The 72,089-nt window shown below is 36.5% G+C and overlaps 1 protein-coding gene across 1 annotated transcript; it reads left to right on the forward strand.

Annotated features, from left to right (window-relative positions):
* The first annotated feature begins 33,543 nt into the window (after window positions 1–33,543).
* Window positions 33,544–44,252, forward strand: LOC149248047 (linoleate 9S-lipoxygenase-like). The gene is made up of 12 exons (XM_089447202.1): window positions 33,544–33,586; window positions 33,686–33,772; window positions 34,858–35,135; window positions 35,223–35,460; window positions 35,565–35,900; window positions 35,996–36,081; window positions 36,196–36,303; window positions 36,461–36,586; window positions 36,725–36,833; window positions 42,752–42,935; window positions 43,125–43,303; window positions 43,492–44,252. Exons 1-12 carry the CDS (start codon window positions 33,544–33,546, stop codon window positions 44,250–44,252), a joined length of 2,535 nt encoding a protein of 844 aa, XP_089303328.1.
* Window positions 44,253–72,089: the final 27,837 nt, after the last annotated feature.

Raw genomic sequence — 72,089 nt, forward strand, 5'->3', positions numbered from 1 at the left:
AATGAAAACTCATCTCTAGAGCAAGCCTTCAAGACCCAGATGTCCTTTGGAAGAGGAAGAGGTCAAGGCAGAGGAAACAAAAGAGGAAGAGGCAGAAGCCAGAACAGAGGTGGAAGGAACAGCCCAGCAAATGCACAAGGAAGAGGCAGCAATCCAAATCAGAACCAAGGCCAAGGCAGCAGCCAACAAGGAGGACAACATCATGCTCAAGGACAAAGGTATGAAAAATCCAATGTCCAATGCTATTATTGTAAAAAATATGGGCATTATGCCAGTGAATGTAGGAAGAAGCAGCATGATATGAGTAATAGACAAAATGCAAATGTTACTAGAGAAAACAGCAGTCAAAATAATGTGTTGTTAGCCTGTAACATGGCTGAAACAAATAGTGAGGACATTTGGTTTTTAGACTCAGGTTGCAGCAACCATATGACGGGAAACATAGCCTTCTTTTCTGCCCTAGATAAAAATGTGAAATCAGAAGTCACACTAGGAACTGATAGTAAAATCTCTGTTATGGGAAAAGGAGAGATAAAAATATTTACAAAGCAAGGAGAAAAGAAAACCATAGCAGATGTATACTATGTCCCTGGAATGAGATGTAACCTCTTGAGTATTGGACAGCTTGTCCATAAGGGGTACAATGTTTTCTTTAAAAATGATGTATGCACCATCATGGATATAGCACCCAGCAAAAGATGCATTGCTGAAGTGAAGATGACAAGGAACAGGATGTTCCCTCTCAGGATCAGGGCAGATTTGAAAAACAAAAATGTAATTGCAGCAGTTACCCAAGAGGCCTTCCAAAGCATGCCAAAGGATGAAAATTGGTTGTGGCACTTGAGATTTGGACATCTCAATTTTGGAGGTCTAAATTTGTTGAGTAGGAAAGGAATGGTAAGAGGACTACCATTAATAGAGAAACTGGACATCCTTTGTGAAGGTTGCATTTTGGGCAAACAACATAGAGAAAGTTTTCCATCAGGGAAAAGCATAAGGGCAAAGGCACCCTTAGAGATCATCCACTCAGATTTATGTGGACCGATGCAAGCTCCATCATTAGCAGGCAGCCTATATTTCTTAACATTCATTGATGACTTTACAAGAAAGACTTGGGTATATTTTCTTAAAAACAAAAGTGAAGTGTTTTAGAAATTCCAAAACTTCAAGGCATTTGTGGAAAACCAAAGCGGGTTGCATATAAAAGTTTTGAGAACTGATAGAGGAGGTGAGTATATCTCCAAGGAATTCCTAAGATTTTGTAGAGAAAATGGAATTCACAAACAATTTACAGCTAGGTACACCCCACAACAAAATGGAGTTGTTGAAAGGAAGAATAGGACCATCATGGATATGGCGAGGAGCATGCTAAAGGCAAAGAATTTGCCAAATGATTATTGGGCTGAAGCTGTAAATTGTGTAGTGTATATTTTGAACAGGTGTCCTACAAAAGCAGTGTTGAACAAAGTGCCGGAAGAAGCATGGAGTGGGAGAAAGCAAGGAGTCACCCACATGAGAGTTTTTGGATGTGTGGCCTATGCACACATACCAGATCAGCTAAGGAGGAAGTTGGACAGCAAAGGGGAGAAATGTATCTTCATTGGATACAGTGAGGAATCCAAAGCCTACAGGTTGTATATCCCATCTACCAAGAAGTTTTTTGTCAGCAGAGATGTTCAATTCATTGAAGAGGAAGCTTGGGATGGAAGCATAGAGAAAACAGTGAATGTCAAGAACTGTTTGTCTCATGATGAAGATGATGAGGAGGTGGCTGAAATGCATCCCCAAACAACAGCGCCAACACAAGGACAACAAGGGACACCATTGAGGATAAATGAAAGTGCTTCTCCAAGCACACCACAAGGAGGAAATTCAAGTGCATCTTCAAGCACTTGCACACCAAGTGAAAGAGGTAAGAAGTTTAGAAATCTAAGTGACATTTATGATGAAGGAATGAATTCCTTATTTGCCTTGTATTGTCATGTTGATGATCCTATTCATTTCGAAGATGCAATTAAAGATAGGAAATGGATAGAAGCTATGGATGAGGAGTTGAATGCCATAGAGAGAAACAAAACATGGGATTTGGTTGAGCTACCAAAAGGCAAAGAAGTCATTGGAGTGAAATGGGTCTACAAGACCAAGAGCAATGTTGAAGGCAAGATAGAAAGACACAAGGCAAGGCTGGTTGTCAAAGGGTACAAGCAGCAATATGGGAGAGTTTATGAGGAGACTTTCGCACTGGTTGCAAGAATGGAAACCGTGAGAGCAGTGCTGTCCATAGCAGCTCAAAACAAATGGAAAGTCTACCAAATGGACGTGAAGTCAGCATTCCTAAATGGATTGTTAATGGAAGAGGTTTATGTTGAACAACCTCTAGGCTATGAGAAGAAAGGTGAAGAGCACAAAGTGTGCAAATTGAAGAAAGCTCTTTATGGGCTGAAGCAAGCGCCAAGAGCATGGTACAGCAGGATAGATTCATATCTATTGGATAATGAATTTGACAAGTATGAGGGAGAACCCACCGTCTACATCAAAGAAAAGGATGGTAAAATTTTAATTGTTGTCTTATATGTTGATGATGTTATTTTCACAGGCAATGATGTTTATCTTATTGAGAATTTTAAATCAGTCATGAAGGAAGAATTTGAAATGACTGACATGGGTTTGTTGAGATACTTCTAGGCATAGAAGTAGATCAAAATGAAAAAGGAATTTTTATCTCACAAGCAAGATATGTAAATCAAGTATTGGGCAGATTTAAAATGCAAGAATGTAAGGCAGCGATCACTCCCACAGTAATGGGATTAAAACTCAGCAGAGAGGACACCAACAAGGATGTGAGTAGTTATTATCTTTTCTCAAATAGAATCATTCAAAGGTTATTTATGTGTTTTATTTCCTATGTTCCCTTCTAAGGTTATTTATGTGTTTGATTTCCTATGTTCCAATTATCTAGGGATCTAGACCTATTTGATTTTCTTTCAATTCACAATTATTCATCTTACAATACCATAAACCTAAGGGTAGAAAGCATTCTTAACTTTCTAAAATATTGATCAGCTAATGTATTGTTCGTTCTTTTAAAGATATATCAGTTATTCATATTTCTTCTATGACTTTTCTCTAATAATCATCATCAGTTATTGGCCTCCATAGACTCTTGGTTGTAAGATATTTTCCAAATAAGAAAGATTTCTTGAACCGTGAAGCTCTACTAAACCACCAATGTCACCCATTTCCCAATATTTTTTCTTTAAAAAAGCTAAAACAAAAAAAAAAAACCTCATTGTATTACTTATTGACTTTGGAACAAATGCATATAAACAAGCATACAAGAATGCACCCAATAACAACTTTGAATTATCTTTTCTTTCATAAAAAAAACTAAAAAAACTTCCTTATTGTATTAATTATTGCCTTTGAAACAAATGTTACAAAAATATAGTATATGAGAATGTAGTTAATGTGAAACAACCATGCATAACACCCACCTACTGATTCTCAACACACTTAAAAGACTTCGCAGAATATATATGCTTTTTTGAACAGACTGAAAAGACTTCGCAAAATATATATACGTTTTTTTGAACACACTGAAAAGACTTCGAAGAATATATACGCTTTTCTGAACACACTGAAAAGACTTCGTAGAATATATATGATTTTCTGAACACACTGAAAAGACTTCGCAGAATATATATACGCTTTTCTAAGCACACTGAAAAGACTTCGTAGAATATATACGCTTTTCAGTGTGTTCAGAATTTGTACATGGGTGTTATGCATGGTTGTTGCATACATACATTGATATGTTTTATGGAAGTCACGTATGTATTTTAGGGTTTTGCAGTATGGCTTGTTGATGAACTTTGATTTATTCTGTTATGTTTGTTGTTACCTTTCAATGATCTCTCTATCATGATAATCTGTGTTTGACAGTACTAGTTGAGTTGAGTTGGTTATGGAATGAAATTTTTATTAGTAAAGATGCTGCTATGTTGTGATATGTAATTAGCTCAATGATATGTGATTGATTTAGTAATTAGTTTAGTGGTTATTTTAGTATTACAATGATTCATATTCAACTTTCAACATATTGATATTTGTACGCAGGTCATCTTTAGAGGAATCGTGTACATACACATGTGTACTTCATAGAAGTAGCATATACATTTTGACATGTGTTTGATGAGGATTTACAGTGACAACGTTTTGTTTATGTGATGAATAGTATATGGTCTAGTATACTTATGAGTGGTTATGCATTGATATGATCTAATATGAATTTCTTTGATCTAGTTGCATTGGTTGACAAAGATTCAGTGATTGATTCGATGATTCAGTTGGTTCAATGATTGGGTGATTTGATTCAGTGATTGATTTGATGATTCAGTTGGTTCAATGATTGGGTGATTTGATTCAGTGATTGGTTTTACAATTGTTACTTGGTTTGAGGTTAATGATGGAAGTGGGTCCAATCTAAAAATATGATGAAAGGTGGCCTACATTTTTGATGTGTTGAGTCAGGTGGATCTAGTATGAAACATTATGAAATGTGGTCCACAAGAGGTGTTGAGGGTTGGAGCCTTCAGTGAGGGAGTCAAAGCTTCCTTCGAGTAGTAGCTGGAGAATTTGTGTAGGGGGTAGGAGCTCCCTTCTGGTAGGAGCCGATAAATGAGATCAAGGGGTTGGAGCTCCCTTCCAATGGGTGTTGAAGAATGAGAGAAGGTTGTAGGCTTCTACAGGTGGGTCCCTGCATACTCGTATGAGTCTGTGCCAATACAAGATTGTAATATGTTTTCCTTTGTAATAAAAGAAGAAGACAAAGACGACGACAACGATGGTTTTGTCCCACATTGGGTTTCCATATAAAATCTCGGTGTTTTATGTGTTTTTCTTATGTTTTGGGTTATCTTCTCTTTACTACTCATGGTTTCTTCTTAATAAATGAATAATTACATAACTATGCACTAGTTAAAGATGAATATTTGATGGAACATATGAAAAGTTATTTAATTGAATATATGCAGCTTTACTTCACAAAAGTCGCGTATATACGTGGTTTGCATAAATGAAAGCAGCATACAAAATGAAGAATATTAAATGAAAAGTTTAAAGTGAGCTTAAAATACTAGTTCACCCCACACAACGCCCCCCCCCCCCCCCTCTTAGTATTTTAACCAACACCAAGAGGCCCGAGGGAGGTCAAATTTCTTGGGAAAGAGGTGCCTTGCTTGTCCAAGGAAGGAAAATCAGAATTTGTATGACAACCATTAAATTGTGTTCGGTGTGCCTTTAATAGGCAGGTTTGCTGAAGAGTCATTGGGCTGAAGGGTCTGGTGAATGTGATTGTTATGCATGCATGTTAGTTTTCAATGTGTTGGTTTTGCATGCATTGTGATTATTATGTTTATCATGCATAGTAGGTTAGACATGCATTGTGGTGGTCATTATTGCAATTGTGTCATAATGATGGTGTTGGTGTCATTATGTATATTATGCTAATATCAATTGATTGTGCATATAGGATAGCCTCCCATGAAAGACACTAAGGTATGATTTGATTATGTCTATATTTGGTTTATCTAACATGGCATATTTGTAGGCAATAAAAGATCAGAGATGACAAGCATAATGGTGGATTACAAATCACGTGACTCTCTTTACAGATCATCAAAGTAGAAAGGCAATTAGTATTCTTCTGATTTAGCAGACACACTGAAAAGTTTGAAGGCAAAGATCAGAAGTTGCAAAGAAAACAATAACAGGTTGATTGAGTCACAAGAGAGACTTGTCAAAGCTCAGGAAAATCAAGTAGAAGGTAATGCAGTAATCCTTCATATCCTATCAAATTTGCAGAGAAGAACAATTGAGGATCAACCATGGGCAAGAGGAAAGGACTAATGAGTAATATGATATCAGTTCTCAATCATGATACATGTTGGACATGGATGATACGTTGAGGTGGCAGATGGTTAGATACACTTGACAGGATGGATTAGAGGCCCTCCATCAACCCAATACGGTGATACCAACACTCGTTGTACTCCAATAATGGATGAGATGCTTCAAATCATTTACTATGTCTTTGAGTAAGAAGCCTCATGAGAAGTTCACTCATGTGATTTTTGTCACCATACCTCTCACTGTATGCCAGTCTCTAGCAAGAAAGAGAAGCAGATGAAAACAGCTACCCCAAACTCAACCCCATTCAACGTTAGAAGCCATCTATATATGCAAGCACTTTTGTATATGCATATAGATATGTAAGTAGATATAGAGAAATCCACTTTCATAAATGCTCTTTCATTCCTGCATATGAAATTGCCAATATATTTAATATCTTTTCGATATTTAAGCATAGTTTCATTTCTAAGTTAAGATCCCACCTAGAATGATCATGTTGGCTCCCAATTTTTATACACACACATATATTAAAGTGCACGTATATGAAAGAAAATTTTTGTATATGTGTGAACTTTGTAATTGCACACAAATATAACAACATGCATATCTAGAATCCACACATGTATATGCGGAAGCGCATATACAAAAATATTTATAAAATATTATTATCTTATTTTTTGTTCTCCTAATACTTCAAATTTTTATAGGTACTCTATAAATGGGATCTCATGCAAAATGAGTCCATGCATGTCTGCCACTTGCCATTGGTGAATGAGTTAGTTAAATGACGTGTCAAAAACATTAACATCTTTTCATAAAATAAAAGAACAAATTCTTTTTCAAAAATTTGAATTTCCTATATGCACTTTCATATAACACTTCAGTTCTAAGGGAATTTAATGGAATCCATATGACCAAGTGCGGGGACAAGAACTTTAATAGGTATTTCACCTATTCATTTATATTCATATCCATGCTTAAAATTTTATACACTATATTTCTTTATACCCGAAGGCCCAAATAACCTCTTACGAGTGAAATCAAGACCTTTTTTGGAACCTCAACCAAATTCTTTTGCTTTTGATGAATTTATATCATGACTTCAATCTCATGTGCATGCTACCTACATCCCTAGACAATAGGATTCTTGCATGGCATGGTATGGTCCTACTTGAGAAATTTAAAATAAAAAGAAAAATTCTACGAAACCAATCCCAAAGCGAGTCCTGAGACTTCGAGAGTCCTGAAAAAATGAGTGTCACGTCTCATCACCTTTGGCTACCACATTGATGTCCTCTGCCACCTAGACCCACCTGTCATGCCATCTATATCACCATTATGTTGAGGTCCACATGTTGGCTAAGGCAAGGAAATATAGATCTGATTGTTTTATTAAGCGTTTCTCGGTTACACTTGTGGAGGTCAAGATGCCTAGATATAAACAAATTATCCAAATGTATCTTATATCCATTTATTAAGCCAATGTGATGTGCAACAAAGGGTTTAATTACTAGATGCCTCAGTGCAACCCGAGATGGTTTGAATTCAATTATAAGACCGAACTTTAAGCCATCTTTCATGTATGCACGTTTCCATATATATGCATCTATATACAAAATCTACACATATACAAAATTAATTTTCTATATATGCAGTATATACATAAATCAAATATATATAGAAGATGAATTATATATATGCGAAACTTTTGTATATCTAAATATATATATGAAATCATGCATTTATGGAATATGGCCTCCATATACGCACAACTTCTATATATACACATAGATATGTAAGTCGTCTTTTGTATATGCCCACTTCAAAATCTATGCTATAGAAGATTGACTTATACATAAGCCATATACTAAAGCTATCTTCCGTACATTAATGCTTCCATATATATGTGGATATGAAAAATATGAACATATACAAAAGATGGCTTCTTTATATGCATGGCTTATGTATATGCACATCTGTATGGAAGTGTGCATATATGGAAGATGGCATCCATATACGCACAACCTCTATATATGCACATAGAAAAGGAAGCATGCATATACAAGACATGGCTTCCATATATGTGCATATTATGCACACACACACACACACACACACACATTTAAACATTTGTAATTAAATACATCTCCCTGTCTCCCGCAGGCTGAATAACCACTGATAAATAATTCCTAGAAGCCTCAACATCTATTATGCCAATCTTTTGGGGGTTCCAAAGAGTAAGGATACCTCCTGCAGTTTTATCTGCTTTGACTTCTAGAAACTCATAATTATTGAGCCATTTACTGTGTATTTCCTTTATTTTTTGAATGGAACATTTAGTTTCCTGGATAAAGATCATGTCCGGAGCTTCTTGTTTCATTCTATTGTTGAGTATCCTTTGTTTCCTTTTACTTCCTAGACCTCTGATATTCCAAGATGTTAACTTCATTATGAAAGATTTGTAAAGGAGTAGCTGGATAGATCTTTCATCTTACCTGAATCTATCATTAGTTTTCCACATTCCATCAATAACTCATTTTGTTTTTTTCTGCCCCTTTTCCTTCCTGGATTCCTGGGAGCTAGTCCTGGTGTGGTTTTCATAATTTTCACCCCTTCATTGCCCTACCTTTCGGTGCGTCTTTGTCCTTCCAACTCTGTAGTCTGAGTTCTCCATAGGAACAACTGCTGCACTCTGTTAAACTCTTCTTGAGGTAATGATTCGATCCCTCCCATGGTCCCCTGTTTCAGGAATCCTTCCAGATCTAGGTGTTCTCTGTCAAGAATGTCCTGCAGTTCATGATCCTCCATATCCATCTCACTCGGGGTCATTTCTTGGTCCATTTCCAGTTCCCCATTGTTCAGCGTGGTTCCTTTCTGTTTATAAATATCCTGTATTTTCACACTATTTTCTTTCTTATCTTTTTCCCCTGGGCTTCCCTCCATTTCCTGATCTACCTTTGTTGTCTCTTCCTCTTCTTCTAATACTTGGAACCTGTTCGGATTGGCCTGTTGCCCCTCTGTTTGATTTTTCTTTGGCCCCCTTTTACCCCCCTTTCCTCTATATCCCACTTTGTGAAAGCTTTTAGTGTCTTTCACTGTGGTAGCTTTACTTTTGGTCTCTATTTTACCAAGAGGGAAACCTCTAAATAGGTGCCCATGTTCATGGCACCTTCGACATCTGAAAGGAATATGTTCATAATCCACTATTTGCACCCATTCTTCATCAAAAATTTCCAGCATGACCTCATCCGGTAGAGCTCTAGAGAGATCCATCTCCACACATATTCGAGCGAATGAAGTGTATTTTCCCCTTCTGGTTGCCTCAGATCCTTTTACAAAACGCCCTAATTTATTTCCCATTGCAGATAAAGATTTAGTTTGCAGTAATATAGAGGTAGAGAATAGAGTCTTACCCAGATCGGGGCTGAAGTGAAAGTCTCGCGTTCCGGTACAAAATTCATCATCCAAGGCCGCATATAAAGGCCTGCAGCTGCATAGAAATAGAGCCCTCCTTCAAACACCCTGTCTTTGTCCTCTATATTTGTGAAGACTACCGTGAAGAAACCTTTTGATCCAAGATGTAGGTCTATGCCTCCTTTAGGTTTCTAGTGGTATTTAATCCACGCCTGCAACGCCTTCTCTGTGGGCCATAATCCCATGAATTTGCAAATGATAGCATATGTCTGCATGTGATCCTTGTGCGCCTGCAGTGCAGGATCTTTTAAAACTACTCTGGGTGTGACCTCAGCCTTAGGCTTACATGGACCCTTTTGTGTTTTGTTTTCTACTTCCTGTTTCTTGTCCTCTTCATCATTTTCTTTTGATCTGTTGTCCTCCCTTAAATCCTGTGCCTCATCAGTATTCCTTTTCCCTTCTCTTGAAAGACCTGTAGCAGTCTCCAATGGTTTCTTACCCCGACTGGCTACTGCTTGGCAGTAGGAGGGAGTGGAGCTCCCCCCTTTACGCCCCTCCATGGCGTTCAACTCCTGAATAATTTTGAAACCCTAGCGCTTACCAGTCCTGCCGCAAGCACCTTTTTTCGAATTATAAAATGGTAGTTGACGTCTATAGTACCACCGTATAAGTCCTGGGCATGTGTTTCAGTGCATAGTCAGGAAAATTGTGGTTGTTATTACAATCATCAACATTATTTATTGCTAGGTTGTAGTCAGTCTCTACATTTTGGGCATGTACTTTGTATTTTATTGATGGATAAAGAGATAGGCTCTAACACTGCTTAGTAATGTGTCTAGTTAGAACTTGAATATATTATGTGTTGTTGTTGTTGAGTTGTTTGTTGAGTCTTGGGTTTGACATGGAGTATTCAGCTAGGGTTTTTGGAAAATTTATTTTGAGAGGTTGAGTCCTTAGAAGTCAACACCTATTATGTGAGTCTTGTGATATTGGTCTTGTTGAAGAGTCAGTCTACCATCATTATATGGCCTTGTTGCCAAAAGTTGTGTTCGGGGAATTTGGTCAGTCAAATCATGTATAAAACAGTTGGAGGTACTTGACATTCTTCAGCTAAAACATGGACCAAACTTTCATAAATTCTCTTTATAAAATAGCAGCATCGATTGATAGAACCCTTTCCAAGGGGATACTTACTTTGCTACAACACAAGCAGTTACAAAAAAACATGAGTTGGGACACAAAATTTATGCACTTGGAACATATTTGAGATGCATGGGGGTTACAACAAAATCAATTCTCAAACTAGAAGAACTTGCTTCACTTCTCTCCATGGTGCATCAGTTAGATGGGAAGAGATTGGTATGGGCTCTAAAACCAACCATGTTTTCTCTCTTACAACACAAATTTTTGGAGCATCCTTGTGTGGGGGTCAAACTTCCAGTGGCTTCTTGTCTTAGTAGTATCATGATGTTGACTTCACCGATGGCCTTATGAGGAGAGTTAGTGGAGACCTTTCATGATTTGGATAAGAGTGAGGGTCCTACTTTTGGGAAGAGGCTAGAGATTCTCGAAATCATGGGATTAGGATAGAATTAGCCAGATTAATAATAATAAAGTGGTTAGTTACCAAGTATGAATTTAAGCAGATTAATAATAATAAGGTGGTTAGTTACAAAATAAATTATTAAGTTATAGTATTGTATGATTTATTTTTTAAATATTTTTTACATAAAAATTTAACCACTGAAATTTATAAAAATATACCTATTCAATCTCTCGATTTTAAATCTATAAAAGCATATATTATATATACTCTACTTCTGGATTGATTTTGAATTTGTAGCCTTTCGAAACAAACACTCACCCTCTAACATGAAGCCCACCCACTTAAACTATATACGTACTGGATGGTAAATACATTACGGTAAATAAACATGATTTTTTGTAAACCCTCTTAAACGATATACATACTCGATGCTAAATACATTATTGTAAATAAACCAGATAAATAGATCAGCGTTTGTACATTATTGTAAATAAATAGCTCAGTGTTTGTACATTATTGTAAATAGCTCAGTCCGTAGGTTATGCTTTTCAGGAATCTGCCACCCACTTAAACTATATACGTACTGGATGCTAAATACATTACGGGAAATAAACATGAATTTTTGTAAACCCACTTATAAACGATATACATACTCGATGCTAAATACATTATTGTAAATAAACCAGATAAATAGCTCAGCGTTTGTACATTATTGTAAATAAATAGCTCAGTGTTTGTCCCTTCCGTGCATCTTTTATTAGGTAAAATTACAACTATCAATATGTGTTATTCATCCATTAATGCGTGTACATTAACGTGTGGTACCCTATATATATTAGTAGTTGAATTTGGAGTTGTTTATAGTGCGATTTTTTGGAGATTTCGGTGATGGAATCCGGTGGAAGAAATTGAGATTAAATCATGATTTGTTGCAGTTAAAATGGTTTTTTAACTGCATATTCGGATTCAGCACCCTGAAAAACCCCTGGGACGCTTTAATTGTGCAGAAACTAGCTATCAAACTTGCGATTCCAATAAATTGCTGCCGGATTTTCACGCTGGAAATGCTTTCAAAAAGTGACGTTATAGACAACTGCGTTGAATTTAAGTAAGTACGACATTTAATGAATGGCCCAAAAATTAATGACCGAATAACTCGTCACTACAGCATTCATCTTCCATGGTCATTCTCGGCCATTTTGATTGCTGCGCCCACTGCAGTTGTGCTTTCATCCTCCTCCGTCATTCTCGGTAATGTCGATTAATCATCTGAGACTTTAGACATATATGCCATGTGAATTATGCCCGTGATAATAACGGAGTAGTCTTTAACGCGACTTTTTGAAAGTCTTTCCGGCGATTTTTTCCGGTGAAAATTCGGCAGTAATTTATTGGAATCCAAGTTTGATAGCTAATTTCTGCACAATGAAAGCGTCCCAGGGGTTTTTCAGGGTGCTGAATCCGAATATGCAGTTAAAAAACCATTTTAACTGCAACAAATCATGATTTCATCTCAATTTCTTCCGCCGGATTCCGTCACCGGAATCTCAAAAAATCGCATTATAGACAACTCCGACAATAACACACCGTGATTTTTTATTTATTTATCTGGTCAGAGCGCACGTCATTTGAATCCTGCAGGCGGCGCCTATTCAACAACATCGACTTACTCTTCCAACATCGCCGTTACTTTTATGATATATAAAAATATCATTTGTGTTTTTTTAGTTTGAACTTGTTAAAAATATTATACTATATAACAAATCAATTATTTTGTTTATGTTAAAGATATTATAACATATAACCATTAAACCAGATAAATAGAAATCATGGGATTAGGATAGAATTAACCAGATTAATAATAATAAAGTGGTTAGTTACCAAGTATGGATTTAAGCAGATTAATAATGATAAGGTGGTTAGTTACAAAATAAATTATTAATTTATAATGTTGTATGATTTTTACTTTAAATATTTTTTACATAAAAATTTAATTACTAAAAATTATAAAAATATACCTATTCAATCGCTTGATTTTAAATCTATAATTGATCGATTTTGAATTTGTAACCTTTCAAAACAGACACTCACCCTCAGACATGAAGCCCACCCACTTAAACTATATACGTACTCGATGCTAAATACATTATTGTAAATAAACCAGATAAATAGCTCAGTGTTCGTACATTATTGTAAATAGCTCAGTGTTTGTCATAAAATTCAATATATATACAATAAATATTGAAATAAACATAAAAATATGCATCCAATTATAATTTTTTTAATAAACAAATTTACAAACCAGTAAAATATTAAGAATATAACAATAAAGAGATTCAATTTATTGTTTTTATTAAAGGATTATTTACTTGATGCGTATAAAAATAAAACAATGTTTAATTTTTAATATTTAAACAAAAATATAATAAATATAATTATCTTTAATATTTAATATGAAACGAAAAAAACAAAAATATAATAAATATAACTATCTTAAATATAATTATCTTTAAAACTGAAGCCAAAAAAATCAATTAATGAGAATTGCATTTGAATATATTTTAAATTTCATTAATATTTAATATAAAATTGTTACAATATATTTTAAATATAATATTGTTTATTTGATATTGAATTAAAAAAATAAAAACTGCTTAATTATGCACCATTTAACATAAAAATTTGCATATAATTATCCAGATATATATGGCAACAGTAAAGAGTTAGAAAAAGTAAAAACGAAAAAGTTAAATAAAAACCAAAAAAAATATACATGTAAAAACTCTTACTAATTACACTATAAAAAAAAATATAAATTTTATATCCATGAACTCATTCACATAATCAAATTTTCTTTAAGACATGAAATTAGAGAAGTCAAGAATTTTACGACACAAGTGGACCCTAGTCACGTTTTTGGATACCGAAACCAATTTATTTATCTTACTGAGTTTTGTAATTTGTAAGGTCGACCCATAGTGTTTGGAATTAGTTTAAAGCAGGGTATGTTATTTTGGTATTGTTATTATTTAATTTACCCATCCTCCCGGTGCCTTAACCTCCCATTGACGATAACCCTGCACCCAGCTTACACACACAACCTTCTCGAATCAGGTCCTCAATCGCCAGGTGTCATTTGCATGGTCAAGGGTTCACTATAACCGTCGGATCACCGAGCTGAACATGATACGGTCATGGGCTGCCGAGACTTTGTTAGGGTAACGAAACCCTACCTCTTCGCTTCACTAGCAGTTCATTTGTGTCTAGACTCCGCGGTGCCGAGCTCTGCAAATTCGACAACCCAGCTCTCGCCTGCTGGCGCCTTCAAACACAGGTAAATTTTTGCTAAAGGCATTCTGATTACTAGAAACAGTATTTCTCTCATGCTGCAGGGTACTATTCATTACTTATTTTATGTACAGAGTTTCAATGTCTCCTTACACAAGGTATAACGGATAATGCAAACCTCCCTGTTTATCTTATGCTGTGGGTATTACCTTCTCGACACCCTTCGCAGACAGTAGTGATGGCTTCCCTCATTCACACAGTTGCCCAACTAGCCTTTATCATGCCCTGAGATGAATAATTTAGATTTTAGCTCGATTTGTTCTCCGATTAGGGTTTTACAATAGATTCCTTATTTCTTCTCTTGGTTGATCTGCAGGGTGTCAGGCCGTCTGCTGTGAAGGCTAATTTTAGCCACAAGAACAGGGTTCCCTGAGGAATAACTTGGGAATCTGGTCTTCGTCTTTCACCATCGCAGGTGCTTGCTCACATTCTGCCCTTTCAGGCTGTAGAGCGAGGTTTTTTTGAGGGTTTGGCATAATTTTTTTTGTCTGATTTTGAACTAAGATCATACTGATTGTGTAAATAATTTGGACTGTCTTCCTTTGGTTGTTCCTCCACTAGATTATGGTGTATGACAGAGGAAACCATGAATTTCTATGCTTTCTGGTTAGATTGGTTTATACATATATGCATATTGCCTTTGTTGATATTATATGCATTGCAACTTTCATATTACAGGAACATCACTGCTTTTTCTGATACTAATGATAAAATTTAACTATTATGATTCATTGTAATGTACGATTCAAAACGCTGGTATGAAAACTACATGACAAAACACTTAGAAATTGATTCATTGTAATGTACGGTTCAAAATCTTGGTATGAAAACTACATACAAATACACTTAGAAATTAATTGACTGTAATGTACGGTTCAATATCCTGGTCTGAAAACTACATGACAAAATACACTTGAAAATTAAAATTGTTAGAGATGTATGGTAAAGGACTGGAATGTCCCTTTCCCATCCCTTTCCCATATGTGGAAAGTGCAAATCTGTAGAGAAAACTGTCAAGAACCAGCTCTTTGCAAACATAGATGGCATGATCATTTGCTCCTCAAAACATTTCCCTAACTCTGATAGTTGCTCCTTCACAACTGTATCAAAGTCAAATAGGCATTTGTTAAGTAGAGGTAGATCGTCCAGGTATAGCCCTCTCAATGGAGTATTCGCTCCGCCTTTGAGCCGCACAACCATTACCGAAAACGCATTCTCCTCAGACATGTACAGCGGAGGCACGCCTTCTTATACCCCAACCTCACTGTCGTACACTGCATATGCCTTCAACACATTGTGGAGAGACATCTGCGCGAACTGAAAAATTAATAAGCCAGTCAGTTTTAATCGTCTAACACTAAATCTAATGGTACGTAACCAAGACAGCGGGAAGAACGTAACCAAGACAGCGACAGCGGGGATCACAGGAGAGTTCATTGCACAAATGGAAACGCATTACGGCGTAATTACAACTATCAATATGTGTTATCCGTCCATTAATGCGTGGGAGGGGAATAATTTAAGTCAGTACGAAATTTAATAAATGGCCCCACATTATTGGATGGATAGAATAATATGTATTGGTTGCCCAAAATTACTGAGCGAATAACTCGTCACTACAGCTGTGCTTTCATCCTCCACGGTCATTCTCGGGCATTTTGATTGTGGGGCCACTACAGTTCCGTCATTCGCGGGCCTGGAATTTGTCGGTTAGAGATCCCTTTTTGCAATCACCCTCAAAATTTTCAAATTGAAATGTCAAAATTGATTGGTAAAAAATTTAAAACCTGAAGTATTTACGTTGGCTCCATAAATTGTCCTAAAATCTCTTTCTAACGAGTAATTTAGAAAAAAAAAAAAAAAAAAAATTAATAAGTGATTTAAATTTTAATAAATGATTTAGATAAAATTGTTTTAAAACTTTTAATGAAGGATTTAAACAAAGCGAAAAAGAAGGAGGTTAGGCAGTTTTTTAGTTTTTTAGTGAGCTATTTAAACTTTAAACCAAGTTGGATAGCATGTTTAGTTATAATTGTAGTATTTGTGTTTTTGTTATCTAATTTGTTTAAGTGTAATATCTATTTTCTTGTCAGCAAATTTATTAGGAAATTTTATAGTTTTGTAATGATAAAAAATTTAAAAGATAATTTAGGGATTTTTAAAAGATATATCCAAGAAACAGTGGAACGATATAAATATATCCGTACATGCTATAATATAATATGGGCATTGGGTATAACTTTTGAAATAGAATCATTTACTACTGACCACTGTCTTGGTGGGCAGGAAATCTTTTTGTTTGCTCAGCGCAGCAGTCTATAAATACCAATGACTCTATGTTATGTAACCAGGCAAGGGCAAGGGCAAGCCGCTCAAGGGTTCTGAGTGCAAGTAAACAGTTGGACCCAGAAATGAAAAATTTAAAAAATTTTGGGAAGTGCAATAAGGGAGTTAGCAAGATCAAAGGGAGGGTTCTCCTTCGGAAACCGTCTGTTAACGATGTCAAGGCTATATCTGCCAGCATTGGAGATGATGTACGCTACGTGCTGGGAAAGAATGTGATGTTTCAGCTCGTGAGTAGCGACCACATAGATCAAGGTGAAATAATGAATTTGCAAGATTATAGATTAATGCCGTCATGAATTCCTTGGCTTTGTTCTACAATCCATGTCATGCCATGTCAGTTATTATGCAAGTAGTTATAGTAGCCGTGAATTGATCTGTTATTGCAGAAACGGGACAGGGTTTACGTAGTTGTCCTGCTCATTTAAAATGGAATTTGCTCGCCTCGCTGGAATACGTGACTAAGGATTCAGAACACCAAATCAGCGTCGAGTGGGCTCCTGAGATGGGGATCCCCGACGCTGTACCGGTGACAAACAATCACTAAAAAGAGGAGGAGGAGGCCATTATAGGACATCTTGGATTTGTGATTTCTTCTTATGGAGAGGTTTGAGAACTCGGTTATCTACTTCAACAGTAGCCGCAGGACAGAAACCCTCGGGTGATCTTGGTGAGAGTGGACGAAAATCCACCTCATCTCCTTGGTGGATTGAACCAGAATTCACAGGTGTTTTGATTGATTTCAGTTCAGTTTTGGGATGACAGTTTCAGCATCAGAGCATATCAATTTTGCAGACCAGATTGTCTATCTCAGCGATTTTAGCTATATCATTATGTACACTCTTTTAGTTATCTAATATAATGAAAGCTGAGATTATTTCTTCTCATTGTAAGATTGAATTGCATGCATTCCCTTGTTTTATTTTACATGGAAATCTTCTCTTAATTGAATAGTAATTTTATGGCAAAATTTTGGATGAGTTAGAATTTTGCAAAATCAGTTTAATATCTAGTTTGGGACATCATAGAGGTATTTGAGCTCGTTTTCCTGCCAGCCTGAGGGTTAATCAAAGATTGTTCAAGGAGTTTGAAGTCACTAGTTTCAGTAATTTCTTCAAGATGCTGGAAAGGACACCATTTGACGGAACCAAGTTTACATAACCCTGACAAATTACCAAAGGTGACAGAGATATATCTTGATGTCGATTTTGGGTTTTTCATGAAATCGAGTCCGTTAGTGCTAAATCAGATGGAACTTCTATATCCTGAGCCACTCTATTATACATAGGACGAACCAAACTAGAGTCAAAATGATCGATCTGTTGAATGTCGGGCGAATAGATTCGATTAACATTAAAGCCGATCTAGTCCGACAGCTCGAGATGGACGAGGTTACTTGCTAGAGACTTGAAGTATGCACATTTTCTTGAAGCAGGGTGCAATTGGATGAATGTGTGCATTTTCAAAACGTGCGGCTATTTTCATAATCTGCAAATTGAAGATTAGAATAAATTTGTGAATCAGTGTTAGGCTCTGAATGCTAAAGTAATCGCTCTCTGTGTAAGTGAGCACATGTTCTCATTTATAAACCCAGAAAATATGTGAATGATGCCATTGTCGACAGGGCATGTTTGCGTTGACTGGACCGGTGACCAAATCGCTGACAAATCTAAGTTACGTAAAGAGATAGTGCAGATTTGGTCATGGTTGTGCATATAACAAAAATTAGAGATAGAAGAACCAACGAGTAGTTGGGGATATCATGGAGAAATTGGGTGGGCCGCAATAGTGTCACAGGGAAATCGTGTTGATCGTTTCCATTCATGCAACAAGGGTGACCGATTTGGTTATGCAAGCGCAAGTTTAAATCATTGTGTCCACCTACAGTCAATGGAACGTGGGGAAGAGCGTAACGGTTTTGTGTCTGTGTGATGCCTTCGACAGCAAGCAAAAACATATTGCGGTGTCTGAAGGTGCCAAGTTGACTACAGGGGGGTTGCACATCTCTCCAAATTCTAAATCCGTAGGAATTTCTCACGACAGTCATGTAGTAGCGAGCCAAAGGAGCCATATGTAGCTGGTTTTGCTGGACGTTTAAGGAGCAATACGTATTTGTCAGTGTTTCCGGGCAGATGTCGACGTTCGTAGTCGGGTTTGGGGGTCAAAGACGCAACAATCATACGAGAATTGTGTGGCTCAGGCATATCTTAATAAATCATCAGTCGTAAATCCTTGGGGATGAATCAAACCATTCACCTTAACAGTGGAAAGCCAAATCTTATTGTTGAGGGCCGAATTGTGAGTCGTGGACGAGTTCTGAAATTGATTTGAGAAAAAGTTTGTCGTTCTTATGCAGATTCTATGTTGTTGAGGTGTGTTCGAGAAGCTGGGCCTGCACTTATGATCTGGTTGAACTCAAGCTGCCAAATTTACTTGTTCGTTGTGGCATTGGGATGTGAACCAATGAATTTGTAAAGTTGATCGTGGCCAAGTAAAGCTAATTTGAGTTGCATCTACGTTGGTCAGCAAGCTTGAGAAAAGATTATTTCTTCAGTCTGAAGGAATCAATTAAATCATGGAAATCAGATAGAGCTCATATCGATCTCTTTGACTAATAGAATGTGGCAGGTGCGATTGTAAATTGGTTGAAAGAGTCGAGTCATAGGTGTTGATTCGTACTGAAGGACAAGCCAAAAATATACTTGTAGCTTTCCAAACCTCGTATATCCATGGTTGTAGTGAACTGTGAGTTTAATTCATTGTAGACAATGCTTATTTATAACATATTATGCTTATGTATTTTCTTATTACGCTGCCTACCAGAATTATAAAATGATAGTTATTTTTTTTGCTAATGCAAGAGTCGTGCCTCCTATTCCAAATAACCAAAAAAGAGAAATTTACATATAATACAAATAACCAAAGGCTAAACCATTTAGCCTAAGGTTAAACTTACAACAAAGCAAAAGTAACCCTGATCTGCAAAAGATATACCCCCCAGTTAAACAAAAATTTAGTTCTGCACAGAGAGGAAAAAAAAAGAAACAAGACCCGGACCCACCAACATGCCCGCCGTATCATGGCCGTTGATTATCCTGGCCAGATCCAATGGTGGAGGATCATAACGCATGCATATAAAGCTCAGAGAATTATATTCCCTCTCCAACCTTGGCCACGTGTAGAGTGGTGAGTGGAATCACGCTCAATTCAGAGAAACCACTCTCGGCTTTTAAGGCGCGCGATAAACCATAACCTTCCACGGCCGGCATAGACACTGGACCCACCAACTTGCACGCTGTATCATGACCGTTGATTATCCTCGCCAGATCCAACGGTGGAGGATCAAATCGCATGCATAAAAAGCTCCGAGAATTACCGCCTGATGAGGGCGGTATTCTCTCTCCACCCTTGGCCACGTGTAGAGTGGTGAGTGGCATCGCGCTCAACTTTGAGAAACCGCTCCCGGCTTTAAAGGCGCGCGATTAACCGTAAACCACCCCCCGGCCGGTATTGGCACCACGGGTAGTAATGCGGCAGGTTTCATGTCGGCTGAGAAAGCCGAGACTCTAGTCTTTCGCATCACCCCTACACCTCATTCGCTTGATCCCAGGAAGAAGGAAATATCCCTACCACCCTTGATATACGCCGTCATAGCATCCGAGAATCGCTGGCTGCCCTGCAACTTCCACCTAAGACCCCTGTGTTCGCGCTTTCCTGGGCTGAGAAAGCTGGCAGAGACCTGCATCTTCCTTGCAAAATCACCTCTGCGGCTAATGACCAACTCTGTTTCGATATAGCATTCGGTCCTCATTCGCCTGATTGAGACAATTCTCCCTCAAACTACCTTGTGGCACCTCTTGCCATCTGTACTTGACACTGCTTTTGGTGCAGAGAGCCCCTTTATTAGCTAGAATGTCTGCCAATTTATTGGCAGTCCTTCGCACATGAGTGAAACGTACAGTTCTCAGGTGCAGAAGGTGGACCTGTATCCTTTGGAAGACCTGAAGCAACCTCCATTGTCTTGAGACCTTTTTCGGCGCCGAGCCACAACAGATTCTCTTAACCGAATTGATGATTAGCTAAGAGTCAGCTTCAATTATGATGTTCTGAAGATTGTCCTGCTTTAGGATTTCTAAACATTGTTCTAGTGCTATTAGCTCTGCCATATTGTTTGTGGCTCTTCCGAGATGACAATGATAAATAAAATGGATGCCGCCGTTTTCATCCCTTAACACCCCACCATAACCAGCAATACCCGGATTACCTTTTGAGGCTCTATCTATGTTGAATTTCAAAAAACCCTGAGGAGGAGGGTGCCAGAAGTCTTTCTCAGTGATCAGTTTCTTTACCTTTGTGTCCTTGCCCTGAGGAATAAGCCCTTGCATTCCCAACTGAAGAAGTATCTGCATATCAGCTTCTGAAGGGGGATTTTTTGGGTAAGTTTGCATTAACGTTCCCACCGTCTCCTTAATCTGACTTAAGATCTGAGCCATAATGCTTTGATAGGAGCTTTTTTTATTTTTGAAGATTCTGTTGTTCCTTTCTTTCCAGACATTCCATATTATGAAGCTTGGAGTTAAAGCCCAAGCTTTGCTGATTATTTCATAATCAAATAAGTCTCCTCTCCAGTTATTAAGGGTGTTGATGATGCTCCCTCTGTCCCTGTCTGTCTTTCTGAAAATGAAGGCAAAAGCATCCCAAAAGTTGGAGGTGAAAACGCAGGAATTGAGTAGGTGCTCCATCGTTTCCTCTTGAGCCTCACAGAGCTGGCATCTGGATGGTCCCAGAACACCCGTCTTCTGAATCTTCTCCCAAGTAATAATTTTCTTATGATGTACCAGCCACATGAAAAGTTTGGTTTTCATCCATCCTTGGTGCCTCCAGAGGATCTGCCAAACCCTATTCGGTTCATTAGAATCAAGCTCCAGGATTAAGCACTTTGCCTCCTTAAGATTGAAGGTGCCTTTATTATTATTTCCCCATCTGAGTTGGTCATGATCCTCTGATACCAATATTTTCCTTTGGTCCAACATTGTTAGAAGCGCTTCCTCTTTTGCTTTCAAGGGGCTATCATCCCTGTATTCCATATTCTTCCAAGTACACCATTTTCCTTCACTACTGGTCTGATCCCAAAAATATTTTACCTTAAGTAGACCTTTGGTGTCAGTGTCATACTTGAGATCCACAAAGTCCTCTCTTAGCAGTTTAGGTTCGTGTTGCCATTTGTCCTCCCAAAACAATGCTAGATCTCCTGCTCTGATTTCCCAGAAACTATTTTTTTGAACTATGTTTCTATTCTCCCACACTTTATTCCAGATGTGGGAGCCTTTTATGATGCCAGACATCCTTATGAGGTCACTAGTTTGCCAATTGCTAGCGTATTTTTCTTTTCAAAGACGAGCCCACTGAGCCTCTGGATCTTTTACCCATCTCCACCATAATTTTGCCCCTAAAAATTTGTTAAGCACTTCCGGATCATCCAGACCAAGACCTCCACCCCCTTACCCCAAAGAAAGTCTCTTTGAATGATCCTAAATTGATGCAAGACTCCTTTTGGAGCTAGAAGGGCTGAGAGCATGAAGATGGGGATTTATTGAAGGACAACTTCTGTAAGCACCAGTCGGCCTGCCAAGTTCAAAGATCTAATTGTCCATTTCTGGGTCTTGTCTTGCATCTTGTTAATCACTGGCTCCCAAATACTCTTGTGCAGAGGTTTGTTAGTTAGTGGAACTCCCAGGTATTTGGAAGGTAGCACATCTCTTTGAAAGACCAGAATTCTGGAGATATTCCGCTGAATAGCAATATCAGTATTAAAGAAGAAAATCTTAGATTTAGAGAGGCTTACCTTTGTACTCGCTGCCAAGGCAAAGTCACTCAGGATTTGTTTAAAAGCTAGCGCCTCTTTGACCGTGGGGATGCTCTGAAGCATGGTGTCATCCACAAATTGTTGATGGGTCAAAGCCTGTCCAGTCTAGGAGAGTCTGAGACTCTGGATGGTGCCCACTTCTTTAGCATGCTTGATAGATCGACCCAGTCCTTCCATCATGAGGATAAAGAGAAAAGGGGAGAGAGGATCTCCCTGCCTGAGGCCTCTTGAAGGCTTAAAAGTCTTAGATGGAGAACCATTAACCAAAATTGAAAAACTAGATGAAGTAATCAGGGCCATAACCCACCTTACCCAGTTGTGATCAAAACCAAAGGCTATAAGGACCTTGCTGATGTAGGTCTAATTCAACTTCTCATAAGCTTTGGCAAGGTCCAATTGCATAATCATTCCCGCCTTCCCGTTACTTGACAATGAATGACCCACTTCATGTGCTTGGATGATGTTATTGAGAATTTGTCTGCCCTCCACAGAACCTATTTGCTCCACAGAAACCAGAGTGGGAAGAAGGGGTTTGAGTCTGTTGGCAATTATTTTGGATACTATCTTGTACACCACGTTGAACAAAGCAATGGGTCTGAGTCTATTTGGAGTCAAAGCATTATCCTGTTTGGGGATCAGAGGGATGAATGATGCATTGAGCACCTTCAAAATGGTTCTACTCATCTTGGAGTCCTCCACGACATTCATGATATCTTGCTTGACAATGTTCCAGCAAGCTTTAAAGAAATCGACATTGAAATCATCAAGGCCAGGCGCTTTTCCATTCTGCATTTCTTTGAGAACATCACTAACCTCCTCTTCATTCACTGGCCTATTGAGATTATAATTATCTTCTCTTGTTACTAGCTTAGGAATGTGCTTAGTGAAGTCCCTGATAAAATGAGCTCTATCTAAGATGGTCTCCTCTACTATACTTCGGAAGTGTTGAACCAACTTAGCTTCTATGTCTTCATGGGTATTGAGTAAATGACCTTCAGAGTTCTTGATCGTGGAGATCCTATTATGCGACCTGTTCTCCATTATGGATCTGTGGAAAAACCTTGTGTTTCTCTCCCCTTCTTTTAGCCATTGAACTCTTGATTTTTGTCTCCAAAATATCTCCTTTTGCTTACATAAGTTCTCCCAGTGCTGATGAAGCTTGGTGGCTTGATCGTTCCTTGCCTTATCAAAGCCCTCCGTGATAAGGGCTTGATTGAGTTCCTGCATTTTACCTTCGACAGTTTTTTTCACTTCAATAATATTGCCAAACTCATTCTTGTTCCAATCTTTGAGTCTGAGCTTGATATGTTTCAGTCGCTTGTGTAGTAGAAACATTCTCGTACCCTGAATCTGCAGATCCTCTGTCCACCATTTTCCAATTTTGTTGATAAAATCTAGGTGGGTGAGCCAGATATTCTCAAATCTAAAAGGTTTGTTCTTGGGGGTGCCAATGCCTTGAACCTCCAGTTGGACAGGCCAATGGTCCGATCCACCGAAGGGGAGAATTCTCACAGTCATATCCATGCCTGCGAGCATGAGGTCCTCTGATATAAGGAATCTGTCTAACTTTGAGGCTACTTGAGACTCTCCTCCTCTCTTATTGTTCCAAGTAAAGAGGCCATTGCTAGTTTCTGTGTCAACTAGCTTCATGTTGTCTAGAAAATTTTGAAATTCTATAGTCTTTGCTTAAAGTTCTGGTCCCACCTTTTTTCTCCGTAAGGGATTTGATCATGTTAAAGTCCCCGCCCATTATCCATGGTATTCCTACATGTCTATCTCTTAGTTCCACAAGAGAATCTAGAAGCCTGAGTTTATCATTAGGTCTTTGAGGGCCATAAACATTTGTAATTAAATACATCTCCCTGTCTCCCACAGGTTGAATAACCATTGATAAATAATTCCTAGAAGCCTCAGCATCTATTATGCCAATCTTTTGGGGGTTCCAAAGAGTAAGGATACCTCCTGCAGTTTTATCTGCTTTGACTTCTAGAAACTCATAATTATTGAGCCATTTACTGTGTATTTCCTTTATTTTTTGAATGGAACATTTAGTTTCCTGGATAAAGATCATCTCCAGAGCTTCTTGTTTCATTCTATTGTTGAGTATCTTTTGTTTCCTTTTACTTCCTAGACCTCTGATATTCCAAGATGTTAACTTCATTATGAAAGATTTGTAAAAGAGTAGTTGGATAGATCTTTCATCTTACCTGAATCTATCATTAGTTTTCCACATTCCATCAATAACTCATTTTGTTTTGTCTGCCCTTTTTCCTTCCTGGATTCTTGGGAGCTAGTCCTAGTGTGGTTTTCATAATTTTCACCCCTTCATTGCCCTGCCTTTCGGTGCGTCTTTGTCCTTCCAGCTCTGTAGTTTGAGTTCTCCATTGGAACAACTGCTGCACTCTGTTAAACTCTTCTTGAGGTAATGATTCGATCCCTCCCATGGTCCCTTGTTTCAGGGATCCTTCTAGATCTAGGTGTTCTCTGTCAAGAATGTCTTGCAGTTCATGATCCTCCATATCCATCTCACTCGGGGTCAATTCTTGGTCCATTTCCAGTTCCCCATTGTTTAGCGTGGTTCCTTTCTATTTATAAATATCCTGTATTTTTACACTATTTTCTTTCTTATCTTTTTCCCCTGGGCTTCCCTCCATTTCTTGATCTACCTTTGTTATCTCTTCCTCTTCTTCTAAAACTTGGAACCTGTTCGGATAGGCCTGTTGCCCCTCTGTTTGATTTTTCTTTGGCCCCCTTTTACCCCTCTTTCCTCTATATCCCACTTTGTCAAAGCTTTTAGTGTCTTTCACTGTGGTAGCTTTACTTTTGGTCTCTATTTTAGCAAGAGGGAAACCTCTAAATAGGTGCCCATGTTCATTGCACCTTCGACATCTGAAAGGAATATGTTCATAATCCATTGTTTGCACCCATTCTTCATCGAAAATTTCCAGCATGAGCTCATCCGGTAGAGCTCTAGAGAGATCCATCTCCACACATATTCGAGCGAATGAAGTGTATTTTCCCCTTCTGGTTGCCTCAGATACTTTTACAAAACGCCCTAATTTATTTCCCATTGCAGATAAAGATTCAGTTTGCAGTAACCTAGAGGTAGAGAATAGAGTCTTACCTAGATCGGGATTGAAGTGAAAGTCTCGCGTTCCGGTACAAAATTCATCATCTAAGGCCGCATATAAAGGCTTGCAGCTGCATAGAAATATGGCCCTCCTTCAAACACCCTGTCTTTGTCCTCTATATTTGTGAAGACTACCATGAAGAAACCTTTTGATCCAAGGTGTAGGTCTATGCCTCCTTTAGGTTTCCAGTGGTATTTATTCCACTCCTGCAGTGCGTTTTCCGTGGGCCATAATCCCATGAATTTGCAAATGATAGCATATGTCTGCATGTGATCCCTATGCGCCTGCGGTGCAGGATCTTTTAAAACTACTCTGGGTGTGACCTCCTCTTCCTCATTTTCTTTTGATCTGTTGTCCTCCCTTAAATCATGTGCCTCGTCAGTATTCCTTTTCCCTTCTCCTGAAAGACTTGTAGCAGTCTCCAATGGTTTCTTACCCCGACTGGCTACTGCTTGGCTGTAGGAGGGAGTGGAGCTCCCCCCTTTACGCCCCTCCATGATGTTCAACTCCTGAATAATTTTGAAACCCTAGCTCTTACCGGTCCCGCCGCAAGCACCTTTTTCTGAATTATAAAATGATAGTTGACATCTATGGTACCACCGTATAAGTCCTGGGCATGTGTTTCAGTGCATAGTCACAAAAATTGTGGTTGTTATTACAATCATCAACATTATTTATTGCTAGGTTGTAGTCAGTCTCTACATTTTGGGCATGTACTTTGTATTTTATTGATGGATAAAGAGATAGGCTCTAATACTGCTTAGTAATGTGTCTAGTTAGAACTTGAATATATTATGTGCCGTTGTTGTTAAGTTGTTTGTTGAGTATTGGGTTTGACATGGAGTATTCAGCTAGGGTTTTTGGAAAATTTATTTTGAAAGGTTGAGTCCTTAGAAGTCAACACCTATTATGTGAGTCCTATGATATTGGTCTTGTTGAAGAGTCAGTCTACCATCATTATATGGCCTTGTTGCCAAAAGTTGTGTTCGGGGAATTTGGTCAGTCAAATCATGTATAAAACAGTTGGAGGTACTTGACATTCTTTAGCTAAAACATGGACCAAACTTTCATAAATTCTCTTTATAAAATAGCAGTATCGATTGGTAGAACCCTTTCCAAGGGGATACTTACTTTGCTACAACACAAGCAGCGACAAGAAAAAACATGAGTTGGGACACAAAATTTATGCACTTGGAACATATTTGAGATGCATGGGGGTTACAACAAAATCAATTCTCAAACTAGTAGAACTTGCTTCACTTCTCTCCATGGTGCATCAGTTAGATGGGAAGAGATTGGTTTGGGCTCTAAAACCAACCATATTTTCTCTCTTACAACACAAATTTTTGGAGCATCCTTGTGTGGGGGTCAAACTTCCAGTGGCTTCTGGTCTTAGTAGTATCATGATGTTGACTGCACCGATACCTCCTTACACTGATGGCCTTATGAGGAGAGTCTTCAGACTGATAGTGGAGACCTTTCATGATTTGGATAACAGTGAGGGTCCTACTTTTGGGAAGAGGCTAGAGATTCTCGAAATCATGGGATTATGATAGAATTAACTAGATTAATAATAATAAAGTGGTTAGTTACCAAGTATGAATTTAAGTAGATTAATAATAATAAGGTGGTTAGTTACAAAATAAATTATTAATTTATAGTATTGTATGATATTTTTTTAAATATTTTTTACATAAAAATTTAACCAATATTTTCCTTTGGTCCAACATTGTTAGAAGCGCTTCCTCTTTTGCTTTCAAGGGGCTATCATCCCCGTATTCCATATTCTTCCAAGTATGCCATTTTCCTTCACTACTGGTCTGATCCCAAAAATCTTTTACCTTAAGTAGACCTTTGGTGTCAGTGTCATATTTGAGATCCACAAAGTCCTCTCTTAGCAGTTTAGGTTCTTGTTGCCATTTGTCCTCCCAAAACAATGCTAGATCTCCCGCTCTCATTTCCCAAAAACTATTTTTTTGAACTATGTTTCTATTCTCCCACACTTTATTCCAGATGTGGGAGCCTTTTATGATGCCAGACATCCTTATGAGGTCACTAGTTTTCCAATTGCTAGCGTATTTTTCTTTCCAAAGACGAGCCCACTGAGCCTTTGGATCTTTTACCCATCTCCACCATAATTTTGCCCCTAAAACTTTGTTAAGCACTTCCGGATCATCCAGACCAAGACCTCCGTGGTTTTTAGGTCTGCAAATAGTTTCCCAGGCTACCAAGGCCCATTTCTTTTTCTCCACCCCCTTATCCCAAAGAAAGTCTCTTTGAATGATCCTAAATTGATGCAAGACTCCTTTTGGAGCTAGAAGGGCTGAGAGCATGAAGATGGGGATTGATTGAAGGACAGCTTTTGTAAGCACCAGTTGGCCTGCCAAGTTCAAAGATCTAATTGTCCATTTCCGGGTCTTGTCCTGCATCTTGTTAATCACTGGCTCCCAAATACTCTTGTGCAGAGGTTTGTTAGTTAGTGGAACTCCCAGGTATTTGGAAGGTAGCACATCTCTGTGAAAGACTAGAATTCTGGAGATATTCCGCTGAATAGCAATATCAGTATTAAAGAAGAAAATTTTAGATTTAGAGAGGCTTACCTTTGTACCTGCTGCTAAGGCAAAGTCACTCAAGATTTGTTTAAAAGCTGGCGCCTCTTTGACCGTGGGGATGCCCTGAAGCATGGTGTCATCCACAAATTGCTGATGGGTCAAAGCCTGTCCAGTGTCGGAGAGTCTGAGACCTTGGATGGTGCCCACTTCTTTAGCATGCTTGATAGATCGACCCAGTCCTTCCATCATGAGGATAAAGAGAAAAGGGGAGAGAGGATCTCCTTGCCTGAGGCCTCTTGAAGGTTTAAAAGTCTTAGATGGAGAACCATTAACCAGAATTGAAAAACTAGATGAAGTAATCAGGGCCATAACCCACCTTACCCAGTTGTGATCAAAACCAAAGGCTATAAGGACCTTCCTGATGCCTCTTGAAGGTTTAAAAGTCTTAGATGGAGAACCATTAACCAGAATTGAAAAACTAGATGAAGTAATCAGGGCCATAACCCACCTTACCCAGTTGTGATCAAAACCAAAGGCTATAAGGACCTTCCTGATGTAGGTCCAATTCAACTTGTCATAAGCTTTGGCAAGGTCCAATTGCATAATCATTCGCGCCTTCCTGTTACTTGACAATGAATGACCCACCTCATGTGCTTGGATGATGTTATTGAGAATTTGTCTGCCCTCCACAGAACCTGTTTGCTCTACAGAAACCAAAGTGGGAAGAAGGGGTTTGAGTCTGTTGGAAATTACTTTGGATACTATCTTGTACACCACGTTGAACAAAGCAATGGGTCTGAGTCTGTTTGGAGTCAGAGCATTGTCCTGTTTGGGGATCAGAGGGATGAAGGATGCATTGAGCACCTTCAGAATGGTTCTACTCATCCTGGAGTCCTCCACAACATTCATAATATCTTGCTTGACAATGTTCCAGCAAGCTTTAAAGAAATCGACATTGAAACCATCAGGGCTAGACGCTTTTCCATTCTGCATTTCTTTGAGAACATCACTAACCTCCTCTTCATTCACCTACCTATTGAGATTATAATTATCTTCTCTTGTTACTAGCTTAGGAATGTGCTTAGTGAAGTCCCTGATAAAATGAGCTCTATCTAAGATGGTCTCCTCTGCTATACTTCGGAAGTGCTGAACCAACTTAGCTTTTATGTCTTCATGGGTATTGAGTAAATGACCTTCAGAGTTCTTGATCGTGGAGATCCTATTATGCGACCTGTTCTCCATTGTGGATCTATGGAAAAGCCTTGTGTTTCTCTCCCCTTCTTTTAGCCATTGAACTCTTGATTTTTGATTTCAAAATATCTCCTCTTGCTTACATAAGTTCTCCCAGTCTTGATGAAGCTTGGTGGCTTGATCGTTCCTTGTCTTGTCAAAGCCCTCCGTGATAAGGGCTTGATTGAGTTCCTGCATTTTACCTTCGACAATTTTTTTCACTTCAAAAATATTGCCAAACTCATTCTTGTTTCAATCTTTGAGTCTGAGATTGATATGTTTCAATCACCTGTGTACTATAAACATTCTCATACCCTGAATCTGCAGATCGTTTGTCCACCATTTTGAAATTTCGTTGATAAAATCTAGGTGGGTGAGCCAGATATTCTCAAATCTAAAAGGTCTATTCTTGGGGGTGCCAATGCCCTGAACCTCCAATTGGACAGGCCAATGGTCCGATCCACCAAAGGGGAGAATTCTCACAGTCATATCCATGCATGCGAGCATGAGGTCCTCTGAGATAAGGAATCTGTCTAACTTTGAGGCTACTTGAGACTCTCCTCCTCTCTTATTGTTCCAAGTAAAGAGGCCATTGCTATTTTCTGTGTCAACTAGCTTCACGTTGTCTAGAAAATTCTGAAATTCTATGGATTCTTTGCTTAAAGTTCTCCGTAAGGGATTTGATCATGTTAAAGTCCCCGCCCATCATCCATGGTATTCCTACATGTCTATCTCTTAGTTCCCCAAGAGAATCTAGAAGCCTGAGTTTATCATCAGGTCTTTGAGGGCCATAAACATTTGTAATTAAATACATCTCTCTGTCTCCCACGGGCTGAATAACCACTGATAAATAATTCCTAGAAGCCTCAGCATCTATTATGCCAATCTTTTGGGGGTTCCAAGGAGTAAGGATACCTCCTGCAGTTTTATCTACTTTGACTTCTAGAAACTCATAATTATTAAGCCATTTGCTGTGTATTTCCTTTATTTTTTGAATGGAACATTTAGTTTCCTGGATAAAGATCATGTCCGGAGTTTCTTGTTTCATTCTATTGTTGAGTATCCTTTGTTTCCTTTTACTTCCTAGACCTCTGATATTACAAGATGTTAACTTCATTATGAAAGATTTGTAAAGGAGTAGCTGGATAGATCTTTCATCTTACCTAAATCTATCATTAGTTTTCCACATTCCATCAATAACTCATTTTGTTTTTTTTTCCCTTTTTCCTTCCTAGATTCCTGGGAGCTAGTCTTGGTGTGGTTTTCATAATTTTCACCCCTTCATTGCCCTGCCTTTCGGTGTGTCTTTGTCCTTCCAGCTCTGTAGTCTGAGTTCTCCATAGGAACAACTGCTGCACTCTATTAAACTCTTCTTGAGGTAATGATTCGATCCCTCCCATGGTCCCTTGTTTCAGTAATCCTTCCAGATCTAGGTGTTCTCTGTCAAGAATGTCCTGCAGTTCATGATCTTCCATATCCATCTCACTCGGGGTCAATTCTTTGTCCATTTCCAGTTCCCCATTGTTCAACGTGGTTCCTTTCTATTTATAAATATCCTGTATTTTCACACTATTTTCTTTCTTATCTTTTTCCCCTGGGTTCCCTCCATTTCCTGATCTACCTTTGTTGTCTCTTCCTCTTCTTCTAAAACTTGGAACCTGTTCGGATTAGCCTGTTGCCCCTCTGTTTGATTTTTCTTTGGCCCCCTTTTACCCCCCTTTCCTTTATATCCCACTTTGTGAAAGCTTTTAGTGTCTTTCACTGTGGTAGCTTTACTTTTGGTCTCTATTTTACCAAGAGGGAAACCTCTAAATAGGTGCCCATGTTCATGGCACCTTCGACATTTGAAAGGAATATGTTCATAATCCACTGTTTGCACCCATTCTTCATCGAAAATTACTAGCATGACCTCATCTAGTAGAGCTCCAGAGAGATCCATCTCCACACATATTCGAGCGAATGAAGTGTATTTTCCCCTTCTGGTTGCCTCAGATACTTTTACAAAATGGCCTAATTTATTTCCCATTGCAGATAAAGATTTAGTTTGCAGTAATCTAGAGGTAGAGAATAGAGTCTTACCCAGACCGGCACTGAAGTGAAAGTCTTGCGTTCCTGTACAAAATTCATCATCCAAGGCCGCATATAAAGGCTTGCAGTGGCATAGAAATAGGGCCCTCCTTCAAACACCCTGTCTTTGTCCTCTATATTTGTGAAGACTACTGTGAAGAAACCTTTTGATCTAAGGTGTAGGTCTATGCCTCCTTTAGGTTTCCAGTGGTATTTAATCCACGCTTGCAGCGCTTTCTCCGTGGGCCATAATCCCATGAATTTGCAAATGATAGCATATGTCTGCATGTGATTCCTGTGCGCCTGCAGTGCAGGATTTTTTAAAACTACTCTGGGTGTGAACTCAGCTTTAGGCTTACATTGACCCTTTTGAGTTTTGTTTTCTACTTCCTGTTTCTTGTCCTCTTCCTCATTTTCTTTTGATCTGTTGTCCTCCCATAAATCTTGTGCCTCGTCAATATTCCTTTTCCCTTCTCCTGAAAGACATGTAGCAGTCTCTAGTGGTTTCTTACCCCGACTGGCTACTGCTTGGCTATAGGAGGGAGTGGAGCTCCCCCCTTTACGCCCCTCCATGGCGTTCAACTCCTGAATAATTTTTAAACCTTAGCTCTTACCAGTCCCGCCGCAAGCACCTTTTTCCGAATTATAAAATGATAGTTGACATCTATAGTACCACCGTATAAGTCCTGGGCATGTGTTTCAGTGCATAGTCACGAAAATTGTGGTTGTTATTACAATCATCAACATTATTTATTGCTGGGTTGTAGTCCATCTCTACATTTTGGGCATGTATTTTGTATTTTATTGATGGATAAAGAGATGGGCTCTAATACTGCTTAGTAATGTGTCTAGTTAGAACTTGAATATATTATGTGCTGCTATTGTTAAGTTGTTTGTTGAGTCTTGGGTTTGACACGGAGTATTTAGCTAGGGTTTTTGGAAAATTTATTTTGAGAGGTTGAGTCCTTAGAAGTCAACACCTATTATGTGACTCCTGTGATATGGGTCTTGTTGAAGAGTCAGTCTACCATCATTATATGGCCTTGTTGCCAAAAGTTGTGTTCGGGAATTTGGTCAATCAAATCATGTATAAAACAGTGGGAGGTACTTGACATTCTTAAGCTAAAACATGGACCAAACTTTCATAAATTCTCTTTATAAAATAGCAGCATCGATTGATAGAACCCTTTCCAAGGGGATACTTACTTTGCTACAACACAAGTAGCTACAAAAAAAACATGAGTTGGGACACAAAATTTATGCACTTAGAACATATTTGAGATGCATGGGGGTTGCAACAAAATCAATTTTCAAACTAGAAAAACTTGCTTCACTTCTCTCCATGGTGCATCAGTTAGATGGGAAGAGATTGGGTTGGGCTCTAAAACCAACCATGTTTTCTCTCTTACAACACAAATTTTTGGAGCATCTTTGTGTGGGGGTCAAACTTCCAGTGGCTTCTTGTCTTAGTAGTATCATGATGTTGACTGCACCGATACCTCCTCACAGTGATGGCCTTATGAGGAGAGTCTTTAGACTGATAGTGGAGACCTTTCATGATTTGGATAACAGTGAGGGTCTTACTTTTGGGAAGGGGCTAGAGATTCTAGAAATCATGGGATTAGGATAGAATTAACCAGATTAATAATAATAAAGTGGTTAGTTACCAAGTATGGATTTAAGCAGATTAATAATAATAAAATGGTTAATTACAAAATAAATTATTAATTTATAGTATTGTATGATTTTTTTTTAAATATTTTTTAAATAAAAATTTAACCACTAAAATTTATAAAAATATACATATTCAATCTCTCGATTTTAAATCTATAAAAACATATATTATATATACTCTACTTCTGGATTGATTTTGAATTTGTAGCCTTTGGAAACAAACACTCACCCTCTAACATGAAGCCCACCCACTTAAACTATATACGTACTGGATGCTAAATACATTACGGGAAATAAACATGATTTTTTTGTAAACCCACTTAAACGATGTACATACTCGATGCTAAATACATTATTGTAAATAAACCAGATAAATAGCTCAGTGTTCTTTACATTATTGTAAAGAGCTCAGTGTTTGTCCCTTCAGTGCATCTTTTATTAGGTAAAATTACAACTATCAATATGTGTTATCCGTCCATTAATGCGTGGAAGGGGAATAATTTAAGTCAGTACGAAACTTAATAAATGGCCCCACATTATTGGATGGATGGAATAATATGTATTTGTTGCCGATAATTACTGAGCGAATAACTCGTCACTACAGCTGTGCTTTCATGCTCCACGGTCATTCTCGGGCATTTTGATTGTGGGGCCACTACAGTTCCGTCATTCGCGGGCCTGGAATTTGTCGGTTAGAGATCCTTTTTTGCAATCACCCTCAAAATTTTCAAATTGAAATGTCAAAATTGATTGGTAAAAAATTTAAAACCTGAAGTATCTACGTTCGCTTCATAAATTGTCCTAAATTCTCTTTCTAACGAGTAATTTAGAAAAAAAAAAAAATCTAATTAGTGATTTAAATTTTAATAAATGATTTAGATAAAATTGTTTTAAAACTTTGAAGGAAGGATTTAAACAAAGCGAAAAAGGAGGAGGTTAGGCAGTTTTACAGTTTTTTAGTGAGCTATTTAAACTTTAAACGAAGTTGGACAGCATGTTTAGTTATAATTGTAGTATTTGTTTTTTTGTTATCTAATTTGTTGAAGTGTAACATCTATTTTCTTGTCAGCAAATTTGTTAGGAAATTTTATAGTTTTGTAATGATAAAAATTTTAAAAGATAATTTAGGGATTTGTAACATCTATTTTCTTGTCAGCAAATTTGTTTGGAAATTTTATAGTTTTGTAATGATAAAAATTTTAAAAGATAATTTATGGATTTTTAAAAGATATATCCAAGAAACAGTGGAACGATATAAATTGATTCGTACATGCTATCATATAATATGGGCATTGGGTATAACTTTTGAAGTAGAATCATTTACTACTGACCACTGTCTTGGTGGGCAGGAAATCTTTTTGTTTGCTAAGCTCAGCAGTCTATAAATACCAATGACTCTATGTTATGTAACGAGGCAAGGGCAAGGGCAAGCCGCTCAAGGGTTCCGAGTGCAAGTAAACAGTTGGACCCAGAAATGAAAAATTTCGGGAAGTGCAATAAGGGAGTTACCAAGATCAAAGGGAAGGTTCTCCTTCGGAAAGTGCCTGTTGAAAATTTAAAGGCTATCTCTGGCAGGGCCGGAGATCATTTACGCGACATGGTGGGACAGAAAGTGATGTTTTAGCTCGTGAGTAAGGACCACATAGATCAAGGTGAAATAATGAATTTGCAAGATTATAGATTAATGCCGTCATGAATTCCTTGGCTTTGTTCTACAATCCATGTCAGTTATTATGCAAGTAGTTATAGTAGCCGTGAATTGATCTGTTATTGCAGAAACGCGCCAGGGTTTACGTAGCAGTTCTGCTCCTTTAGAATGGGGTTTACCCTCGCTGGAATTGGAGCCTAAGGATTCAGAACACCGAATCAGCTTCGAGTGGGCTCCTGAGATGGGGATCCCCGGCGCTGTACTGGTGACAAGAGAGCACCACAGTGAATTCTTTCTGAAAGAGCTTTCAGTTCAAATTTCAGGAAAAGTCTATATTCGTTTCCTGTGCAACTCCTGGATCTACCACTCCGATCGAATCCCTGAACGAGTCTTCTTTGCAAATAATGTACATAACGTCTCATTTCATTAACTTACGTACGCTTCCCATCAGTCTGAAATGAAAATATTAATATTTATGTATCCATGTGTGCAGAGCTATCTTCCGGATAAAACTCCGCCAGGTCTGATGGATTTGAGGAAGGTAGAGCTGGAGACATTGAGAGGAAATGGAAATGGCGAAAGGAATACATGGGATCGCATTTATGACTACGATGATTACAATGATCTGGGCGATCCTGACACGAAAGGGTTAGAAAGGAAAGTGTTGGGTGGATCCGAGGAATTGCCATATCCCGGCAGGTGTAGAACTGGTCGTCCGCATTCTAATACCAGTAACTACCTGCTGCCCATATTGCGTTAGACGATCAAATTAAAGTGTAGTTACTTTATATAATTTCAATGGCACTTACACTCTACATGTTACAAGCGTTTGCAGGTCAGGCATTCAAGAGCAAGAACCGGGTATGCGGGTCTAAACAGAGCAACTATATTCCCCCAGATGAAAAATTTGAGCAGGAGTACCTTTCAGACTTCAGAGTTCATTTCGTCAAAGCTTTCTCTAAAGTAGTTATATCCGGCATAACGTCAGCTGTTGAGCCTGAGTTTGGCAGTTTGGAGGATGTTCGGCGTCTCTACAGTAAAAGAAGTTCACGTTTGACTAAACTTATAGCCAATTTATTCAAAGAAGTCCTTCCTGGTAACACAATAAAAGGAATTCTGAATACAGATGATCTTCCTACCTTCAAGTTTCCGCTTCCCACTATTATTAGCAGTGAGTGTTTTAATCCAAAATTTGAATTTAATGCATTTTGGGCGCTATTAGTTATGTTTGATAATTACTGAATGAAATCAGTGCCTGTGCAATAGAGGATAACAATGCATGGAGAACAGACGCGGAGTTTGCCCGCCAGACGCTTTCTGGAGTGAATCCGATGGCCATTCAATGTTTACAAGTATGAAGCAACCGAGATTGGTTTATAGTTTTCTTCTTCTTCTTATTATTATAACCAGCATTAATCCTCTGTTGTTTATTAATAATGACAATACGGGTTTTATGCCTATCACAGATCTTTCCACCGTCCAGCTATCTGAACGCACAAAGCTCTCGTTTCCAAAAGAGTGCAATCACCGCTCAACATATACTGAAAAGCCTAGATGGCATCTCGGTGGATGAGGTATTTAGTTCCTTAGGGTTAAATTGTTCGATCGTTGCTGGTGTCTAGACTAGATTAGAATTAATGGTTCGTTAATGATTATATACTAGCTTTTTTTAAATATTCTTCCGCAATACGATAGACAGACAACCATTAAGCATGCATGTCCATATAGCAGGCTATTAAATCGAAGAGGCTCTTTATATTGGACTACTATGACGCTTACATGCCCTACGTCGAGCTCGTGAACCACCTTCCTACCAGCAAAGCCTACGCTACCCGTTCACTTTTCTTCCTGGCCGATGTTGAAATCTAATTTCAACTCCGTGCATACCTCACCCAAAACCGCCAAAGCGAAACCGGAAACCCGCTTAACTTTCTCGGACCGCCTTCCAGCGAAAAGCAGTTTCCGTATACTTGGCTCCGATGGGATTTGGTGCAGACGCGTGTCACACACCTGACATCAGCCAACGTCATTTTCTCGGGCGTTAAAGTTGGGCAGCAAACTGCCTTCCGATATCCACTCCAGCCGTCCGATCTCCTTGCGTGTTGTCAGCCGTCGATCTCTTGAAGGTGCACGGGCCTGCGTCAATTTAAAGTTTGCGTGGATTGAAAGTTTTGTGGTTGACCGCCGTGGAGGAAACGACATGGCTTTAATGCATTTACGTAGGATTAGGTGGAGGCCCTTTTAAATGGTTATGGGCACGTTATTATATTTTTATGCATGTACGTAGTTTAGGTGTGGGCCTTTAATATTATTATGGGCCACGTTTTTTTATATATATGTTTTTATATATATTATGTAAGCTCGCGCCCTCACATATAAGAGTTGTAAAAAAAAGTCAATGTGTTGTAGTGGCTGCTCGTGGTGTATTTTTTTTGGTATTGTAGTGTGTGAAAAGAGGATAGGGGGCAGAGTAAAAATGGGGGCAATACGCAGACCATTTTGATAACACGCACACATGAATAAAAGGAGGAACGCAGAAAGGGAATGTAGAATTTGAAGTGTTGCACAGCAGTGCATAAAAATTAGTTCCTCATTGTAATGAAATGCGAGCAGTGTGAGAGTGAAAAGTAGTGGAGCGCATGTATTTTCCTTGTGTTAACCTTTGGTGTTTGTTTTTGCAAGAGGAAATGCACAGCGGTGCATAGATTATATGTGTTGACCATTTTGTAATGCCCAGTAAGTTTTTGGGGCACATAATGTTTTGTTTATTTTGAGCAGCATATGTAAAATGTTTTTACAGAAGCATGTGTAAAATATTTTTACAGCAGTATGTGTAAAAATAGTTTTACACCAGTAAGTAATGTGTTTTCACAGTCAGTGAATGTAAATGAGAATTTTACCCAGCACAGTAAATTCTCATGTGAAGACAGAGTAGTTTTTATTGGTTGAAATATTTTGGTGAATCCCTCTCAGCAAAGAGGATGAAGTTTGTATTAGTGTTTTGTTTTTAATCAATAGAAATGTGATATGGCTGTGTAATGGTTTGTTCTGAGATAATTCCTTTTAAATAGCTTCCCTGTGCATAAAGATCCTGAGGCAGAGAAACAAAGTATTACCTCTGTGTGTTTGAATGTTTGGTTTTTGGTATTTTCCCCATTGAAAAATACCCAACAGTGGTATCAGAGCTAGTCCAGGCTCTTTGAAGACTCAAAGAAGCTGAAGGAAGGTGTTGTTGCAGCAGTCAAACCTCTCCAGCAGTGTGAAGTTTCAGCCAAAGGGATTCAGGTATTTCTTAAGTTTTTGTGTTATTGTTAAAGGAACAGTCAGTGATTTAAAAAAAAACACAGTCAAGTATTTAAAGCCTAGATAAGAATGGCAAGGTCAAAGAAGAAATTCTCCAAGCCTGTTAAAAATGTGTCCCCCCCCTCTACTAAACTAGAAGGCAATCCATTAGAATACATTCTATTTGAAACCCCAAAGCTTGATGGAAACTTTGATGTATGGGAAATAATGATGAGGGCTTTCCTAATGTCTGAGGGGATTGAAGTCTGGGAGTCAGTGATTGATGACAGCAAGATGGATAAAGAATCCATGGAGTATGATGCACAAGAAGCAAAACTAATATTGGATGGTCTCCCTGATTCAGTGAAGAAGAATCTAGGAAAATATACATCAGCAAAGGATATATGGGACAGACTGCATGATCTTCATGCAAAGGGAGCACTGACCATGACAATGAGTCAAGAAGAACCCATCATAGAAGCTGAGAATGAAAAGCTTGACCTCATCAAGCTTCAAGTAAAGGAAAGGGATGAAGAGCTTGCCAAGCTCAAGAAGGAGCTGGATCAATGCAAGAGGAAGCATCATGAAGAAGTCATGTCTATGACAAATCAGTTGAACAGAGCAAAAAAGCAGGAAGACGCCTTGTCAAGTCAACTTGAACAAAGGCACAAGAGAGTGAACAAACTTGTAGAAGAGATTGGACAGTACAAGGTAGAGGTCTCCTCCCTTAAGTCTGAACTACAAGAAGCCAGGAAGCAGGCACAAGGAGCTGAAAAGAAAATGGAGAGCAGTCAAGAAGAAATCTCCAAAATGAAGATAGATATTATCTCCTTCAAAATAGTAGCAGCTGAAGCTACTCGTAGCAAGGAAGAAATTGAGGAACAACTTGCAAAGAAGAATAAGGAGTGTGAAAGATTGGAAGAAGAGGTTGTCCTCCTCAAGAAGAAGGTTGAAGGGCTGAACAAAATAATGAAGAGCTCTCAAGCTTTGGATGACATGCTCAGCTATCACAGATCTCCATTTGATAAATCAGGACTTGGGTATGTAGGGGAATCCTCAAACAAGGATGAGGATGCTTTAAGCAAAGGAGATGTGAAGAAGCCAGAAAGAGATGGTGATGCTCCTAGTTTCAGCAAAGGCAAGGAGAAAAATGAAGGCTGCAATAGAAGAAATCTTGCTCCAAGCAGAAAACCAGCTCCAAGAAGAAATGTAGCTGATGTCAAAGAGGCAAGATGCAATGGTTATCATCAAAGGATCTCAAGGCAGCAAGGCTTCAGAAGTGCATCAAGAAAACCTCCATCTCCCAGGTACCAAAGTTCATTTTATGGTTATTGTTATGCTTGCTCAAACTTTGGTCATATGGCAAAAGACTGTAGAGCCTTTCATAAAGATAGATGTTGTGGTCTTCGACAACCTCCAAGAAACAATTTTAGAAGAAATCATGAAATGTCATTCATGAAAAATGTAGAATGTTTTAAGTGTCATAACATTGGGCATATGGCACGAGATTGTAACTTAACATGGGATCTTACACAAGCTAGACCCATGCAAAAGAAGAAAGTTACACAAGTATGGAGAAGAAAAGAAATCCAGTGTGAAAGCCCCTTAAGCAACGCAGCTGATCTAAGTTTGTTTTGAGAAAACTTGCCAAAAGAAGACAAGCATACATTAAAGGGGAGCTTGTAATTTTTTTTTTTGTTTTCTGAACTGTATTAACAGTCATTTGTTAATGGAGGATGTATTGCAGCGCAGCAGTTGCAAATGAAATCTTTGTTAATCCCTCTAAAAGGTAATATGCAGCAGTGATGAAATCAGCAATGTTTTTGCTTTGTGTTTATGCAATATGCACAGAAATGCATAAAGAAGAAAAGATGGCAGCGCTGAAATGTAAAGAGCAGCAGCAAGATAAGAGAAAAATGCAAAGCATGGAGACCCTCACAGCAGTGGGAAGATAGAACATAAGACAGCAGTTTGGAATTTTTTTTTGGAGCACATGGATTAGAATGAACAGCAGTTTTGAATTTTTGCATGGCAATGGAAGGTAGTTTCCTTCTATGTAATGTGAGAGAATATACTCACAGCAGAATGAGTGTAATGCACAACAGATGAAATGTTTTGTATTGGGAATGAAAATGCAAAGCAGTGAGAAGAAAATGAGAAGAAGGCAAAACGCAGCAGAGCGTAAATGCCCAGTGGCTGAGAATGCAATGAAATTCTTTCACACAGCAGTAAAAAAAATGTAATGTTTTTTTATGCAATGCAGCATGCAAAGAAATGCATAAAGAAAAACAAGGACAGCAGATTTTTAATGCACACTGGATGTATAAGAATGTGTGTGGCAGCAGAAAGCCAAAGGAATTGCACAGTAGTGCATTGTGTAAAAAAAATGAAGACTAAGATTGTGTGAAGCAAGGGTGCATAAGAAAAGGCAGCAGCCTGTGTTATTTTTTGTGGAGAATGAAGTGCCAAGAGTATGGGCACACAATAGTATGATGAAACAAGAGGCAGCGATAGTGCAAATTGCAGAGGCAATGCAGCAGCAAGAAGTTATGGACAACAGCATGATGGCAAGAAGGAGAAGCACACAGCAATGCAAATAAGAAAATGCAGCAGCATGAAGTTTTGTTGAAGAAATGAAAGGTAATGGACAGCAGCACATGTAAAAGAATTTTTTTTCTTTACAGCAGTATATGTAACTGTAATGAATGTGTTGTTCATTGAATTGAAATGCAATATATGCAACAGCAGTGAGTGTAAGAAATGTTTACACACAACAGTGTAAATTTGTAAATTGGGACAGTGTAATTGTTCCAGAAAAGACAGAGTATTTTGTCTTTGAAAAGTGCAGAAGCAGTGCAAGTGTAAACACAGCAGTGTGGGATAGACACAGTAAAGAAGATGGCACAACAGTGCAGCAGAGAATATGCAGCAGCATAAAAGAACAATGTAATGAGTTTGCACACACAGCAGTGCAATGATTGTTTGTTTTGGAACTGCATTTGAAGCAGTCATTTGGTGAAACCCTCTGTTAAAGAGGAAGGTGCTTTTCAGCACATTGTCATTAGTGAATCCCTCAGTTGAGAGGAAGATGCTTTTTAGCATACGCATGGTAAATCCCTCTATCAAGAGGATGATGCTTTTCAGCATAGTCACAGGTGAATCCCTCTGTCAAGAGGAAGGTGCTCTTCAGCACATTGTTATGGTGAATCCCTCTGTCATGAGGAAGGTGCTCTTAAGCACAGTTTCAGGTTAATCCCTCTATTAAGAGGAAGACAACTTTGTTTGTTTATGAACTGCATCAGAAGCAGTTGGTGAATCTCTCTATGTGAGGAAGATATTCTTGTAACAGCAGTTGGAGAATCCCTCGATGTGAGGAAGTGTCTGGGTATGATCGAACGCCCAGCAGTTGAAATTAAAGGGGAATGTTGAAATCTAATTTCAACTCCGTGCGTACCTCACCCAAAACCGCCAAAGCGAAACCGGAAACCCGCTTAACTTTCTCGGACCGCCTTCTAGCGAAAAGCAGTTTCCGTATACTTGGCTCCGATGGGATTTGGTGCAGACGCGTGTCACACACCTGACATCAGCCAACGTCATTTTCTCAGGCGTTAAAGTTGGGCAGCAAACTGCCTTCCGATATCCACTCCAGCCGTCCGATCTCCTTGCGTGTTGTCAGCCGTCGATCTCTTGAAGGTGCACGGGCCTGCGTCAATTTAAAGTTTGCGTGGATTGAAAGTTTTGTGGTTGACCGCCGTGGAGGAAACGACATGGCTTTAATGCATTTACGTAGGATTAGGTGGAGGCCCTTTTAAATGGTTATGGGCACGTTATTATATTTTTATGCATGTACGTAGTTTAGGTGTGGGCCTTTAATATTATTATGGGCCACGTTTTTTTATATATATGTTTTTATATATTATGTAAGCTCGTGCCCTCACATATAAGAGTTGTAAAAAAAAGTCAATGGGTTGTAGTGGCTGCTCGTGGTGTATTTTTTTTGGTATTGTAGTGTGTGAAAAGAGGATAGGGGGCAGAGTAAAAATGGGGGCAATACGCAGACCATTTTGATAACACGCACACATGAATAAAAGGAGGAACGCAGAAAGGGAATGTAGAATTTGAAGTGTTGCACAACAGTGCATAAAAAATTAGTTCCTCATTGTAATGAAATGCGAGCAGTGTGAGAGTGAAAAGTAGTGGAGCGCATGTATTTTCTTTGTGTTGACCTTTGGTGTTTGTTTTTGCAAGAGGAAATGCACAGCAGTGCATAGATTATATGTGTTGACCATTTTGTAATGCGCAGTAAGTTTTTGGGGCACATAATGTTTTGTTTATTTTGAGCAGCATATGTAAAATGTTTTTACAGAAGCATGTGTAAAATATTTTTACAGCAGTATGTGTAAAAATAGTTTTACACCAGTAAGTAATGTGTTTTCACAGTCAGTGAATGTAAATGAGAATTTTACCCAGCACAGTAAATTCTCATGTGAAGACAGAGTAGTTTTTATTGGTTGAAATATTTTGGTGAATCCCTCTCAGCAAAGAGGATGAAGTTTGTATCATTGTTTTGTTTTTAATCAATAGAAATGTGGTATGGCTGTGTAATGGTTTGTTCTGAGATAATTCCTTTTAAATAGCTTCCCTGTGCATAAAGATCCTGAGGCAGAGAAACAGAGTATTACCTCTGTGTGTTTGAATGTTTGGTTTTTGGTATTTTCCCCATTGAAAAATACCCAACAGCCGACACCGGAACTCTAAAGCCTGTGGCCATTGAGCTGTGTTTGCCTCCCACGTCAGTGGGCTTGGGTTCAAGACAAGTCTACACTCCTGACTATAGAGGTGAAGATGAAGGGTGGTTATGGCAACTAGCCAAAGCTCATGTGCGGGCAAACGATTCCGGTTATCATCAGTTGGTTAGCCATTGGTAAGAGATAGTAATCTTGTTAGTTTCAATAACAATTATTTCGTTTATATTAATAATATATAACAAATCAATTATTTTGTTTATGTTAAAACTATTATAATATATAACCATGCCATTTGTGTTTTATTTGCTGTGCTTTGTGTACTTAGAAATTATTTATAAAGTTTTTCTTTTTTCTTTCAAATGCAGGCTCAGGACTCATGCTGTGGTAGAGCCATTTATTATTGCTACCCATAGACAATTGAGCAAACTGCACCCACTTCACAAGTTGCTCATCCCTCACTTTCGCAATACTATGGAGATCAATAGATCTGCTCGGCAATCGTTGATAAATGCAGGAGGCATAATCGAGCAATGCTTTACGACTGGTAAGTATTCTATGGAAATTTCGGCCAAAGCATACATGGATTGGAGATTCAACTAGCAAGGACTGCCAGCTGATCTTCTTAAAAGGTAATATTATAACCATGTTGTAACTTTAATATTACAAAGGTAATATTATAACCATGTTGTAACTTTTTGTGAGACTAATAGATTAATGCACTAATATAATAAGCTTTGTCCAGGGGTATGGCTGTGCTCGATCCCACTGATAAAGCAAATGGTCTGAGGCTTGTGATAAAGGATTATCCGTATGCAGTGGACGGGCTTGAAATATGGGCGGCCTTGAAATCTTGGGTATCCGACTACATATCGTTGTATTACAAGGACGACCAAAGTGTCGAGAGCGATAGAGAAGTTCAAGAATGGTGGGAAGAGATAGTAGAGGTGGGTCACGGAGATAAGAAGCATGACAAAGGAGGATGGTACAAGATGAAGAGTGTGGAGGATGTGAAAGAAGGCATTACCACACTCATTTGGATCGCTTCTGCCCACCATGTAGCGGTCAATTTCGGGCAGTACGGCTATGCCAGATTCATGCCAAATCACCCCAGCACCACCCGGCAACTTATTCCAGAGAAAGGATCCCCACAATACTTTGACTTCCTTCGTGACAAGGAAGCCTATTTCCTAAAAACTGTGTCCAGTCAAAAGACCTGTGTCACTACCATGGCTGTCCTGGAGCTTCTATCGAAGCATTCTACAGACGAGGATTACCTGGGGCAGGGCTCCGCCTCCGATTGGACAAATGACCCTGACGTTAAAGCAACATTCGAATGTTTTCGCAAACAGCTACTTGTTATAGAGGAGAATATCAACAATAGGAACAAAGATCAAACGTTGGAAAACCGGCGCGGCCCTGCAGATGTTCCCTACACGCTGTTATACCCAGGCACTTCCGATACTGGCGACACAGGTGCTGGACTGACATTTTGAGGAACTCCCAACAACGTCTCTATATAGTAGAGCATTCACTCCGTCTCTTAATATCCTTGTGCTACACTTTTATGTTTATGTTTGAGTGAACTATATCCTTTGATAAAGTTATTAACGTAGTCGATATTCTGTTTTTATTTTAATATGTTTCGGTAAAATGACAAATTCGTTGCGTTTCATAATATACAGCTAATGTTCAAACTCTATTTTATTAATTTATTATTTTTTAAAGAATTGATGTACATCCTTTATTCTATTTTATTTGATTTACTAGAGGGTATTTTCAATCTTTATCTTATATTGCCCGAGTTTATTGTTTAGTTTTAATATTGTTAAAAAATTCATAAAATTTAGTTATTAAATTGATAATTATATATCAAATTTGATAGTAATAGGCCAATAATATTTTTGATTTGGTTAACTCTATTTTTTATATTATTTTCTTTATTTTCATATTATATAGTTTTATATTTTCTATTAATTTTTAGGATTGGAGTTAGTAGTAAGATCTTATTTTTTATTTTCTTTTTAATTTTTATTTTTATATAATTTTAAGTTTTAGTAAAGGAATTTTAGGGTTAAAGTATTTTTTTTGGGATTTAATTTTTATTAAATATTTTAGAATATTTTTAGTTGTAGTTAGAAACCAAAAGTTGAGATTTATGTTGAAAGTAATATCATTTTTTCTTTTTAATTAAATTGATTAATTAAAAAAATGTCATATGAAAATGAGCTATAGTTTGTTGGGCATGTGAGATTAGTAAACCATGGTATTGGCTCATTGTATTATATCAAAGTCTCTTTACATGTTAATAATATCCATGATAAAGAGATCAATTATTTTTATAATTAATAATAGTCTTAATAATTTAAAATAAATATATAATTTAGTTAGTTTTTATGATTTATTTAATCTTGGCAATGTGACATGTAATTTTCTCTTATGTGATTTCTACCGAAAAAACTCTTATTAATGTAATATGAATGGCATAACATTCCATTTTATCTTGTTAAAATATTAGTTTTAAAATATATGTTACAATATAATACATACATTAGAATATTATTCATCATATATATATAAGCATTACATCCTTTATATTCAGATCTAGTAAACAAGAGATATCAAATCTTTTGAACTTCCAAACCTTTACATTGAAAAACTTGAAAAATTGTTTGCAGCTCAAGCTTTTTGATCATTTTGCTAGATCCATAGTTAAGATGAATCTATCCTATAGACACACACAATGTGTAATTTTAATTGTTTAGTTTGTATTTTTAAACCATAAATGGATTTAATTCCTTCTAAATCCCTTTGACATAACTGAAAATGTGGAATAATGAGATTACTTGGAATATTTTAACCATAAGAATTTATTTCTTCCATTAATTTATATAATATATACACACATTTTTTAAAGTATATATAATATATACATAGTTGGCATTAAAATATTTTATTTATAAGCTACAATATTCACATTAAAATTAATTTTTAATTCACATATTTTTATATACACATCAATATTAATTAAGTTTTTATATTGAAATATTTTATTTATAATTTACATTTATTATTTATTTATTTAATTTTTTCAAATGCTATGTATCAACTTTATACTAAGAATGAAGTGAATTACACATCACCCTCTTATATGAAATTAAACTTTTAATTACTTCTTTCCCTTTGCAAATTGAAATATTTTATTATTGTTAACATTTATACATATAACTATATAACTTTCTCTCTAGTTAGTACATATACATGAAATTAATCTTCAAATATATCAATTAACATGGATATTTAAATAGTCCATGTAAGTCTTATATTGAATATCCCACCCACCCTTTTGGAGTCTTCTAGATTGAATGGGAGGTGTTAATTTTAACTAACCTAACCTCTATGGTCTCCTTATGAAGATGGGGTTATAAAGATCCTCCTTTCTCAAAGTCAATGAAATTAACTTTGGATAACACCATTGTGTTCAACCCATCAAGAGATTTTCGACGATATACATATTATCTCAATCCAATATCTGGATTAAAATTTATGCCCATTTAAAGTTTAGTCATTTAATTCCTACCACATAGGTAAGGACGACCTACCATGTGGCACCCCCACCTCACCCCGGGGGTTCCACGTCCTACTTGAAACCAACATGTTCATGGTTGATTCAATGTAGCACATGCCACATCACACAGCCTATGGGCCCCACGAGCCTAGACTTTAGCATGTAAACCCAACATTTTATATTATATCCATTTTATAAGAATCAATGTTAAACCTCACACTACTTTCCCGCTCAACACGACATAGGTTGCACACCTTTAAACACATTGGCATTCCACATTAAGTGTGAGGCCCTCCTTGCCTTCCAATGATTAAAGCAGGGTTTTGACACACTTTGTCGCTTACAGGACTAAACAACACACATCTACCCCTTTTGAAGAAGATCGTGAAAGGGGGGAGATGTGCACAAAAGTGCATGTCCATTTCCCTAAAGTGTTACAATAATTCTTGATGTTAGAAAAAAAACATGAATGAGAATCTTCAGGTCCTTTGACACAAATTTTTACACCACACCTTCTATCAGGAAGACCAAACAGAAAGGTCATGCCTTGCTGATGCCTTACCCACATCATGATGACATCAACCTGCCATGTGGCATCCTCCAAATGTGCCACGTATCATCCAAAACTAGCCCCCTTGACCATCTAAAAAGGCCATTTTTTCTACCAAGTGTCACGTTAGAAGCATGTCACATCACCAGTGTTTCCACATCATCGATCCACATCATCTAGCATGTGGCATACACATACCCATACCTAGTATACATAGGATCTTCTTCCTCATCTTAAGTCATGGGTCCCATTGGGTCCCAAACCTTCATGGAAATCAACAATTCTTCATTATACGAATTTTGGGTCAACTTTGGGTTTCCTTCTTCTCTTTCCATTCCTTTCTCTGTCTCCCAAGATATATATTTTCCATCCCTCCACTGCACCACATCGCCACCACACCAAAGCTCCAGGACATAGTCAAGGCATATGGAAAATGTGGCACAATGAAAATTTGAACTTTCATGTCCAGTAATGGGAACATTCTCATCTCGCATTTTCCATCAACTCCTTGGTTATATCCATATATAAAACTCTTAACACTAGGTGTGGTGCAAATTAATGCTAATAACCATCATTAATGATTAATCATAAGATTAGCGGTGAAGTGCATAGATTAAGTTAATGCCTCTACTCATTGTAAATTCTTCGAATACTTTTTGTCATGCCAGGAGGTAACTCCTCAAATGAGGGTCTGACTCTTGGGTTTCGCCTCTCGATTACTCTTCCTTTTCCATTATTTATTATTTACATTATTTACAATTGTTCACCCAATCCCCATGATTAGGTGTGAACATTCCCCCCCTTAATATGAAGGGATGTTGGTGAGTCCAAGCATCGTTCTGAATCTTTCAAGTTTTTCTCTTCCAAGCGCTTTGGTGAAGATGTCTGCAATCTTCTCATTAGTGGAACAATGGCGTAGATGGATTTTCTTAGCCTCAACATGATGTCGAATCAGATGGTATTTTGTATTGATCTGCTTCGTTAGATCAAGGAACTTTGGGTTCTTGGCCAACTTTATTGCAGAGGTGTTGTCAATCATGAGTGGAGTTGAATGTACTTGTTTTAAGTGCAAATCTTCCAAAATTTTACTGAGCCACACAATTTCTTTTGTTGCCTCAGGTGTTGCCACATATTCTCCCTATGTTGTGGAATCTGTTGGAATTGATTGTTTGTGTGATCTCCATGAGACATCTACTAATCCAAGACTCATAACATAACCAGAAGTAAATACACCAGTTTCTTTGTCTCCATCGAAGTCTGAATCAAAGTATCCAATCAAGCTGAAGTCACCCACCTGTGTATACTTGAGTCCAAAGTCTTGAGTTCCCTTCAAGTACTTTGGTACTCCTTTTGCAGCAAACTAATGTCCCTCACAACGCTTTTGCATAAACCTCGAGAGGATTCCAACAGAAAACGAAATGTCTGGTATGGTAGTAGTTAGGTAGTTGAGACTTCCTACAAGTTGTCTATACTTTGTTGCATCCCCAAATTCTTTTCCTTCAATGGATGTGAGATTTAAGTTTTGTTCCATTAGAGTAGTTAGAGGATTGCACTCAACCATGCCAAACTTGTTCAAGGGATCTCCAATGTACTTCTTTTGAGAAAGGAATATAGATTTCAGATGTTGAGTTACTTCAATACCAAGATGGTAATGAACATTCCCCAAATCATTCATTTCAAAACCCTTCCTCAATTCTTTCTTTATGGATGTAATGTAGCTGTCATTGTTCCCTATCATCAAAATATAATCCACATATACCACAAGATATTCAATTGTTTTGCCAACTTTCTTAACAAATAAAGTTGTATCATCAAGATCATAATGTTTGAAATTGAGTTTCAGGAGATGTTATGAGATCTACTATGACTTGACCTGACCTCATAAGTCCAGTTAAGGAAATAGAGTCAACAAACTAAAACTTTACTCACCTTCCCCATGAGCTACAAGACACTCACGGGCTAGAGAACCACCCCAAGTGGCTAATCCTTGAGCTGAGTTTTTTTTTCACGGAGAAAACTCCCCAACCACATGCTTGACAAGGTAAGGGAGCAGTTGTGAGCCTATAACCGCATGCATAATCTTACTTCCTAGTGATTCTAACCCAAAGCTAAAGTTCAGAGGCTGCAATTCTGGATTTTGAGCCATCATTTTAGGCTAGCCTCTAGACCACTACCCATAGCTCAATGCGATTTTCCAAAATCATAAATTGCATAAGAACAAAGGTATTCATACAAAAATTAAACAAGAATCTGACCTAATGAGGCTTGACAATGACAATCATTTCGTCAAAGACATGGTAAACATGTAAGATACAGGTCATGAATGCATATTTGATCATGGGAGTTTGAAACTTATCTAAGAATCACCAAGAAGGTTTAATTCCCTCTCAAAATAGCTAGAATAAGACTTGCTATCCCATGCATTCATTAACTGTAGAAATTCTCACTGTAGATCACCTGATAATGCAATATACTAAAGCAAAATATTTGATCTACTTCTACAAACAAACTTGCAGAAGCTTAATCGATTTTGAGTAAGATCAAATAGAACACATATAACAGAGAATAAGAAATCAATCACACATGAACATAGAAGAATACTCTGGGGAAAGCCTCAACTAAAAACCCCGATTTTTGTATTATCATACAAGTGGAAATATCTCCGGATTACACAAAGCTTTAGCTCACAAGCTATCCAGCGCTTAGTACAATCCCTCAATGCTGCTCATAGACTGAATAGACACAACATATGCCTTCCTTCAGTCCTCCAATCCTTCTATTTCCTTGTGCAGTTTCTCCTAGGTCCTCTAGCTGTATCCTGTGTGATTCTCACCTCACACACTGCTCTGACCTCTGAAATAACTGTGAAATCCTGAAGGAGTGAATTCCTTCTGCATGGATGAGTTTCCTTTATAGGAAAATTCCTCCAACTGATCGTACATTGTCCCTTCCTTTAATCTCAACTGGGTCTTTCTCTGAATTGACATGCATGAGTTATTTATGAGAGAATATTTAGTTATTTGGAGAAAACTAGTTACATGCATGCATGCATCAACTAACAGAACTCACAATTAGTTCCTTAAACTGTTTGGAACTAATTTAACTAGACTTAACTCAGTTAACTGAGCTAACTAATTACAACTCAAATACAACTCATCCTTATCCCCTTAATTAAAGGATAACTTCCTCAATCAAAGGGATAACTGTTGCATGTCTTCACATAGACTTCATGTTTGATTTTCTCCAACTAATTAACTCAAGATGAATTAATTAATTATTTTTCAAGCAGCTGGTGAGACTAAATTCGAATTTTAATTCACAATTCTAATTCAAGGACAAACTAAAATTGGAATATATTGAATGCTATTTTTAGCATTTCTTATTGCTATTCTCAACACTCCCTCTCAACAAGAAAGGAATTCAACTCGATCCCGATCCTGAACCTTTGGAATGTTTTACATGCAACACTTCTCTCAAGTGTTGTTGCTCCAACAACTTTAGAAACTAAAAAAAATCCAACTTAAATCAGAATGATGCATTTGTCATCAAAGTCTCTGACTGTTATTGCCTCTGTCGACTGAAAACTCTGTGCTTCTGCTGACTCTGCCTCTCTATACTATTTTCAGTCCTTCTCTGCGCTCTTCAGTATCTGACTGCTCTAGCCTCTGTCACTTTGATCTCTGACTGCATCAATCCCACTGATTCCTCCCACTACTATGTACTTTGGGCTCCCGTAACAAGGTACGATCCATGAGATAAAACCTCTCAATGGACCCTGCCCAATTTCAACCTTCTTGAGGCTATCACTTCACATCGCCCCACCTCACACCTAGCGGTATGGCTGCATGTGATTCCTCTACCCACTTCTCCAATTGTGGCTCCTCTACAATTTTCTGAGACTTCTTCTGGGGCTGCATGTTGAGAGGTAATTTACTCTCCCTCTCAACCACAAAGTCTTTAACATTTTCTTTGCTTCTCAAGGCTTTGCATGCATCTTGTACCTCAAGTGCATACAGGTTCTTGGCTAGCACACCAATCTGTTTCATCTTTCCTGCCATCACAAAATTTTATGGAAAAAAGAGCTGATTTTAAATCAGTGATATCTCCCTTATCCGAACTTCGATTCAACTGATTTTTTTTTGAATTTGGGTATTTTTTCGCAAGGAATCCAGATATGCTATTTGTTTCTGAAAATTTTGCACAAGAATCTTCAGATCTGCTTTGCAAACTTGTAGCCCAATTTTTTTCCTATAAACCTCGCTCTGATACCATGTAGAAATTATCACTGTAGATCACCTGATAATACAATATACTAAAGCAAAATACTTGATCTAGTTCTACAAATAAACTTGCGGAAGCTTAATCAATTTTTAGCAAGATCAAATAGAACACATATAACAGAGAATAAGAAATCAATCACACATGAACATAGAAGAATACTCTAGGGAAAGCCTCAGCTAAAAACCCCGATCTCTGTATTATCATACAAGTGGAAATATCTTCGGATTACACAAAGCTTTAGCTCACAAGCTATCCAACTCTCAGTAAAATCCCTCAATGCTGCTCATAGATTGAATAGACACAACATATGCCTTCCTTCAGTCCTCCAAGCCTCCTATTTCCTTGTGCAGTTTCTCCTGGGTCCTCTAGCTGTGTGCTATGTGATTCTCACCTCACACACTGCTCTGACCTCTGAAATAATTGCGCAATCTTGAAGGAGTGAATTCCTTCTACATGGATGAGTTTCCTTTATAGGAAAATTCCTCCAACTGATAGTACATTGTCCCTTCCTTTAATCTCAATTGGGTCTTTCTCTGAACTGACATGCATGAGTTATTTATGAGAGAATATTTAGTTATTTGGAGAACACTAGTTGCATGCATGCATGCATCAACTGACTGAACTCACAATTAGTTCCTCAAACTGTTTGGAACTAATTTAACTGGACTTAACTAAGGTAACTAATTACAACTCAAATACAACTCATTCCTAACTCCTTAATTACGGGATAACTTTCTCAATCAAAGGGATAACTGTTGCATGTCTTCACATAGACTTCATGTTTGATTTTTTCCAACTAATTAACTAAATTTGAATTTTAATTCACAATTATAATTCAAGGAAAACTAAAATTGGAATATACTGAATGTTATTTTTAGCATTTCTTGTTGCTATTCTCAACATTAACCATCAAATACTTATCAAATCTTGAACAAAGACATAGTTAGATCACATTATAGATCCATGTTTATAACCAACATATAACCAGATTCTTAAACATGACAGAACAACCATCAAATCCACATAATAACAAATACAAGTGCCCATGAATTACTATAGGAAAAATAGAACTTATTAACATATGGAAAATCCAACCAAGTCAGGGTCTTCCACGTGCCACTCGACCATATATTGGGATGAACCAAATCTCTCTTTCAACCAACCACCCCTGTGTCATATTCCAAATATGAATGTGGGATATCAAGAGATAAAAAACTAGGGCTTCCCAGAGATTAAACTTTTAACAAGGGTCTAATCACTACAAGGAAAGCACCAATTAATAGAACTTTTAACAAATACACTTTTTCTTGTTCTCTTTTTAGTGGAGGTGAATAGATAAGGAAAAGTTTTTAGAAGAGTATTTTTTGAGCACATAAACCTGTAAAGTCTTGACAATCACATTTTCATAGCACCCCCTCTCTCTTGATAGATATACATCCTCCCATGTTCAATTTTTGTAAAATACATACATTGAAAAAGATGCAACATGGTAAGGAAAACACATAATTTTGCTTGTTATTAAGTTCAACACACATGTACATCATGTTACCAACCATGCTAGTTTTAGGGTTAATATGAAACCTAAATTTTGCTAAAATGACAATTTAAAAAGAGGAGGCATTAATATGTACAATACCATGCACACTACATTAGGCTAATATTTGATTAAAAAATGTTAATGCACTAAATAAAATAGCTACATTGATTCAATTTATACAATGTGTAGTGTAATAAGTTTTAAAAAGATTGTTTTGCAATATGCACTAAACATATCATTCCTCTAGTGTGATCTAAATAGACCATTGCATTAAGGTCCCATTAAATTATTTTATTTAAAAAATGGCTTTTGAAGTGTATTAAACATAGCTATACATTTGTGCATAACACCAACATATGTAACAAGGCACATTAAGATATTTTATAAAGGAAAACATGTTAGCAGTGTTCCCCATACCTATCAATGTGCTAATGCATTGGAATATGAGGCACATTGGGGTAGGGTAAAAAAAACACAAACCAAATTATTATTTCAATTTTCCTCTAGTACTTACACATGTTCAAGCTTCAATGCTCTCTGAAAATGTAATAATGAAGGAGAAAACCATAACATAATCCTATAACATGATGTTAATAGATCCATAATGTCCATTTATTATACGTTTAGTTTTTTAGTTTTTAAAAGGTTCATATACTATGCATTCAATCCTGTTAATATTACTGTATATCCCATGATCCAAAGCAATCGTAAAATATGTAAAAGAAAATGTATACTTTATCTCTAGATCCAATAATATATATTAGATTATGTAAACCATAACATAAACCATATTAGTTAATCTACTTTTGGGTTTTTATTGATGGCATTCAATAGTTTTGTTGTGTTAGTCATGTTATATGTCTCGTAAGATCTCTTTAGTCATATCTCATATATACAAATTCTATGGCATGTCACCTCATTAATTTGAGTGTTTCATGCAATTTCAAACTAAGATTCAAGATTTAATAAGTCATTTGTGTGTTATGCTCATTTCATTTTTTCCTTATGTTATATATGTGAAATCTTTTAACATAATTATGTTATTGAAGGGTAATTTTTTAATTAAATTTTTATTGACGAAATGTTAATTTATTATGATAACATCACTCTCGAAGGGAAAAATTTTAAACATAACATTTCGAAGGGAAGAATTTTAAACATAACGTTTTTTGACAATAAGCATAGTGACCTAAAACGTAAAAAATAATTGTATGAAAGGTAAAGAGAAATCCAAATTCCAACCCTAGTGTGGACAGACAGTTGTTGTCTACGAGATAGTCTGTATGCTTCCACTATTTAGAAAATGTTGTGTACAGGGATTCTCCCATGTGATTTTTTGCAAATCTCCCAGGTAGGTCTGGAATTTCAATTCAAATTTATCTTACGTCTAACATGGAAATTTGATGACTATCATTTTTTCTTGTCTTTTAAAGTTTTAGATTCATGCGTGAGAGGTAATGAGAGACATCGATAGGTGAGAGATAATGAAAGAGAGGTAGGTAGTAAGTTGGCTTGCAAAGAAGTTATACTAAGAAGAAGAATCTTTAAGCACATTAACTCTAGTTAACCTACTGTGTTCAGATAATCTCACTATTCCAATTAATTTCAATTTGTAGTTATACTGAGAAGAAGAAGAATCTTTAACCACGTTAACTCTAGTTAACCTACCATGTTCAGATAATGTCACTATTCCAATTAATTTATGTTTTTCTTTTGGTATCTATAAAAATCTCATTAACAACCAATGTAACTAAACAGATTTAGTGACAATAAAATAGATGTTGCACCTAAATAGAGTGGGTGACAAGAAATATATGTTGCATTAATCGTTATCAGGATAATATCGGCATGAGGAAAAAATCAGAAAAAATCGTAATTATCGGGAAAAAATCGGAAAAAATCAGGAAAAAATCGATCGGTAAAAAATATTCATTTTTTTCATTTTTTTCAATTTTTTTAATATCTAAACCATCTACAACATAAAATAAATACATTGACAAATAAATATGATAAAAGAACTAATATATAAAATGTTTAATATCATTTCTAGTGCTAAAATCACACATAACAGTGAATCATGTCCTGAATAGTAAGTCCTGACTCCTGAGTCCCAACTCAGCCTCAAAATATCAACAAAAAATATAATAATGTATGTCATGAGTCATAATGTCATATACAATAAAATGAAAAAAATAACTAAAGTCTAATACTATTGATTTCCTCTGGCCCTCTTGCGAGAAAATGCCACAGCTTTCCCTTTCCCTCTAGATGTAGATGTTGGTGCTTGTGGAGTTGGCAGTGGAGTCTGCTGTGCTCTAGAAGTTGAAGAACTAGAAGTAGGAGCTATAGGAGGTAGACCACGTCCTCTACTAGTGGCAGGGGTAGCCCAGGCAGGTGGTGTCACCTCCTCCTCCTGTTCCTCCTCCTCCTCCTCCTGCTCCTCCTCCCCCTCCATTACATCCCGCACTAACCAATCATCAGTAGACTCCATGAGAGGCCTCTCGGCCTCAACCCTCCATGCAGCAGTGGTGTCAATCCCATCTAATGAGATGGCCTCCATATCAGGTGTCCTCTCAAGTTGCCTCACCCATAATCGAAGATTGTAGTAGACATAGACCATGTCATTAAGTCACTGGGACTCCAACCTGTACAAAGATCATGAAATAATAATTAACAATTATAAAAAAATATTGTTTAATGAATTCAAAAATTTATTTGGAAATTTGCAATATTTTAAATGTTTAAGTGTTAACCTATTGCGCTTTTTTTTGTTTATTTTTTCAAATACACTCCAGTTGTGCTCACATCTTGAGGAGCTACATGTTTGGATGAGGATGCAAATGGAAAGCTTTTGCAGAAGGGGTACCCTGCCACCATACATTCTCCACCATGCATCTACAACAAAATTACAAATAAAATTTTAAATAAACATAAGAAAAAAATGGAATTTGAAGATACAATGAAATTTGAAACAAAGTTACAAACTAAAAAATACCAGGCATTTTAATTGTCCTATCAGTCACAACCATGTCAAAGCCAAATGTGCCACCTGCCATCCTATATGTCTCAATTTCTTTAGAGATCTCTATACGTTCTGCTGGAGATCACACCATCTTCTGGACACAGGATAAGAATCCATCCATGATCTCAGCATCAAATACAAACCCACATGCATAAGAAAATGCGGGGTTCAGGAAAAGTCGAGCAGCATGAATGGGACGATGGAGTGTGTTGTTCCATCGCTCATCAATCACTCCCCATAGGAGGAGTTGTCTCTAAAACCCATCATCTCCCTTATCATCATAGTAGGCCCGAATGGCTTCTTTGGCCCTGTCCATGGCCTCATACAAATAGCCCATTGCGGGCTTCTCACCATCAACTAATCGAAGAACCTTTACCAAAGGTTCAGTAACAGCGCACACCTCCTGCACTCTCGCCCAGAAGTCTTCCTGGTATGAAACTAGTCTGCATACGGCCTCTCCCTTTAGTTTGTGGCTCATTGGCAAAACACGCCACTCCTCTGAAAGAAAAATTCTCTTCACATCCCACATAGAATTCAAGAGGGATTGAAGAGATATGAAATTGGTGGCAAACCGTGTAATGGCAGGGCGCACTAACTCTTTGTTGTTGGTGAATCTTCTCATCAAGCTAAGCACAGATGTATGGTTATATATAAATTTTGTAATTCTTTTGGATGACTCAACAATATCTTTGACAAAGGGAATTTTCCCTATGTCCTCCAACATCAAATCAATACATTGTGCAGCATAAGGTGTCCAAAATAAAGTAGGATTCTTGTTCATAAGAATCCTGCCAGCAGCAACATAATTTGCAGCATTGTCTGTTATGACTTGGACAACATTTTCTGCACCCACCTCCAAAATAAACACATCTAGCAAATCACATAAAGTTCTTGCATCTTTGATTTGTGCAGATGCATCAACAGATTTGATAAGCATAGTCCCCTTGGGACAACTAACTAGGAAGTCTATAAGGGTTCTCCCCTTTTGGTCAGTCCAACCATCTGACATAACAGTGCACATCCTGTTTGTGCCTATGATGCCCTAAAATCCTCCAATCTTTGGGTGCAGTCAAGCTTTTCATCTTGAAGAATCCAGCCTATGAAATCATAATAAGAAGGGATTTTGTACCCTGGGCCAACAGTTGCAATAGCATCAATAGCAGGTTGGAAAAGTGAATTATTCCTTACAATGCTGAAAGGAATATCACTCCAAAGGATAAATTTTTCCAGCAACTTGTTAGCTTGTTCTTTCTCAGTTCTTTTTAGCATTGAACTAATAGATGGCTGTGAACCAGGTGTGGTTCGAGGAACTAGTGCTGTAGTAGAACCAGTGCCACTTGCTTCAGCTAACTTTTTTAGTTGCCTCTTCACTTCTTCTTTGGCCTCTCTATTCTAGTCTAAAGCTTCCAACGCTTTCATGGCTCTTTGGATGAGTTCAGGATTTGTATTTTTGCAAGGCCCTACATCAAATCCAGGTATTTTTGCAAGGTGATACTTCAATATGTACACCCCCCCGGACATATGGTGCCCACCCAACTTGCAAGCCAAGTTTAGTCTATCATTCGGAGCATCAGGTTTAGCATATTCCCAGAAAGGATCTAATTTCCTTGGCATGTTTGATTTTGAACTTTGAAGTTGAAAACTTGAATTGTGTTTCGTTGAAGTTGTGAACCTATGGGGAAATAAGGATTACAATTTAGTATTTACAAGTTACAAACTTACAATTTAGTATTTTAATTTTTACATTGTACAAAAACTAAAAAAAATTACATACATTTTAAGAAACCCCATTCCAAACCCAACCAAAAAAACTAAAAAAACAATACATTGGACAAATGTCAAAAACCCCATTCCAAACCCAACCAAAAAAACTAAAAAAAAAATTACATTGGACAAATGTCAAAAACCCCATTCCAAACCCAACCAAAAACATTGAAAAAAAACAAAAACAAAGTTTCAAAACAATGAAAACAAAAAAAAATTGGTGCCCATACCGTTTTTATGGAGATAATCGGTCTCCTCCTTAGCACACTCTTTGATTTTCTTCTCCACGCAGTTGATTTAGCTCCAAGCCTCTCCAAGCAAAATCTCCAAGCCTCTCCAACACTCCAATGCCATCCGTGCACTCTGCTGTGCAAATGAAATGAAAAAAAATCATTTTTTGGCTTATAAAACCACTCTGCCCCGACATTCAACGATAAATTGGGGAAAAATCGTGATTTTTTCGAAAAATTCGTGTATAAAAAAAAACGCGAGTAATACTCGCGATATTCTCGTTTTCATGAAAAAATCGCACTAAATCGATAAAATCACGATTTTAACAACACTAGTTGTACCTGTTGGTGACAAGAAAATAGATGCTGCACCTAAACAGAGTGGGTGATATGAAATAGATGTTGTACTTGAACAGAGAAGAGAAATAGAGGTCACAACTAAACAGAAAGGATATTCTTTTCCTGGTAAATCACTTCTTGGAATTTGTATCATTACAAAACTACAAAATTGTCTAACATATTTAGTGACAAGAAAATAGATGATGCACCTAAACAGATTCAGTGGCAAGAATGTTACAACTATAATTAAATATACTGTCTGACTTCATTTAGAATTTAAATCCTGCATTAAAAAACTGTAAAATTGTCTAAACTCTTTTTCAGCCTGTAATAGAAATAGCACCACGTATGGATTCTGCAACAACCTCTGAGGACATTCTCGGAACCTATGGCCTTCGAACTATGGAGGAAATTCCTAGAACGTATGGCCTCGGAATCACCAGAGTGATCAAGGATAGATATGATTACTTCGTCAAAGAAAGTCCACAAGAATTCTTTAAAAGTCGAATGATGAAGTACAAGAGCATTGTTTATAGAGTGAATCTACCACCACGACCGCCACTGTTCCTGGAAGCACAAGCCATTGTTCTTTGGCAAGCCTTATTTCCTATGCAATGTGTTATTTAATGCCCCCAAGTAAATCCTCTACATTTCTCCATAAAGACGAAGCACATGGATTACTGCATGGCTACCATGAGCATGCATGTAACTTCATTACCGTATTTCTGATCGCTCAAACTTTTCGAGTAGGCTTGCCCTCATTTTCCAGTGTGAAGTGCTGGCACAACCATAATTAATAGTTAATAAATAGATATGTGTAATTATTGAAAGCGTGGGTGCAGGTATGAGGTAATAAAAGCTCAAAAAGCGTGTGCAGATAATGGTTTAATAACTGGAACATAGTACACTGAGTTTTGTTTCGGATTAGATTCGCTTTCAAAACTTTGCTTCCTCCATTGCCAAACACCGGTTTATAAAATTATTTAGACTTAATTAAAACTCACCCCTTCACTTCAAATATGTGATTCTGTGGATAAAATAAAATAACTAAAGACATGATGCTAAAATATATATTTTTTTAAATATTTTATATAGAAAAGTAGAAAACTAATAAAATATAAATAATGAAAATATTAGATATTAGTTAATAACTTATGTGTGGGGAAGGATATATTTAAGGGTATAGGTAAAGAAGAAATAGTTTAAAAGTTTTATTTTTTTATTTCATAAAATTATATTAATGAAGTTTGGAGGGGTAAAAATTGTGAGAAGGATATATTTAAGGGTATAGGTAAAGAAGAAATAGTTTAAAAGTTTTATTTTTTTATTTCATAAAATTATATTAATGAAGTTTGGAGGGGTAAAAATTGCGAGGATAAATTTATTTATAGCACATGAGAGAAACAAATGTATTATAATTAATTTATATTCTATTATTAATGTAAAATGAGAGTTTTTTTATTTGCATAACATAAATTTGAATTTCACATTTTAAAAAAATCAAGTTATATGGATATAAATAGTTCTGTCAATATCATTTTGTTTGTCTCATATTAATTTCTCCTTGAATTCCCATTGTTTAATTTTTTTGTGAAAATAAGATTAATATATAAAAATTGTGGTGTATGGTTTAATCCCATGAAAATAACAACTAAATTTATAATAACTATTTGAGTAAATAAATATTAGGGGAATTTTGAGATCACCAATAAACCTCACAAAAAAAAATTGTATTAACAAAATAAAATTTAAAAGAACAAATAATATTCAAATGATAATAGTCTTTAGAAAATAAAATTAATATATAAAAAAATGTGTTGTATGGTTTAATCCCATGAAAATAACAACTAAATTTATAATAATTATTTGAGTAAATAAATATTAGGGGAACTTTGAGATCAACAATAAACCTCAAAACAAAAAAAAATGTATTAACAAAATAAAATTTAACAGAACAAATAATACTCAAAATGATAATAGAGTCTTTCATAAAATAAGATTATATATACAAATTGTGTTGTATGGTTTAATTCCTGAAAATAACAACTAAATTTATAATAATCATTCGAGTAAATAAATATTAGAGGAATTTTGAGATCAACAATGACCTTAAAACAAAAAAAATGTATTAACAAAATGAATTTTAAAAGAACAAATAATATTCAAAATAATAACGACATCCATGGGGTAAATATTTTTGGAGGAAAACAAATAATAATATTATATTCACCTTATTTCAATATAGGTTTACTCAAATGGAGTTGGCATGTCTTGGATGCAAAATTCAATTCCTCATCTAGCAAGTGACCACTTGATATTTGAGTAAACCTACACTTGATTTTTCACTAAACATACATAAAAAAAAAAAATACTATAAAAAAAGTTTTCTTTCTTTTCATTTATAAATTCATAACTCTTATTTTATTTTTTTAACTATTATTTTATTATTTTCCTTAAAAATCCCATTTTAAACCTCAAATTTCTCTTAATAAAAAAACTATGTGTTAGAGTATCATCAAATAATGATTTTTTTAGAAAAATATTGTGATACACTGAATATGGATGATTACAATTGGATATAGTTTCCATTTCATATTACTTAGCAATCAATAATATATATATGTATTCTCAAAATAGAATAAAGAGCCACATTTTACAATAATACTCAAAAATACCAACATCATGATATCTAAAATCCTTTCATAAAGTGTCCTCCCATTTGCTACTAAAATTTTGGATAGAATGGTGTGAAACCTTCCCCATAATTTTTAAAGTTAGACCTCCTCAATTAGATGAATTTAGGAAGTGGTAGTGATTGCATTCCAATCCTTTTATGCTACACCAAGAGCCAAACAAAGAGTGTCCATCCATCTAACATGGCCCACATAATTATTGTACTTACACCAATTTGACATATCTTAAGGCATCCTTATTCTTAGGAAAATAATTAATTGAATTTTTAACCCTTTTTTTTTTAATTTATCTATGAAACAATCAAATATTTTAAACATCAACTTTATTGGGAAAAGAAAAAAATACAAAATTTATATCCATTTTTTACGAGAAGAAGAAATATTTAGAAATACATTCAATGATATTGTCTAGATAAGCCTCCATTATCTCTTGATCATAAAAATTAACTAATGTGAGTAGTCATTATCCTTTCTCAAATAGAATCATTCAAAGGTTATTTATGTGTTTTATTTCCTATGTTCCCTTCTAAGGTTATTTATGTGTTTGATTTCCTATGTTCCAATTATCTAGGGATCTAGGCCTATTTGATTTTCTTTCAGTTCACAATTATTCATCTTACAATACCATAAACCTAAGAGTAGAAAGCATTCTTAACTTTCTAAGGTATTGATAAGCTAATCTATTGTTTGTTCTTTTAAAGATATATGAGTTATTCATATTTATTCTATGACTTTTCTCTAGTAATCGTCATCAGTTATTGGCCTCCATAGACTCTTGGTTGTAAGATATTTTCCAAATAAGAAAGACTTCTTGAACCGTGAAGCTCTACTAAACCACCAATGTCACCCATTTCCCAATATTTTCTCTTTAAAAACGCCAAAAAAAAAAACCTCATTGTATTACTTATTGACTTTGGAACAAATGCATATAAACAAGCATACAAGAATGCACCCAAGAACAACTTTGAATTATCTTTTCTTTCATAACAAAAACTAAAAAATCTTCCTTATTGTATTAATTATTGCCTTTGAAACAAATGTTACAAAATATAGTATACGAGATTGTAGTTAATGTGAAACAACCATGCATAATACCCACCTACTGATTCTCAACACACTTAAAAGACTTCGTAGAATATATACGCTTTTCTGAACAGACTGAAAAGACTTCGCAAAATATATATACATTTTTCTGAATACACTGAAAAGACTTCGAAGAATATGTATGCTTTTTTGAACACACTGAAAAGACTTCGAAGAATATATATGATTTTCTGAACACACTGAAAAGACTTCACAGAATATATATACGCTTTTCTAAACACACTGAAAAGACTTTGTAGAATATATACGCTTTTTAGTGTGTTCAGAATTTGTACATGGTTGTTATGCATGGTTGTTGCATACATACATTGATATGTTTTATGGAAGTCATGTATGTCTTCTAGGGATTTACGGTATGGCTTTTTGATGACATTTGATCTGTTCTGTTATGTTTGTTGTTGTCTGTCAATGATGTCTCTATCATGAAAATATATGTTTGGAAGTACTAGTTGAGTTGAGTTGGTAATGGAATGAAATGTTGATTAGTAAAGATTCTACTTTGTTGTGATATGTAATTAGCTCAATGATATGTGATTGATTTAGTAATTAGTTTAGTGGTTATTTTAGTATTACAATGATTCATATTCAACTTTCAATATATTGAGATTTGTACGCAGGTCATCTTTAGAGGAATCGTGTATAGGTACTCTATAAATGGGATCTCATGCAAAATGAGTCCATGCATGTCCGCCACATGCCATTGGTGAATGAGTTAGTTAAATGATGTGTCAAAAACATTAACATCTTTTCATAAAATAAAAGAACAAATTCTTTTTCAAAAATTTGAATTTCCTATATGCACTTTCATAACACTTTAGTTCTAAGGGAATTTAATGGAATCCATATGACCAAGTGCGGGGACAAGAACTTTAATAGGTATTTCACCTATTCATTTATATTCATATCCAAGATTAAAATTTTATACACTATATTTCTTTATACCCGAAGGCCCAAATAACCAAATAACCTCTTACGAGTGAAATCAAGACCATTTTTGGAACCTCAACCAAATTCTTTTGCTTTTGATGAATTTAGATCATGACTTCAATCGCATGTGCATGCTACCTACATCCCTAGACAATAGGATTCTTGCATGGCATGGTATGGTCCTACTTGAGAAATTTAAAATAAAAAGAAAAATTCTACGAAACCAATCCCAAAGCGAGTCCTGAGACTTCGAGAGTGCTGAAAAAAATGAGTGTCACATGTCATCACCTTTGGCTACCACATTGATGTCCTCTGCCACCTAGACCCACCTGTCATGCCATCTATATCACCATTATGTTGAGGTCCACATGTTGATTAAGGCAAGGAAATATAGATCTGATTGTTTTATTAAGTGTTTCTCGGTTACACTTGTGGAGGTAGAGATGCCTAGATATAAACAAATTATCCAAATGTATCTTATATCCATTTATTAAGCCAATGTGATGTGCAACAAAGGGCTTAATTACTAGATGCCTCAGTGCAACCCGAGATGGTCTGAATTCAATTATAAGATCGAACTTTAAGCCATCTTTCATGTATGCACGTTTCCATATATATGCTTCTATATACAAAATCTGCACATATACAAAATTCATTTTCTATATATGCAGTATATACATAAATCAAATATATATAGAAGATCAATTATATATATGCGAAACTTTTGTATATTTAAATATATATATGAAATCATGCATTTATGGAATATGGCCTCTGTATATGCACAACTTCTATATATACACATAGATATGGAAGTCATCTTTTGTATATGCCCACTTCAAGATCTCTGCTATAGAAGATTCACTTATACATAAGCCATATACTAAAGCTATCTTCCGTACATTAACGCTTCCATATATATGTGGATATGAAAAATATGAACATATACAAAAGATGGCTTCTTTATATGCATGGCTTATGTATATGCACATCTGTATGGAAGTGTGCATATATGGAAGATGGCATCCATATACGCACAACCTCTATATATGCACATAGAAAAGGAAACATGCATATACAAAATATGGCTTCCATATATGTTCATATTATGCACACACACACACACACACACAGAGTGCATATACGGAAGATAGCTGCCATATATTTGCAACTTCTGTATATGCATATATATATGGAAGTCATCTCCTGTATATGCACACTTCCATATATATGAATGTATATACAGAAGTTGTGCATATATAGAAGTTGTATTATGTATAACTTCTGTATATGCACAACTTATACACACACACACACACACATATAGATATATGTGGAAGTGTTCATTTATGGAATATGGCTTACGTATATTCACAACTTTTGTATATGCACAACTTCTATACATCGACAGATATGGAAGCATGCATATACAGAAGATGACTTCCATATATATATGCATATATAGAAGTTGCACATATACGGAAGCAATATTTTCTATATGTGCAATTCAATATCTATGTTATAGAAGATACAGATATACCGAAGCGATATATTGAAGTTGTGCATATATGGAAGCTATCTTCCATATATACATGCTTATATATATAAAAAATCTACACATATACATAAGGCGACTATATGGAAGTGTGCATATATGGAAGATGCCCTCCAAATATGCACAATCTCTATATATGCACAACATAGATGGACTCCATATCTCTGTGCATATATAAAAGTTATGCATATACGGAAGCCATCTTCTGTATATAATTTCTTCCATATATATATATATATATATATATATATATATATATGTGCATATATAGAGGTTGTGCATATATGAAGACCATATTCCATATATGCACATTTCCATACATATGTGCATATACAAAAGCCACTCATATAAATAAAGGATCTTATGTATACGTGCTATTTTGTATATGCATGCATACACACACACACACACACATGGAAGCATGAATATATGGAAGATAGCTTCCATATATGTGCAACTTCAGTATATGGCTTCTTTATATATGTATCTTCTATAACATAGATATGGAAGTGTGCATATATGGAATATTACTTCCATATATGCACAACTTCTATATATGCACATATATATGGAAGTCATCTTCCATACATGCATGTTTCCAAGTTTATGTGGATGTATAGAAGTTGTACATGTACAAAAATTTCAAATATATAGAAGCCATATTTTGTAAATGCATGCTTCCATATATATGTGTGTGTGTTTGTGTATCCATAAGTTGTGCATATACATAAGGCAACTTCTATATGTGCACAAATTTTGTATACACATTAATATATATGGAAGTGTGCATATACGGAAGATGGCTTCCATATATATGTGTGTGTGTGTGTAAATAGAATTTGCACATATATAGAATTCATCTTCTATATATATTTTATTTTCATATATACTGTATATATAGAAAATGATTGTTGTGTATGTTCAACTTTTCTATATAGACATATATATATATATATATGGAAACATGCATACATGAAAGATGGCTTATTGTTTTATCTTATAATTGAATCTGGATCATCTTGGGAGGCATTGAGGCATATAGTAATCGAGCCCTTTGTTGCACATCACATCAGCTTAACAAGTGGATATAGGATTCATCTAAATAATTTGTTTATATCTAGGCATCTGGACCTCCACAAGTGCAACTGGGAAATGCTTAAGAAAACAATGAGATCTAGATTTCCTTGCCTTAGCCAACATGTGGACCCCAACAAAAATGGTGATATAGATGGAATGGCAGGTGGCTCTAGGTGGTAGAGGAAATCAACATGACAACCAAAGGTGATGACATGTGACACTCATTTTTTTCACTTTTAGTGTAACAACTCTGGTTAAACATTCATGTAAAAATATATAAGACCACGGTGATGGACACGTATTCCAAGCTGAATGGTCACCAAAACATCCTAGTGGGTGTTTATTTGGTTTATTATGGCTAAGGAAATTGGAAAAGGGAATGAAAAAGGATTTGGAAAGGCAAAATGTCATTTTTGACACTTTTATTTATGAAAATAATGGAAATTAGGAGAAAAGGAAGGTGAAAGGTGACAGGTTGCATGTGAGGAGGAAAATGAAGGAAAATAATGGAAATTGAATAAAAATAGGCCTCATTGATAAATAGGCTTCTAAGGATCAGTTGGCAAGCTTTTTCTCAAGCTTTTGACAGGTTTTGGTGGAGCTCTCTTCTATTCTCTCTCTCTCTCTCATACTCTTGGACACTTAGAGTTTTCTTGGAGCACTCTTAATGTGGTAGTGACATAGAAGACATGACATGGCAAGGGAACCAAGTGGAAAGTTTTGATTGGTTCTCAAAGTTTCAACATGACAACTTTTGAAGTCTCGCGACTCATGCCAGGATTGGTTTGGTAGAATTTTTCTTTTTATTTTAATTTTTTCAAGTAGGACTATACCAGGCCATGTAGGAATCCTTTGGTGTAGGGTACGTGGGTAGCATGCACATGAGATTGAATCCATGATCTGAATTCATAAAAAAAAAAAAAAATGTTGACATTCCAAAAATGATCTTGATTTCACGCGTAATAGGTTATTTGGTTATTTGGTCCTTCGGGTATATAGAAATATAGTGTATTAAAGTTTAAGCTTTGATCTTAATATAAATTAATAGGTGAAAAACCTAATAAATTTCTTCTCCCTGCACTTGGTCATATGGATTCCATTAAAGCCCCTAGAATTGAAGTGCTATATGAAAGTGCATATAGGAAATTCGAATTTTTAAAAAAGAATTTGTTTATTTTTATTTTATGAAAATATGCTAATGTTTTTGACACTTTATTTAACTAACGCATTCACCAATGACAAGTGGTGGGCATGCATGGCCTCATTTTGCATGAGATCCCATTTATAGAGTACCTATAAAAATTTGAAGTATTAGGATAACAACAAATATGACAATAAGATTTTATAAATGTTTTCCTATATGCACTTCCATATCTACATGTGTGGCTTTTAGATATGCATGTTGTTATATTTGTGTGCAATTACAAAAGTCACACACATACAAAATTTTTCTTTCATATATGTGCACTTTAATATATGTGTGTATATAAAAATTGGGAGCCAACATGAACATTGTAGGTGGGACCTTAACTTACAAACAAAACTATGCTTACATATAATGAATGTTTTCATAGTTGAGAATGTGTATGAAGTATGAATCTTGGAAGGTTATATACATTTGTCTTTGTTTGTCGTTCATCATCATGAAGAGTTTCTTGATCAACAATGAAGGCTTTGGTCTTGGCCAACCTTTGTTGTTCTATTCTCATTTCGGCTTGAAATATTTTCCTTTCAAGGGCCTTGGATTTAAGCCTTTTCTATTCATTCATGGCCTTTCAAAGGGACTCTACTTTTGAAGGGCATTGCTTTCTTTGTTTTTCCCTTTGCCTTATTTTGGGGTAGTGGATAGGAAGCAAGTCATAATATTCTCTCTATTGCATTTTGCTCCATAACTCTTCATATGTGAGCATGTCTTGGAACATGAGTTCTTAGGGAGAGACTAATGTTCATATGGATGTAAGAGTTTCATATACTTGCAATTCTCTTTAACTATATGATGGGGGTTGTGTCTTTTCAAAATTCTTGTGAGGAGCTCAAGCTCCTTTTTTTTCCCGCCCAAGGAAACTTTTCCAGATCATAGTTGTCTATTTTGATAGCGAAGCCCGACCATGACCTTGTATTGATGTTTGCTAAAAATAATGTTATCCCAACTTCCATAGTTTGATCGACATATTTTAACATATAAGTATTTGAAACTTATTTTATGCATGCCCATGGTTTATCTTTTATGGTTTTTATTGCATGTTATTATGTCATGTTATGTATATGTATCTTTTATGATTATGGTAATGGTGTTGGTGTCGGTTGCATCACCCCAGTTGGGTGAATTGGGGATGTTTCGAGTCCCAATATATAAGTATCAAATTCTTGATACAACATCATTGGTGATTGCTTTAACCCATACAAGGAATTTTTTAGCATGCATATCGACTCTTTCTTTCCTTTCACAACAAATCCTTCTAGTTGCTTCATGTAGTTTTCTTCTTCTAGATCCCCACAAAGGAATGTTATGTTCACATCCATTTGTTCTACTTCAAGATAAAAAACAATACAATAGATATAAGAAATATAATAGAAGTAAACTTAGGAACGAGAGGAAAAATAGAAACAAATTTAATTCCTTGTAACTGGGAATAACCCTTTGCTACTGACTAAGCTTCACATTTCTCCTTTTCTTACAACTTGTTTGTACCATGTGCATCCTTAATGCCTTGTAAGTTAGGAGAATGTTGAACTCCTTGTCCTAATGATAATATCTCCTTCTAAAAATGTTTTATATAAGGAGAAAATTTTACAGGACTCCAATGGTGTAAAGATATGAGTTTTTCACCATTGGGAAAGGTTCAATTCCATTGAGGCTTCCCTAGACCCATGGGACACCTTAACTGGTTGAACTTGTGGTTACACCTAAAGAGAGGATGAAAGATTGAAATGACCTTAGCTCAAGTGGCTTGGTGAAAATTTGGTTTCCCAAGTTTCATTAGTTAAAGTATCAATGGACATTTTGTAACTAGCATGTTTGTACATTTATGAAGTAGTTGTATCTATTGTATAGAATTGATGAAATAGTTGTATATGGTGTAATAGAAACATATCTAATTGATGCTACCTCTTCTCCAAAAAAAATAGTTCCTACTGAAAAAAAGTAATAAGACATTTTCCTCAAAGGTTTAAATCATTAAACATAAATCTAAATTTAGTTTATCCATATTTATAAAGATTCTAACACCAAAACATAATTATAAGGGAAGTATGCCTTAGGTGCATCGTGCGATATTTAAGTATAAATGTCTTATTTTAAGATAGTTTAAAGACAATCACAATGTGTTGATTCTTTCCTAGGATTTACCCTTGAAATATAATACACTAGAAGCTTTGTTTCAATAAGATTTGTTTTACAATGGGGACTTGATAGTGCTTATGTGTAGCTTATATATGCCATACTTGATAACAGTAGGTCATCATCACCAAAACAATATGTAGTTGCAGCTCTTAGTCTATCTACAAAAAAATAATGATGGAGAGAAATATATACACAAGTTTCACATATACAATAGATTCACATATACATAAGTTGTGAATATATAGTAGATTCACATATATGGAAGATATGCACATATACAGAAGTTGTGCATATACATAAGATACACATATATGAAAGTTGCGCATATATGGAAGATACATATATACAAAATATGTGCATATATGGAAGATACACATATATGCACAACTTCCATATATGTGCATATATTTTGTACATGCACACATATTATGTATATGCGTATCTTTTGTATATACGCATATCTTCCATATATGCGCAACTTCCGTATATGTGCAAATTTCATATATGCACAACTTTTGTATATGTGTAGTGATGCAGATGCATCTAACCTAGGTCAAATGTTTACTAAGGGAGTTGGTTTACAAAGTTAGGATTTAATTAATTAATGTATTTTTTCTATAGTTTTAGGAGAAAATGATAATTCTTGTAAATAGGAGAAGATTTGAGAGTATTTTGGAAGGTTTGAGAAAATTTTGGATTAGTTAGCTCTTATCTAGGGATAAGGGATTAGATGAGAGATTTTATGGATCATGAGAGATATTTTGGGAGTTAGTTTAGGATCTAGAACCTACCTGGGTTCTAATCCATTTGTATAAATCTAGGTGAGCCCATGAGGCATGTAAGTATGTAGAGGTGTGTAAGTAGGTGTGAGAGTGAAGTATGAGAAGTTCTCCTGTAAATATTTTATGTCTTTAATAAATTATATTTGAGAGTTTATGTCCATTTTGATATTGGGTTTCAATCCAGTTTTTTATGGTATGTGCTTATTTATAAGTGCAGGACCTATGGTTAGACTTGCATCACATAGTTTCTATATATGTGCATATATTCCATATATGCGCAACTTCGACATATGCATATACAGAAGATTCTAGATTCCAGCAACGGGTGGTACCACATGCATATACAGAAGATATGCGATACAAAATATTTTCATATAAAGAAGCTGCGTGATTTCCGTATATACAAATCTTTCATATATGCACATGTGTTTTGAGCACAACTTTTGTCTATGTGCTTCTTCCATATATGTGCATATCAAGAAGTTGCACATATACAATAGATGCACATATACAGAAGTTGCACATATACAGAAGTTGTACATATACGGAATATATGTGCACATACGGAAGCTACACAAATATGGAAGTTGTGCATATACGGAAGATATGCACATATACGAAGATACACATATACTCATATATGCATAACTTCCGTATATGTGCATATCTTCCATACATACACACCTCTCCTATATATGTGTATCTTCCATATATGTGCAGCTTCTGTATATGTGCATATCTTTTGTATATGTGCAAATTTGATATATGCATATATTTCGTGTATGTGTATATCTTTCGTATATGTGTAGTTTCCGTATATGCTCTCCCAAGGTCCATCCCCTCAACCTATCCCACTAGCTCCGGAAACTGCACAATATTGTTCCTCAGCCCTGCCTGAACTGTGCAATGCACAATCTCAAGGCTCAAGGCTTCCCCTTACCTATCTGAACTGCGCAACTGTGTAGTAACTGAGCCCGTCTTTCCAGCCTATCACTTGTTTCGTGCTCAGTTTATGGATTAGAATGGATCATCTTAGGCTAGGTATTTTCGAATTGGTGTCGTCTCATCATGATTGAATTGCAGGAATAGGTACCCTATCACATCATGGAAAGATGATGGAGAACGATAAGAAGGAGGGAAGCATGTTCAAAGACACTCTTGCGGCTGAACTTGCAAGCTAATCAATCAAGAGAAAGAAAAAGGACACTAGTTTGCGACCACTATACAAGACTTAAGATCATTGAATACTCCTTATCACCAAGGCATGCGAAGGTGAAAAGGAAAGCTTCTTCATGAAGACACTCAACTCTCAGCAGTAACACTGGCTTAACATTGCCACATCATCAAGCAGTCCATGTTAGTGGTGTCATGTCATGAGTGGTCATATGCCACATAACTAGTGTGGATCATGTATATTGTATTCAAAATGTATTGTAAAGAGTCATGTAAGTTGAAAAGTCATAGGAAGTAAAACAGTCATGAGGGTAGTCAAAGGGTCAGCCTGGGTTATATATACTCCCTCATTGTATGAGCAAAGGACTTTTCACCTTGGCTCCACAAACAAAGCATTAGAGAGATAAGCTAGTTCTTTTGTGGAGCAAGGAGTGGATCCCACGCTCCACTATTGAAGCTAGTGATGTTCATTGTATACATGTGTCTTGGAACTTTTACTTAATAACATAAGCCTTCAAGGCCAACACGTTCTTCATGCATGGACTATGAATGTTTGTAAGACTATTTTGTGGATATTTGTATTTCATATTTTCTTTCACATGTGCTAAGATAGTTGAATTATCTTGGTTATTTTAGTACTTATCTTATTGAGAATGTGTTGTAATGGTTGTTATTTTTGTCCCATCCTTGTGTACTATTCTACATGATATTAGGTAGATCTTTCTCATTTGTTGGTTGTAACAACCAACGCATCCCCTGTGGACTATTCTACTGGATGTTAGACAGATCCTTCAGTTCATGTGTGTCTCTTATTGAGTGGTACTATTACCTCTCTCTTAGAGGCTCACTTCTTTCCCCCTCTCCGCGGTATAAGATTCTTGACACACTTACAATTGGACACTCACTAGGAACACCCCCCTTTCTTTTACAGAGTACATTTTCACCCCTCTCTCTTGCCAACAGTCAGAGCCAATACAGATATTTAAGAATTTGGCAACTGAGCCTTTATTCCGGATGGGACTCCTACACTAAATGGTGTGAGGTATAATTGGGACTTCATATCAGGGAGATCCCCTGAATGTTGGTGGGTCCAGCACCATCAACAACTTCATATAGACCACACAATATTAGACAAGGGGTTCCATGGTATCAAACATAATCACAGGGATTGACACCCAAGATCATAGAGCATAAACTCAAGGTCACAAAGCTCCAAATCTAGGTTATAATATCAATAATTAGTTCTAGCACTGCTCAGTCAATGATACCATGATCCACAACTACACATTGCCCATAATCAACCTTAAACACCTTTTGATAGAAAACAAAACCATTATGAGCTAGGGAGATAGAGAGGAAAGACGAGTGAGATAGAGAACCAAATCAAG

This window comes from Pinus tabuliformis, chromosome 7 (assembly GCF_031772625.1).
Source record: "Pinus tabuliformis cultivar Carrire ecotype Pingquan chromosome 7, CPIR1, whole genome shotgun sequence".
In the NCBI taxonomy this organism is placed as follows: Eukaryota; Viridiplantae; Streptophyta; class Pinopsida; order Pinales; family Pinaceae; genus Pinus; species Pinus tabuliformis.

Coding starts and splice junctions, on each gene's coding strand:
- LOC149248047 (XM_089447202.1), top strand. CDS start 33,544: ATGTGTTATCCGTCCATTAATGCGTGGAAGGGGAATAATTTAA. Junction 33,587..33,685: donor GTGGAAGGGGAATAATTTAA/GTCAGTACGAAA, acceptor TCGTCACTACAG/CTGTGCTTTCATGCTCCACG. Junction 35,136..35,222: donor GAGTCTTCTTTGCAAATAAT/GTACATAACGTC, acceptor CCATGTGTGCAG/AGCTATCTTCCGGATAAAAC.